At 43.9% G+C, this 55,793-nt stretch overlaps 1 protein-coding gene across 4 annotated transcripts; it reads right to left on the minus strand.

Annotated features, from left to right (window-relative positions):
- Positions 1–887: 887 nt before the first annotated feature.
- On the minus strand, positions 888–39,166 carry DBNL (drebrin like). Of its 4 annotated transcripts, XM_083713645.1 has the most exons (14): positions 38,890–39,115; positions 30,686–30,741; positions 27,024–27,136; positions 24,795–24,869; positions 22,956–23,102; positions 19,092–19,169; positions 17,068–17,219; positions 13,765–13,819; positions 13,245–13,319; positions 10,899–11,004; positions 8,386–8,535; positions 6,979–7,100; positions 5,487–5,592; positions 888–3,341 (listed from the first exon to the last, which is right to left on the minus strand). In XM_083713645.1, the coding sequence occupies exons 1-14, from the start codon at positions 38,970–38,972 to the stop codon at positions 3,202–3,204; spliced, it is 1,458 nt and encodes a 485-aa protein (XP_083569771.1). In that variant the 5' UTR covers positions 38,973–39,115; the 3' UTR covers positions 888–3,201. The 4 variants fall into 4 exon arrangements, with proteins under 4 accessions (XP_083569771.1, XP_083569772.1, XP_083569773.1 ...); XM_083713646.1 differs by lacking the exon at positions 13,245–13,319 and having other exon boundaries at positions 38,890–39,166; XM_083713647.1 differs by lacking the exon at positions 8,386–8,535 and having other exon boundaries at positions 38,890–39,099.
- Positions 39,167–55,793: the final 16,627 nt, after the last annotated feature.

Consider the following 55,793-nt stretch of genomic DNA (forward strand, 5'->3'; position numbering starts at 1 on the left):
TACTATCATAATGGGTCTAATTACAGGTGGAGATGAAACAGTGTACAGGGGAAGGTTCAAAAAGTATTTACATGGTGCCTAGAGAATAACTTGCACCTAAATATTAGCAAGACAAAGGAGATGGTGTTGGACTTTCGGAGGAAGAGAGGGAAACTAGCCCTGTTGTATATGGGGGGGGGTGTTGTGTGAAGAGTCTCTTCCTTTAAATTCCTGGGAGTTTACCTTAGTGAAGACCTCACTTGGAAAAACAATAGAACTCAGGTGGTTAGGAAGGCCCAACAGAGACTCCATTTCCTCAGGATCTTGCAAAAGAACAATGTTAAACAACAATTGATGACCTCCTTCTACCAGTCCACAACAGAAAGTGTCCTCTCATATTGTATCACAGTGTGGTATGTTGGCTTGACAGCCACAGACAGAAATATCACGGGCTGTCCCCTGAGTCCACTAGATGACATCGCAAGGGACTGATGCCTTAGGAGAGTGAGAAAAATTCTCAGAGATGATTCACACCCCGGCCAGCACCTCTTAAATTTTCTACCCTCAGGCAGAAGATACAGAAGTATAGTCAGTCACACCAACAGGCTAAAAAACAGTTTCTATCCGTGGGCTGTTAGGCTGCTGAACAGAAAATAATATAGCACAACTGACTTTTGGGGTTCGTGTGTTGTGCGATAAGCACACAGAGTGCAATGAGACTGAGTGTTTGTGGAGGGGAGGGAAGCTTGGTTAATTTCATTGTACACAGTTTCTACATCGACAATAAAGGTATTATCATTAGATACTCAGTTGAGGACATGGATAACTCAAGACCAAAGCCCTTCTTTGACCTTGAAAAGGGCAGGGAGCAAACCGCACATGAAACAAACACACATCATTCACTGGAGTAATTTAAATCACTTCATTTTATTATTATTATTATTATTCAGATCATCCTGATACAAGTCACAAGCTTTTCCCCACTCCCAAATCTTCATGCACGGCAGAAGGCTGGCAAAAAGGAGGATATGAACAGGAGATGCAGTGAACAGCAGCAACCGAAATAGCAATGATCCTCCAGCATGATGATTAGCAATTCTAATAAGAATCAACTCTAAAGAATTCCCTGTGAAGCCATGGCTTGCCTGCTGCAAACATCCCAAAGGGAACATGTCTTAATCGTTCCTGAATGGGAAAGATGGAATTAAGGGGGGGGGGATTAAAGCATGGTCCATTCAAAATATTCCCCAAAGCTGTCAGGGCAAAAGAGGCCCCATATTCATTTGTAATGGAGAGTTACCATGGGGAGCGCTTCTGAAAAGATTTCCACTACATCTCGAGCCAATATGGTGCCCTCGAGGCGCTGCTAGACTACAACTCCCATCAACTCTGGCCAGGGGCTGATGGGAGTTGCAGTCCAACAGCATCTGGAAAACACCATTTTGACTACCTGGAGTGGGGGCATAAGAGAGAAATGCTGAATTAAAATGGAATGGATAGTTTAGCTTTAGCTTCTGCAGATCCAGAATGAAGAAGCATGTGGAAATTAAACAGCCACTTTCTGGAAGCTGCGCCCTATCTTTTTTTAAATAAAAAACCTGTCACTTTCTAAAATGCCACTGATTACAACTTAGTTGGGAGATCAGCAGAGAACTCCCTTAGAATCTCTTAGTTCCATAATCACCACCACATCATGCATAAAAGCAGGGGAGACAGGACTTGAACCTTGCAAGGCCATTTCTTTTACACCCTAAGCAAACAGATTAACCTTTATAATACTCATTCTCGACCTCAGATGCATGTTTGAAGTTCCTTGAGAATCCTATCCAGGCTGCCTTGAGCAAGACAAATAACAGGAATGTAAAAAATGGTTAATTGTTTTTTTAAAAAAAACAACAACATACACCTGTAGCTAGTACGTCATAAAGAGGTGATGCTCAGTGGGAGTTGGATGAAAGCCACTTAAAATTCAGCACCTGAACCCAGGCATGAGTCACAAACACCCTTACTAGTTTAGTACTATTAGCTGGTGTCAGTCAGAGTGATGCACAGTGTCACGCAATTACACAGCACAAATCTGGGACACTCCTGAGAGCTCAGTTGTGTCTGAGGTTTCTTTTAGGTTCTGTTTTATTTGAATATTCAAGGGGAGGGGAGGAATTAATCCAAATATTATGTATATGCAACATAAGGCTTTAAAAAAACAACAACCCAGAAAAGGTAATGCAGAAATCAAGTCCCTCACATATGAACCAAACCACACAAACATGTACAGACAGAGCATTGTATTTAAAGCAATGTGCAGCACAGCTGAAAGCTAGCATTGCTTGCAGGGCATTTGTCTATTACCTGCTTTAATGGTGTTTTGTCTCTGAAGCCATGTCTCAAGAAACATGGCACGCTTTTACTTTAAAAGCAAGGGGGGAATTTTCCACACAGACTTAACAACCTAAAAGCCAGGCAACTTGGTCCTTGCACAAAGGTTAGAGTAGTTCGAGGGCACAATCTCCCATTCAGGAATGACTCCACTGAAATGGAAGGCAAGTTGCACAAGAACACTAGGGAGTGATCGCACAAAACCATTCATTTCGACAGGGGTTGCCCTGAAGCAGCTCCTAGTGGATTGACATCTCAAAGAAAAGGGAGCGGAGAAGCCTGCAACTCGCAATCCATTTTCTCCAAAGCAGCGCTCTGGAATAACTGTGGACTGCAGGCCCGAATCACACAGACAAGTTACACAGGCTATTAAGTAAATGCAGTAGATGTTTCTTAAGATACCTCCTTATGCTATCTTAGAAAGTTGCAACACACGGAATGAAAAAAATCAGTTTGCATTGGGGAGAAGGGAAGGTTAGTAATCTATTTCTGCTAAGCACTATCTTCTAAATACTCCACACTGGTGTTCAGAGCGTCTCTCTGTGTGTTTGAAGAGGGTGTGCTAAAGGGCAATTTTTCCATTAAAAAAAAGTGAAGGAAAGCGTTATGCAATGTCAAGACTGATTCCCTACCTTCACTTGAAAAGTACCCATTAAGGAAAATTAAAAGGAGGGAAAGGAAGAGGTCTGCTTCACTGGGCAGGGACAGATACTGCTCCAGCAACAGGGGTACAGAGCAACGAGCACTTCACTCTTAAAAAGCCACACAATTCCACCTTGAAGAATTGGATTTGATGAGAGTTGTTCTTTCAGGTATTGCTTGCATTCTTCCTCCGGCAAAGGCCCATTATTCAATGAGTTCTACATAGTTGGCAGGGAACATCCCAAAGTGACCATCGGGACCATAACCACGCCACCAGCCCTCATCGATCATCTCAATGCTGGTGATAATGTTCTCAGGGTCAAAAGAGATCTCCGTGTCATCAGCTGAAAGGTGGGAACAGACAAGATTTCAGAGGGAAAACAGTTACTTGTTTAAGGAGCATATAGCCCAGCAAGAGTGAATACTCAGGACCACTTTGACACGGTTTAGCTATGCCTTAACTCAGGGTAGGCAACCTAAGGCCTGGGAGCCAGATGCGGCCCAATCGCCTTCTCAATCCGGCCCGCGGACAGTCCGGGAATCAGTGTGTTTTACATGAGTAGAACATGTCCTTTTATTTAAAATACATCTCCAGGTTATTTGTGGGGCCTGCCTGGTGTTTTTACATGAGTAGAATGTGTCCTTTTATTTAAAATGCATCTCTGGGTTATTTGTGGGGCATAGGAATTCATTCATATATTTTTTAAAAATACAGTCCGGCCTACTACATGGTTTGAGGGACAGTGGACCGGCCCACGGATGAAAAAGATTGCTGACCCCTGCCTTAACTGCTAAGAGATCCTGGCTATGTCACTTTGCTTGGCAACATTAATGCATATCTGTCTTTGCAGGGATTCTAGTGGGGGGGGGGGGAGATGACATAGAATGGAACTTAACCCACCCAAACAGGAAAAGGCCTTATACCATGACAGACAACTTGTATATCTAAGCCTGGTAGTGACTGCATCAATGGCCAGCAATTTTCTGTGTGAAGACCTTTCATATCACCTGCAGCCTGATCCATTTTTAACTGGAGATGCCAGAGACTGAACCTGGGAACTTCCGCCTGCAGAGCTCTACCACAGAGGTACGTTCCTTTGGCCTATCTACATCCTGAACTAGGAATGTCCATCATCCTTTAGAAAGGGGGCTGATGTCTTGGTACCAGGTTCTGCTAGAACTTTTGATACCAAAGTAAGTGCATCTGAGGCTTCATTTGCGAAGTAGCCCTGCAGTTAGAAAATGTATGATGCTGAAGCTAAACTGCTGTAATACTGTCAGGGAATTGCCATTGGCTCAGAGGCAATAAATAGAAGGGCAGTTGTGTTACAGGGAGCCTCCGAAAATCTTGCGAAGCAGTTCCTCTTCCGGGGAGGAGGAAAGCCTCACCTCCAGTGGGAAAGAGGTGCAAGGACCAGAGGATGCTGGTGGGAGCCTTAACACCGCTCCTGGGCAAGCCGGACAAGAGGGAAACACGCCCTTGTCATCACCCATCCTACGCAGTAGCCTAAGGCGCAAAGAGGGAAGGAGAACGTTGGGGGTAACGAAACTCTTATGTTGGGGGAGGTCCAAAAAAAAGACCACTCCCTGATTCTGCTAGCGATTGAGCCAGACACGAGCTCTGGGGCTCTTTACTGTAAATAAATACAGTACCAAAATAAAGCCTGTAAAACACAGGTTGGAGTCCTGCCTGGTTACTCTCAAGCAACCGCAACAGCCATCTGACAAATAAGGGACTGCTGTTGACAACCATCAAAGATTTCTAGATGTCATATTGCACAGCGGTCATGACTCCCGGGGGATAGTATGAAACATTACTTCAGTGCACCAGTGTCTGTGCTACCTTTCAGGGCTGGTTTTACTTATGGAACCCTCTTTTGAAAAAGGTTTCATCCCAACATATGAATGAGGTTGCATTCCACCACCCCCCATACGCTGCCATGCACTTTGAGATCAGCTGCAAATACCAGCCATGAATCAAGTAGAGACAGCAAGTGTTCATAGAGAAGTGCTCTTTGACCCTTTCCTACAACACATGCTTTGTGCTGTGACTAAAACCTATTGCCCCCAGTTACCATCTCTGTGGCCGTCACTGTGCAGCACAGGAAGGGAATCTTCCTGTTGTAGAATAAATGCACATATCAGAATTCCTAAAAATCTCCCCAACGTTTTTATTTTTTAAAAAGGGAGATTAGACAACAGATGCTAACAAGTATAGAAAAGAGTGTGTTTCAAGTAGGGCTTCTGATAGCCAGAATAAAGGATACTTATGCTTCACTCTTTTTGGTTCCTTCTTCCCCGGCCATCACACCAGCCACCTATTGTCCTGTCCATCCTCTAACTACTAAATTGGGACAGGACCTACTCTATATGGGGCACAATGTGAGAAAAATAGATCCTGTAACTTCTATCTAACCTGAGTGGGAACAGACTATGCCCAGAGGCAAGCATTTTGGTTAATGGAAGAAAACAAACGACACAGAACATACCAGCTTGATAATCATAGAGAGCTCGAGCGCATAAACCTTTTCCCTCCAAGTTAAGATTTTGTTGGTAGTTATCAACATAGTCATATTTAGTATCTTCGGGCTGTTCCTGCAAAGGAAGAGTTAACGGAATGAAGCAGAATATTTCAAATGGTACTGACAGCTACCAAGGGTCATTAGTTTTTAAAAAAATCTTCCAGCTAAACTCCAACAAACAAAACCCATGCATCAAATATACGCCAGTTTATACATGTTAAAGGTGCTTGCTTGGGGGGTGGAGAATTCAGAGCAAGAAGATGGAAGGGTGAAAGAAGCAGATAGAACAGTGGCTGCATTCATGTGCCACAGTAAACGATGGGTTTCGGCTTATCATGGTTTCTTAGGCATGGGCAGTGCACTAGCCTGAACTCCAGACAGCTCCTGCTTCATCTCTCCCTTTGTGTGAGTGGAGAAATGAACCAGGAAGTCATATTTAAACCTCTGAACCCAAGGTGTTAGGGTGGTTTAAGGGTGGCCAGAGATCCTGGCTTGTTGGGGAGAAACAAACCACAACCCTGGGTTCAGATGTAATGTGAATACAATCTTTATTCATTTATATAGGTCTGGAGCAAACATTCTCCCTCTGCTACTGCAAGGCTCCTTGTGCTAGCAGACAGGTAATCTACAGCAACAGCTGTTCTAGAAGAAACTTGTCATGCAACAGATTGAGCAAACTATTGCAGAAATACAAAATCCGCAGTCTGCTTCTATGCTCCCTTGCACAACAATGTTATGCTGGAGCAAAACAGATTAGTGGCTATTTTTCCCTATTATTGAGTTTATTAGGGCTTCCTCAAACTATGAGGGTCAACCATCATTATCTCGGAGGAGGTTGACTAAAGGCTATGGCATACCAAGTGTATCACATTTAAATTTATTGATGTTTTAAAGGAAAACAAATTTTAAAAACCCAAGCAGCAAGGACAACCTTCCATCAAGATACAGGTAACATATGGTCTACTCAAAACAGAAACAGAAAAATTGAGTATAGGATACAAAAGGCAAGTGGTGTAAAGGTATCCCAATAACTCATCCCAGGACTGATGAATGTGTGATGGGTGGGTCTTTAGAGACACCATCACTGACATAGTGAATAAAAGAATTTAGTCTGTTCTTCCGAGCATTTGAGCTGAAGCACTATCTTGAGGATAACCAATGGGGTGCCTTCTGGCTGCTATAGACTTCCACTCTCATCATCCCTGAACACTGACAATGCTGGCAGTTCCAGCAAATTACCCATGCCGTCTTCCACAATCTTCTCTTCCCTCTCTCGGTTTTTTGTTATGCACATGCACAGTAACATGAACTGAGCACAGCAACACACCTACCGATCTCTTCCCCTTGCGCATGAGTCGCACCACTCTGGGTACATAATCAACAGCACTTGCAAGCAGAATGTAAGAGGCAGATTGGCATAAATAAGGCAGGAAATGATCTCATGTGCATGGAGACTAACCTCAGGGGGTTCATCATAGATAACTCGTTCACTAGGGGGTTCTTCGTACACAGCTTCGTGTTTCTCTTCCGGTTCGTAGGTTGGAGCGCCGGATCTGTAGTTGTTCTGCCTGACAGAATCACCTGGAAGAACAACACACTCTTCTGTTTCAGCCATTAGGTTTGCTATAAGTTTCATCTTTTCTGAACGGGTCTTCAATCAGAGAAGCCACAAATACTGCACACAATCTCAAAGGCAGCAGGCAAGAGGAATGCAGGAGAAAGTTTGCTACTCAAATGGAATGATTAGGATCCATTAATGAATGGCTTGATGATGGCACCCTAACGTTATTAGATAATAGATATGAATGTAAAAGTCTTCCCATTTTTTTGCAAGATCTCTTTGCAGTTCTGATCACCCTATAGGTATACAGATTCACTTTTGCCACACCTCACTTCTTCCTCTCAATTAAAGTAATGCTGTGACCTTTGACTGTCACCTGTCCTATTTCCGACTAAGTATTTAAATTGCAAGCCTGCCACCAAGGAACTGTCTTTTTCAAAATGTACTGTATAGCAACTCTTCATTTTTTAGTACTTTATGAAGATAGAATTACCCTTTGCAAAAAATAAAAATAAAATTATTTTACGATGACAGTATCCTTCAACTTTTTTTGAAAAAAATATATTATTCTGATACCACTATATGGTGAATCTAATTCTTAAGCTTACAGATGTTTATAGCGAAATGTAAGACAATTGTAGATGATGTTCAGCATCAATTATGAGTTCAATGATTCAATGGGAACCACCAGGTTTGTTTTAACTTGCAGTGCTTCCCTCACAGTCTTTGAGCATATGAGCTTTCTCAGATGATTCAGCAGAACAGCCTAAGCAGTTATATCCCTCCCTTTCTGGGCAGGTTAGTACCTTTTTACTTGCCTTCCCATTCTCTCTTCTTTAGCCATCCACTAAAACTCTTACAAATGTCGGGAATTCCCTGAATCAACTGAAAAATAATCAGCTCTTTTTTTAAGCTTGCCCATTACAAAAGCTACTGTCTTTCCTAGAGCAAAATATAAAGATATACAAATAGTGGTATAGGGACATTTTATACAAGCAGTGTGTGTGTGTGCGCACGCTCGCGTGCAAGAAGGATTTGGAAACCCACCTAGTTTTTCAAAATGTAGCTATGTAGCCCAAGGAATATTTAGGGGGGAAATAGTTTGTTTTAATGGAATGGAAACAAAAAGAGTTTTAAGTATACACCTCCCCATGAAACTAGATTTCAAGTTGTGTTTGTTATACACGCCTCCTTCACTATGCTTGGGACAAACAGATCATGGGTGACTACCTGAACATCTTCAGCTATTAAAAACCTGCCATAATCAAGGAACTGAATCCATAAGCTCTCTTATATTAGCTTTACCAAGTTCAGGAACGGGAGAGACTGGAGGTGTATCGTGTACAGACGAACGGACAACAGGAGGAGGGTGAACATCTTGCACGGCAGGGTGGACAGGGGATACGGGAGCCTCTGCTTGACTGTTCTGCTGGAGAAAGGGGCTCCGCAACTTGCCTGGGAAAGGGGGCACATCAATACAACACACAAAATGGTGAGATAGACGCATCTTTCCATGACCATTCACTAAGCAGCCCTTAGACAACCCATGTGATTTAGTTCATTATTGCCTTCTATGATAACCATTTTAGTATACAGCGTAATACTTTTTTATTGTGATGTTATCATTTTATAGCTGTTAGTTGTCTCGGTCAGCCATTACAGAGATAGACATAATCCACATTTTTATAATGAACAGACAGACAGACAAATAGAATGGTTTAGAATGCTGCTCTTTTAATTAGTATCTGCACTCTGGTCCCATAACTACGGCTTGCCAGTTCAGACACTGTGTTTAAAAAAAAACACATTGTTTCTTGTTTTGTTTTTAAATACTTGTTTAACCATTCAGGGATAAGGAACGTACAATGCTCTGAATTTTGTTGCACACCACCTCCTATCAGCCCCAGCCAGCATGCCCGATGGGAGATGATGGGAGCTGCAGCCCAACAACATCTGTGCCAAACCATAGTTAAATTTCCTTAGCTTTTACACAGAATGATCAGAGTATAACTGCATGTGGCATGGCATATTGGAAAGAATCTGTCCTGCAAAATAACCGCCTCCAGGTTCTTCTGATCCTGTTTAAGGGTGCAATCCTATACTGAGGAACTACAGGATTTGGAGAAAGGTTCTGCAGTAAACCCCTGTTATACCAGTTATACCATGCTAGTATAACAGTCTACCAGGGAAAACATTCTATCGGCAAAGAGAACAGCTGAAATGGAACGGTCGTAGGTAAGGCTTGGATGTTACAGGGGTGAAGGACACATATGTCAAATTGTAAGGTAAAAGTAAAGGGACCCCTGACCATTAGGTCCAGTCATGACTGACTCTGGGGTTGCGGCGCTCATCTCACTTTATTGGCCAAGGGAGCCGGTGTACAGCTTCCAGGTCATGTGGCCAGCATTACTACACCGCTCCTGGCAAACCAGAGCAGCACACGGAAACGCCATTTACCTTCCCACCAGAGCGGTACCTATTTATCTACTTGCACTTTGATGTGCTTTTGAACTGCTAGGTTGGCAGGAGCAGGGACCGAGCAGCGGGAGCTCACCCCATCACGGGGATTTGAACCGCCAATCTTCTGATCGGCAAGTCCTAGGCTCTGTGGTTTAACCCACAGCACCACCCGCGTCCCTTGTCAAAATGTCAAATTGTATACCCCTTCAGTACAGTGTCATACCTTCCTAAATGTTGTGACTTTGCATCAGCCCATATCCCTACTGCCTAGAAAATTCTCTCCCATCGACTTCAATGGAAGGATGAGAAAAAGGCAGCTGCCCCAGCAGCAGGGACTGCCGCATGCACATCACAGAGAGGAATATAGAATACTCTGTAACTCAACACCCAATCAAAGGTCACCACCACCACTATATAAACCCCATGAACCCCATAGCTTATAGCCAGGTGCCCTCTTTCTGTCCCCATGTTGTGCACACTTTGAGATCACAAGGGAGAGAATGAAAGGGAGAACACTTGCACAAAACATACTAGTCTCCGGAATGTGCCTAGAGAGCTGAGCACATTGAAACCACACCTCTTCCTAGAACCTTAACGTGTAAAAGGTAAAAAAAAGAGAGAGAAAGGTAAAGGACCCCTGGACAGTTAAATCCAATCAAAGGTGACTATGGGGTTGCGATGCTCCTCTCGCTTTCAGGCTGAGGGAGCCGGCGTTGGTCCACAGACAGCTTTCCGGGCCAGCATGACTAAACTGCTTCTGGTGCAACGGAACACCATGACGGAAACCAGAGTACACGGAAACACCGTTTACCTTCCCGCCACAGTGGTACCTATTTATCTACTTGAACTGGTGTGCTTTCAAACTGCTAGGCTGGCAGAAGCTGGGACAGAGCAATGGGAACTCACTCTGTGGTGGGGATTCAAACTGCCAATCTTCTGACTGGCAAGCCCAAGCGGCTCAATGGTTTAGACCACAGCGCCACCATGTCCCCCACCTCAACATGTACCTTGCCTTGGGACTCCAGACCCAAACACCCAGTGCTCAGCCCCACTCTAGCAAATAGGATGGGGGCAGGATAGAGCATTCCCCAAAGGAAGGAGAGAGGAAGGCTTTCTATGCAAAGCAGCAGGGGACTGAACGGGTCCCGAGAGGCAACAGTGAGAGGGGAGAGCAAAAGGGGCTTGTTGACTCATGTAGGGGCTCCTGCTCGCTGTCTGTGAGAGTGGGGGAGACAAGTATTGCACAATGTGCTGAAGGGACTAAGCATGTTTCAGATACAAAGGCCATTCCGCTGGTACATCTGCAATGATTCTCCAGTCCCAGCGTAATAACAGTATAGAATTGCTCTGTCAGATACCTGGCTGGGAACTGACGACTGCACCATCTGTGGACATGGACCTCTCCTTTTGTTTGAAGATGTCCCGAGGATTCACTGATCTTTGTCCTATTATTGATGCTGCTTCCTGCACAGAAAGAAAGATTTACTGAGTCCCGAGGAAACACAGCAATTGGGGGGGGGGGGGTTAGAAATAGCATCAATGCTTCCACCTGACTTCAACATGCAAGGGGAAGTGCTGTCATTGGCTGCCAATATATTACAGTTCATTCATCATCGCTAACCAATTTACCGGCAAAACCCAGGGATATAGGAATGCGTTAGAAAAGTCTTCATGGTTTCTTTTAGGGCTAGAAGACTCTGCACATCATAGGCAAAAATGAGGACACACTTCCACAGGTTGATTTGCTAAAATCCCCTGGACATTTTTATCAGGTTAAATCGGTTACCCTGATGAAAAGCAAACTTCTATGAATCACAGTTCTAGCTTTGTTTCTACAGTCGTACACACTTATCCTGGCCCTACAAATATATTTCACTATTTCAAGGTAAGATAGTAAGGCTGCTCAGAAATGCGAGGTTCTCATGCAAAACACAACCACTGTGTGCATATCCTTTAACTAGGCTCATTATTGAGAATTGACCTGGAGTTGTTTAATGCAGCAAGCTGGATTTTGAATTAGTTCCATTATGAGGAAAATTCCGAAGCAACCTTGTTAAAAAAGAGAAGGACCCTCACAAATTTGCTGAGTGTTAGCAAGAAGGCATAACTTATGCAGTTCAAGAAGCTCAAAGGGAGTACAGGTGCCCATAAGAAAACCAGCCATCTTGCATTAAAAAGAGATTTCTCAAGAAACAGTCCATGCTCCTCTGAAAGGGAAAGAGGAAACAGGAAGTTATCAGGAGCCCCACATGCAACTGGGCAAGTCTTAAGAGAGTCCAAGTCAGAGATCCAGAAAGGTGAACAAGAGATCCAAGAGACCGAGAGAGGATCCAGCTAAGAGATATCATCCAGGACCACCACCAGAGGAGAAGACCCAGCTTATGTCATTCTAACGGAACAGCAGTGCAGGCAGTAATCCTTACAGGGAGTTCAGCTGACAAGTTTGCAAGAGCCATTTGACTGGAGGACAGCTTTAATAATAGATTCTGGACCTTCATGCTAACGAGCATCCAAAAGCACGTATGCACAAAAGCACATGTGTGAGTGTGCATAGCTACTGCATTATAACTTCTTGTGGAATATCCCCAAACTTGAGGTTATGGTTTATAAAATATTATGCTGCCATCCCAGCAGTTATACAGTGTCTTGTATTTCATTACTTGCCTGGCCGCCAGTGAGTTGCAGGATGAGGAGGTAACAGTGTGCTCCATTCCTCCCTTTGGCACCACATTTCTTACTGGACGTGAAGAAAGTGCGGAAACTAACCTTGCAAAAGTTCAAGGTGGGCTTGCAGAGAAGGGACCGAGAGCTCTGCTAGCCAGACCCTCTTGTGGGTAAAAGCAGGCTGGCAAGAATTCTGGAAGCTGGTAACTTTGGTGGGTTTATTTACAAGTAATGCATGGGGTGAGAAATAGTTGCACTCAATAGTTGTGGTCACTCTTAAGAACAGAACCAAGGTTTCATAATCTTGGTGAAGGTCTGGCCAACAGCTCTCTGCAACACCAGCCGAAAATTCAAATGCAAGTTTTTTTGGAAGGCACAAAGGCCAAGAAGTGTATGGTGGAAATTGCATGTGTGTGTCATGATTTGAGCACTCAAAGACTACTAGTACCTTGCTTCTCCAGAAGCGCAATTGCAAAACTGAGCTGAGGCCACAGAAGTGAATCAAGAAAAAGTAGTGATTGGTTGTATACAAGGCATATACACTCATAAGTGGTCAGGAAAATACACTGGAAGCTACCACCTCCATAGAAATCCCACCACCACCACAGGTTTGATTGTGGAACTTATTGCCTCAAGATGTGCTGAAGACCAAGAAATAAGAAAGAATGGAAGATTCTCTATGAATGATCAGGCTTTCCAAACCAATAAGAGGTTTCGAAAAGGTACGCAGGTTCTTTCTGATTCATATAGAAAGCATTTTATTTATTTATTTATTTATTTATTTATTTATTTATTTATTTATTTATTTATTTATTTATTTATTTTGACAGACGCATGCAGTGTAGAAAACAGTGAGTGTACTGGGACAAATAGATTAGTCCTTTCAACAAAGCAGTTGGTATTGCTGCTTTGACCCAGTATTGAGAAGCAATGTAAAAAGAACAAATTTGGAGATGCAGATCACTCTGAATGCTAAGGAGTTACAAAGAACGAAGAAGTAAGAACGAAGTAGGACTGTCAAGGATCTTTCTCCCATGTACCTGAGCTTTCTCCACAGACTCACTCCTCCTTCGGAAACCCTTCTGCATCTTGCTGAGGTCTTCTTCCTGCTCCTTCTGTAATATAAGATGACTCCCTTACACCCATGGTAAGGTCAAGCAGAGGCAGTTCTCAAGTCTATACGTCTGCACTCTGGAAGATGGAACCAACTCAAGAGAAATGAGACTTGGGTATATGATGAACATGAAGATCAGCCTTTGCTCTGAACTGCTTTGCCCAGTCATACAGCCTGCCTAAGAAAATGATGACCAACAGACACCACCGAATCCAGCTCTCCGTACCACACTTAAAAATAAATGGACCTTTAAGCCGTGAATGATGAACAGCCTAAGAAGCATTTAGAGATTCATAGCTAGAGCCCAGTGCTTGCCTGCAAGTATCAAGACAGGACTTGGTGCTGTTCTGTGTGATCTTCACAGGCAACACAGCTCCCTCTGTATTCATAAGTCTTTTAAAAAGAACACTTGGAACAACATGAAAAGTGACAATTTCAGACCTTACCCATTGTTGTTTTTCTTTATTGACTGACTCCGTTTCCTGCTGTTGCTGGAATTTCCTGCAAATTAAAACAAAAACAAAAACCTCCACAGTTAAATGAAGTTATGTCAATGACTGTTCAAATATTCAACATAAAAGTGCTCCTCTGTATTCAAAGTCATCCTGGCGTTCAACTGGGATAGAAACCCAAGAGTTTGCACCCATCTCTATTACCCAACATAACAAATTTTGTCCCCAGGCCCCATTTCAGAAGCTAGTGTTAAGCTTTAAAGACTTAAATGATCTGGGGCCAAGATAAGTGGAGGACTACCTCATCTCTGCATATGTATACACTGGTGCACAACTCATTGCTCCCCTCTTAGAAGGGGATTACAAAGGAACATCAGGAGAAACTTCCTGATGGTGTGCGTTGTCTGAAGGTGGTAGACTCTCCTTCAGCAGAGGACTCTAAAACAGAGGCTGGATGACCAGCCATCATGGGTGCCGTAACAGTAGATGAGGACAGACTGCAGCTGAGCGCAGCGCAGACTGTAGAGAGTGTGATTTTTAGAGCATCAGACTAGGACTTGGGAGACAAGGATTCAACTCAATTCCAACTCAGCCATGAAATTCACTGGGTGGCCCTGGAGCAGTCACTCTCTCTCAGCCTAACCTACCCCTCATAAATTGCCGTGAGTATAAAATGGAGGGGTGCGGAAAGAAGAACACTACTGTGAGCTCCTTGGAAAAAAAGGAGAAATGCTTTGCATGTAGAAAAACCCAGGTTTAATTTGTTAGCACCTCCCAGTGCTACTGGGCTAGAAAGACAATCCTGGACTAGACAGGCCCAAAATATGACTCACTGTTAATGGAGCTTCCTACATTCCAGATTTCCTGCATTAGCAGAGTATTGGACTAGATTACACATGGGGTCCCTTCCAACTGATTCAGAAATGAAGTGAGTGGGCACAAAAGACTTTTCAGTTAGAGAGTACCATGGTTATAGAATTCCTTCCCAAGGAAAACCAGCCTCCCACTAAGAACTGGATCTTTAAGAAAGCTTTTAAATTGCTAGTGCTGCTTTTTTTAACCAAGATGCTTCAGACTTTTTATTTTCATAATATACCAATTCCAAGAAGACAAACCACATATATACACACAACACACAACACACACACACACACACCAGTAATAAGAGAATGCTATCCTGAAAAACTAGCATTTAAAATGGTTTGTGAATAAAATCTAACACACTGCAAATGTCATGGCAATTTTTTCCTTCTTTCTTTCCTAATAGATCCATGTCATCCATAAAACATTACCCTACACTTGCAGCTGTGCACATTTAGCTGAAGTTAACACACACAGTAATAATCCCATATCCCATTCTGCACTTAACTCCAATGCTAACCTATGATTATAACCCCAGAATACATTTTTATGGTTATATGGAATATTATACCAAGCTATACTCTGCCTTTTCCAGATACTTCAGTTTTTATGTATTCTGCTATTTTTATGTAGTGCACACGTATTTTGTGGTCTATGTTGTTTTTATTTTACACTTTTTGCTTTCTCAAAACTAAGCTTAAAACAGTGAAACAGGAAAACCATCAGCAAGTTCAAATTCAATTTTTAGCGCATTATGCCGAAGAACAGTTTCCTCAACCTTTGCAGCAGAAATACTTTTGAAAAGAACTACAAGGAAGTCCCCCTAAAGATCTGTCTCTACGGAGCAAGGATAATTTTGGCTGCGCACTTCAGGGGTATTTCCCCTGGACTCACTGAAGTCTGGTGACAGGAACACCACAGGACCTTTAACATCATATCCCCCACCCTAAATCTCTTTGCTGCCACATCACTGAGACATAAACCGGGAACAACATACCATCTGACCTAAGCCCTGCTCTCAAGAGACAATTACTTCTGGTGTCGGCAGGGCACGGCAGGAGGTGGGGACATTATTTCATCTGGGATTGTCACAGGGTGTCCTCAAGGGGGCTACTCTTTTGAAAGTGCAGTAAGTGCTCCATTTTCTAAAGAATGTGCGATTCTCTCTTTTTTGCTGCTTACTGTTATAGCAGATGCTATTCTGCTGCCGCTTCTAAGTACAGTGGTACCTCGGTTTTCGAACGTAATCTGTTCCGGAAGACTGTTCGGTTTCCAAAACGTTTGAAAACCGAGGCACAAAGGGCGGCCTGCAATTTCAATGGAGAAAATTGGGGGAAAATAAATCAACTTCTGAGGCATGTTCAAAAACAGAAGAATTAACTTCTGGGTTTTGGTGTTCAAAAACCGAAATGTTCAGCTTCCAAGATGCTCGAAAACTGAAGTACCACTGTACAGTGGTACCTCGGGTTAAGAACTTAATTCGTTCTGGAGGTCCGTTCTTAACCTGAAACTGTTCTTAACCTAAGGTACCACTTTAGCTAATGGGGCCTCCCGCTGCCACCATGCCACCGCCACGCAATTTCTGTTCTTATCCTGAAGCAAAGTTGTTAACCCGAGGTACAATTTCTGGGTTAGCAGAGTCTGTAACCTGAAGCATCTGTAACCTGAAGCGTCTGTAACCCGAGGTACCACTGTATCTTAATTTATCTGTACTGGAGATAATTTGATTTAAAAGCAAAACCAAAGCAGGGCTATACTGTATATCTTTTAAATATTTAACACTCACTCCTATTCCAAAGAGAATAGAAATATTTCTGCAGAGTGTTGTGAAAGTTCAAATCACCTCCCCAACTATGAAATTTACTGTGTGGCCCTTGGAAGGTCACACTCTCAGCCCAACTAGTCTCATCATTGTTGAGATGTTAAAGCACTGCTCTGAGCTCCCGGGACAACACTGGGAGGACTTTTACGGTCACAGGAAAGCAGTGCATCAGAAAGACTGACATAGGCCATTGCATTGACGACTTCCTCCGGATCTGTAACAACAGAACTCACAGGAAACACGCTTAGGCAAGTAAATGAAAAAAAACTCAATGTGTTTGCTTGGGTTCACAAACTGCATTGCTTGCCTCATTATTTGGGGCTTCCTGTGTGGTTTTGGGTGGGTTGAGGGAAAAGGAGCAATGATATGAATGAGCAAGGTCAGCATCCCAGAGAAGATAAGCCACGTACTGTATATCCCGAATACAATTGACTCCAATCTTGCAAGACAAAAATCATTAGACTGAAGCCGTAAATTCTCAAGCTGGATTCACAGAGGCGTAAGTGGTACTTCTCCCCAGCAATTTTCTCTTCGCAGAAATTAGAGTGCCAATATATCTTTGCTCAGCTGAGGTAGCAATTAATGTGGCTTTTGTTAAAATTAAACAGACTCACTTCTGAGCATCTATCTCACTGGCTCGCTCCTTATATCTTCGCTCGCGCAAAGTTGCTTCCTGCAATTCCCGCTCTCGGCGCTCTTTCTCCAGACGCTGACGCTCCTCCTCTGCTTTCCTCTTCTCTTCTAGTCGGCGGTTCTCCTCATCTTTCTGAAAGGGTGAGCGCAACAAGTCCGAATTAAAAGCAGCCACCTTTGAAGAATAGGTTACTTCCTCCCCTTCCACCAGTCTACTCACACTCTATGTTAAAACATTCATCCAGCCCCTCAAAATTACTAGCTTTGCCTCTGTCATGTCTAATGTAGAAGCACAATGGAGGAGGAATGGAGGAAGGGATCTGGGCCTCTGCCACCGGCCCACTGAGTTTCTGTGCTGTTTATGTGGGAGTGGGCTTCACCTTCTTGTGCATCCAGCATAGGAACGAAGAAAAGGATTGATCTATCCCTCTTCCACAAGCCTGCTCTGTTTCTATGGCAGCTGCGCATGAGGTGAAGTCGCATCCTGCTTGTCCAGTACAGGAACATGGAAATTTGCCTTATACCAAGTCAGACCATTGGTCCATCCAGCTCAGTATTGACACCAGGGTTTCCCAAACTTGAGTCTCCATGGGGGGGTTGGACTACAATTCCCATCATTCCTGACCACTGGTCCTGCTAGCTAAGGATCATGGGAGTTGTAGTCCAAAACTGACGCGAGACCCAAGTTTGGAAAAGCCTGGCCTACACTAACTAGCAGCAGTGGGCTAGTGGTAAAGTAACAGACTGTTCTCTTTGGCACAGGCCCAGTATGATATATGATGTGCAAGAGGTTCGCCTGCTGGGTGTCTAGCGTAGTAACAGAGCAGGCTGATGGCAGCCCTCTTGGTTTCGGTGCTTGATTTGGAGGAGAGAGCTTCACCCCCTCTGTATCTTGCTGGAGAAAGGATGGGGTGATTTCTGTCTCCGCTGTTAGCCTGCTTCCTTCTTCACTACCCAGCACAGAAATGCAATGGATTGCAGAAGAAAGTGCAAGGCTTTTCCATACCTCTTCTGGCAGCCTGGCCACTTGCCTGGGCGAAACATCTAATTTGCCTATGGTGGCCAAGTTAGAGGTTCAAAATAATTCAATGGTTGCACCTTAGTTCTTTTCCATTTTTAATGCCGACAAGTCGACTTACCACCTTGTACTCCTTATTCTAACACACTTTACAAATAACTCATGCACAGCTCTATGAGGTCAGCGCAATACAGAACTCCACCATGAATGGTAATTTCTTTATTTCCAGGGCCCTCCCCTAGAAGGTGCTTCAACGTGCCTCTTTCACAGTAGGTCAAATAATTTATATTTTTTAAATAGCCCATCACATTCTGAAGGTGCAGGACATATAAAAAGAACAATACTCCATCCTCACCCACCACTGAAATAATCTATCTGCACAACATTTTGATTTCTCTCTCCATGCCCAAGTTAAAACTTGGCTCCCAAAACTAGTCCGTCTACTGGGCTCTGTAGACTGCTCTGAAAATCGGTGCTCCGAAAATTGTCCAGGGCTTGGACTTTGGAGAATTTGCATTGAGAAGGGAGTTCTGTCAGTAGTGAACAGCCGACTGCTGTTCTCACCTTTTCGATCTGAACCAGACAAAGAGTTGCTGTCATTAAGAGGGGAGGCTTGAGTGGATCTCAGAGATTTTAAGGGAGTCTAAGTCATTCAGGGCTCCATGGGTCATACCCAGCTGCTTGAATTGTGCCTGGAAGTGAACAGAAAGCCAATGCAAAGGGACTGCTGGCACAACACCCTTTTTTGCGGATGCCAGGAAATACTTTGGGCAGGAAGCACCAATATAAATGAAAATGTAACCAAAACACTTTACAGCCTCTCTGATAACAGATTAGTTACAAACACAGACTCTGCTCCACTGGTTTGAAACTAATTGCTTTTGCTTTGTAAGGAATGAGATAAAGCATGCAAAGAAAACATGAAGGAACTGCAAGACCACCCCAGCAAAAACAGGCACACGGAAGTTGTTCGAATTAAGTACATACCTCTGCTTTGGCCCAGAAGCTATCTTTGCTGACTCTTTTGATCTCGGACATGGCATTAGTCTTCTGGTAGACCGAGCCCTGTTGTGTAAGAGGATCACAGAGTTTAAAAAACATCCTTAGTTGCTATTAGTTGTTAAATAAAATGCATGGAAGCTGCTAAGTCTACACTTCTTAGAGCCGCATTATACTGAATTTGGGAAGTGTTAACAAAATACTTTGTATATTCTACTCAAACCATTACAGAGGACATTCAAACTGAGACTATTCCCTGGCTGCAAAGGTCTTGGGGAAGGAGGTAGTAAGAATGCATTAAGCCACATTTTAATTCAAATCTGTGAGCTCAGGTACGCAGAAAAGTGCAAGCATTACAGGGCCAAGTAATTTTACTAGCCAGTCTGCCCATCTACATAGGAAAAGTAAAAGTAGTAATAATAATATTATTTATATGCCACCCATCTGACTGGTTAGAGATTGCAAACAAGTACAATTCAAGAGTATGCATTAGCACAATGCTCATTCATAGTAAACGATGGTTAGTGGCTTGCTAGGATGTGAAAATGTGGCTGCTAAAGAGGAAAAGAACAGAGATAAGATTTTTCAAGGGGAAGAGGCAACAGAACTTCAAAAGAGAAAGAAAAGGAAGAAGGAAATATTTGCAGCGGGGAGTGCTTCACTGATCAACGATCAAGAAAAAGTATCTTTGCTTTCTGCAAATCTTCCAGTACAAATAAGGTTTTAAAAAATGCAATCAGTCATATCAGCGGCCGATTCAGAGCACACATGTGGGGCAATGGGAGTTGTGAACTCCAAACAGGATCAGCGGCATTATCCAGATCCATTCAGAAGTCACAATGCAAAAGGATAAACTCACTCTCTCTCTCTCTCTCTCTCTCTCTCTCTCTCTCTCGGATGCAGGTACTGAAATTTGTAAACATCCATTTTCTTTTTACAATTTTCTACTTAATTTCCACATTCTTCCACCTACAATCACTTTCATCTTCCAAAACAGTTTGTTGGAAGGCCAAATTTAACTCCTATTAACACAATCTCAAAAACAACTCGTCCAGATATTAAATAAATTAATCTGAGATAATGTGAGAAGTTGATTAAAACAGGCAATTAATTTTAAAACCTAAAATCTTCCAAAAAAAGGAAGAAAAGGCAATTTACTATTGACCAAGCACTTCCTAAACCTGGTTTCTTAATTTTTGCAGAGCTAAATGCTCCCAACATCTAGTGAGTGATGTCGATATGTAGGGTAATCCTACTCAACGAAATGCAAGGACAGACCTTTCAGGAATGTATTGCATTTGACATTTTAAAGCTTCCTCATGAATTTTTTCAACCAGAATGCAAGAATTATGGGGCACTTACGCCTGCCTCCCCCCCCCAAAAAAAAAGGTGGAAGGAAAGGTCTCTAGGTGCGTACTGTTTCCCGCAGAGAGGATTTTATGACTAATCAATTAAGACTTGCTTTGCTGGTGTTAACACGCCAGCAGCTATCTAGAAGCATGTCAGAGGGAGAGAGAGGCAGATTTCCAGTTTAAGAATACTAACACACTGAATTCCAGGGGCTTCCCATGTGTCCTCTTTTGTGTCTTTTCTAAGTCCACTTCCTACAATTTTGCAACAAAAATTTACCAATAATGAACTAATGTGTTACTGCAACATTAACTATTTGCACTATTATTTATTCAGTTTGATAATTCAGTGAGAAAAGTAAGATTGTGCGGCAGCAGGTAGGTTGCCCAAGTGGTAGCCTTGAGATAACAGGAGTATCTGAACTGAAGATACTGGTCCTGAGGCATCCCATATTCTGCTGCATCTTTCTACACCTGTTCTCGATAGCACATTCACCTGCATCTTCAGAAGAGGATAGGAGCCCTTATTCCACCTCTCTAAAGTAACAGCCTTGGATTTTAATGAAAACATAATCTCTGACAGAGGTGATTTTCACAACCAATTCTATACAGTAAATAAGGTCATTCTACCCATCAGATTCCAATGTATTCTTGTAGAGTTTGTCATGTCAGTCTATATTTCTCAGGAGCTCTGAAAACCACCTGTTTCCCTTAAAACCAGGAACGGTGAGTCCCCACCCCCCACTGAAGACATCATCTCCTTTGTGGTTGTCAGCGGTTGCATGTGGGTAGGAAGTGAGACAAACACACATTCTATCTTGCACAATTTCTCTTTTTAAGATTCTTAAAAAATTCTTAAGAAAATGAGAGAGCATAGAGGGTGTTCTCAAATTAAGGTGATACTTTACTTCACAACCCCCCCTACATTTATTTTATTTTTTTATTACTTGTATGTATAGCCTGCTCTGCACCAAAGAGTGGGTTGCAAAAATGTCACAGTTAAAACAAATTCAGTTTGCATTATTATTACTATTATTATTAACAACTGAATTTCTATACCGCCTTATCCGTAGATGTCAACGTTTCCCCTTTTTTTAAGGGAAATTCCCTTATTCCGAATAGGATTCCTCACAAGAAAAGGGAAAAGTTGACAGCTATGCCTTATACCCACAAGTCTCAGGATGGTTCACAGAATAAAATCAGAATATAAAACCACAAAATACATAATAATAAAAACAACCCAATACCCCCACCCCACCCACAAAAACCCTACATCTTAAAAGGGCATAGGATGTCAATCAAATCAACCAAAGGTCTGGCTAAAAAGCAACGTTTTAAAATGAAATGCAAACCCATCCATGAAAACACAAAACCCACCAATGACAAAACAGCAGCAGCATCGCAGGAGGTTGGACACATCGCCAAAAGGCCTGGGTGAAGAAGTGCACCCTGACCAACAGTGAAAAACCAAACTATGGCGGAGGGCACACGTCAGAGGCAAAGGCATTCTGCACAAAAAGCCCTCCTCAAACCACAGAGGGCAATGGCCCTAACAACAGGGCCTCCCTGCTGATCTTAACACCTAGGCAGGTCGATGTGGGAGGAGGCATTCCTTCAAGTTGTTCATGTATACCCCCCATCCAGACCCCTCATTCAACCTAGACTCACACACGTATGATTCATACACACCAAACTAGATCCAACCTTTCAAACCACTCTGCCCTCTTGATCCAGCAGGGCGAGAGCTGCCTTCCCTCCTCAAGCCCAGATACCTTTTAAAAGCATGAATCCTGGTGGCTTTTTTTTTTATCAGTTGAGATTTCCAACCAAGCAGCAGCTAAGTGGAAAACAGGAGCTGGCTTTACATTGAGTAATTGGTTATCAAGAGACTGGGAAGTAGCACTGTGAGGGGTCTCGCTTTAAAAAGGCACGATTTGATACTATATGCTTCTTTTTTTCGTCACTTACATTAATAAATCAGTTGCCTCATTTAAACCTCCTGCAACAAATGCTACCTTAGGGATTTCTTTATGTACTGGCTTTATGGTGGAATGGCTATTCTTCACTTTCAGTTTGTTGTTTTTGCATGCTTACTGAAACCATTTTTTTAAAAAATGAAAGCATTGTTTTTGAAGACTCCATCCTTGCAAAGAGCTCTTCCCTATGCCTGCTCTCCCTGGGACACCTTCCTTGGAAGCTGGAACAGAAGAGGTGGGCCTTCAAGAGGCACTGTGAAGCCCCAGATTCCCCAATTATTATTTTTTAAACAGACGAAATCGAATCCCTTGTCTCTTCACAACACAAGCTCCTAAGTTAAAGCTCCAAGACAAGCTGCTTCTGTGAAGCAACACACGCCATACAAACTATTAGCCTTCGGTGTAGGGCATTTATTTTAGCTCAAGTGCCAACAAAAAGTTCTCAGCAGCCCAACCAGTCCATTCACCACAATGTTCCTCCTCCTGTATGCCACAACCAATGCTACCAAGAGCTCAGAGCAACTCACCACTGGAGTCTGAGGACCTGCCTCCTGGAACTTGCTGCTCTCTTTATGAAAGTTGTAGTTTGCTCCCGAAGCCTTGGCCACTTTCTCTGTGATGGTTTCTGGCTCCACATCCTCATCAGCCCGAGCATTTATTGTCACATGAGCACCCTGAAATGAGATGCAGAGAAGGGAGAGCTAGAGGGCAGGAGAGCATCATCAGTCAATGCAAGACTAAATCCTGCTCTAGTGAAGGGCAATCTGGAATCTCTCGCTTTTCTGCCACAAAAGGACTCCCCCCCCCCAAGGTGGCCTGCATAAAAACCATTTCACTAAGGTCGTTTCCATGCTCCCTCCCCCTCCAAAACGTATCTGAATGCTCTGAAGTGGTATTTCCTTCCCCATAAGCTCCAAGTTTTTGTAGCTTTTCTGCTACTTTAATCTCATCTTGCATTCCTGACTTCTGGCAATAAGCAGTAACTCAGCTGCAAATTTCATAGTCTCCGCCACCCATATCCCCTAGGACTGCACTGTGCAGAGACTGGGGATGAGAAATCAGAAGGTTCCAGTTGTGCTTTAGGTGAGCTGCTAGGTGATGAAAGTAGGGCTGGGTGATATATTGCTATATTGTCCAAAACCATTTGAAGTCCGTATTGTGATAACTGTTTCATAATTTTTGACATGGCAATTTATGTGTGTGCTGTGCAAAAATCACAATTTTTGAAAAAACACAAAGCCAGCCAGTGCTTCTCTCGACTCATGTAACCCCTGTTAACTCTACCGCCTCAGCTCACCCCTGCCTCCTGCAGGGGTAAGTGAATCACAAGAGCAGGAACTGGCAAAAATCACGATGCAGGAAAAACCGCGAAGCCAGCCAATGCAAATTGCGAGTTGTCTGTATGTAATGGTCTGAGAATCTCACTACATTCAAACCTATTTCCTACAAATGTCAATCTTGTGCACATACGGATTTGGAGGTACTGTGGTCCTGAGCTGTTTAAGGCTTTATAGGTCAAAACCAGCACATTGAATTGGGTCTGGAAACTAATTGGAAACCAGTGCAGACGGGCCAGGATTGGTGTCAAATGCTCAAACCATCTTGCCCCACCTGGCCACCGAATTGTGCACCGGCTGAAGTTTCTGAACAATCTTTGGAGCCAGCCCCATGTATAACAAACCACAGTATTCTAACCTAGAGGTTACCAGAGCATAAGACAATGGGAGTTAGGGGCGCAACTGGGCTCAGACATATAAATTACTAAAACCATTAGTCTAATCCACTCCTGCTGCGAGGAGAAAAATCCGTAGGGATAAATCCTGCCCTACCCCAAGTGCTTTGTATGTGGGTCAGGAAATAAAAACAGGTGAATACAAGAAAAGGTTCAAGGAGCCCAAACTGCGTGGATGTGATAACAAGGAAATATATGAAGGATTGCTGTCCTGCAGGAAGGATGTTCACTTTGGTATGGCTTGATATTGCTCACTGCTTACTGCATGGCTTCTGACTGGTTAGTGGCTATTTCAAGTTGCAAGACTTGCCAGGTCAGATTAAAGTTCCATCTAGTTTTGTTGCTGGGGGCCAATTAGGTTTCAAGACTAGCACTGTCTGTCTGGTAGCTGCCTATTCCCTACTGCTTGATTTCTAATAGGGAATTACAGAGCAGCATTAAGTCTCCAGTGTTCTCCCCCACCCCAAAAGCGACTCATAGGAGATCACCCCACAAAACCTCCTACCACTCGGGGAGCACAGAGGTCGACACACCCCAAACTCCTGATACAACTTGACCACAGAGCCATTTATAAGGGAGGGCATTCAGCTGAAAGGAAAGACGACGATGGAAAATAAAACGGAAGATTAAATACCTTTAGGAAGTTTGCTACAGAGCTGACATGGTTGGCGCAGGCTCCCTTTCTCACATCATTAACGCCTTCACCAAACTATGAAAAGAAAACATGAGGAGCTTAAGTGGGGAGTAGGGACACACACCACATATCAAGGGTTATTTACTTAACTCCAACAGAGTTGCCAACTGGCAACTGAAGATGGGAGGAGGAAAGAAACACTTTGAACACACATGGAGACAGACCTGGGTAACAGCTGGATTTTATATTTCCAGAGAGCTTTTTTTGGGTGGGGGGAGTTGCTGATAAATCATTTTATGTTCCTTCTTCTCCGCAGGTCTTGGTGTAAACCGAAACCAGAATATCATCTAACAGAGCCTCCTTTCCATGACTCTTGTGCCTCTTGTGGCATTCCATCTTGAGTCCATGACCGGATGCAAATGCCATGGCTTCAACAGCAGGCATGGTTTTTTTCCACCTCCATCCTGCTTGGTTTATCATCTAGCGCTATGTTTCCCCAAGTACTGCAGTTGAGATTGACACCCTGGAGTCTATGGGACTGCGAATAAAGACCATAGGGTCAAAAAGGGCCTGGGGTAGAAAGGAAGTCTGCAAAAGACAGTGCAAAAAATTAATGAGAAACGCGAGCCTCAGAAATAAAGAATATGCTCATGTACAAAGAGCTCCCCTCTTGCCAATGAGGAACCTCTGTACTTAGTGATTCCGTAATACAACAGTTTTCTCAGACCATGCTGCTTTACTGGAAAAAAATGTATACAGGTGCACTTTTACTTTTTTATTTTAGTTGTTTACTTTATTTTTTTCAAGTTATGACTCTTAGCAATGGTGATTTATGGTTAATAAATGTTGATTATAGATTGATATTTCTTGGCACCATTTCATCTATGCTCCTAAGAATTTGGTTTGGGGTTGATGATAACTTTATAAACTGACCAAGGGATCCATGAACTGAGAAGCTTGGGAAAACGTAAACTAGGAAGTTTGAAAACTCTTTTGCGACCTTTTGGCTGGCCTAATAAAGCCGTTGTCCTAGTATAGACATTGAAGTTTGACCAAAATAGAATTACTGAAGGGACTGGACTCCAATGGCACTTCTCTACAATATGTTTATGTTAACTATTCTAAGAGAGCCATTTATCATTACAAGATCCAGCTCCTTGACTGTAGACCAGGAAGAATGGGGTGAAAAGGATGCACAGCAGTCTGAACTAGGAGGCAAAAAAGGTGGAAAGTTTGCAAAGCCTGAATTCTAAATATCACTAAATTCTCAGATTAAAACGTTAATGAAACAGTTTTAGTTAATAATTTCTGCCAATCTAAATGTTAACCTAAACACACCAATTATCAAAATAAGTAAACTGAAAAAAAAACCTAGTTTATGACATCATCTACACATTTCATATTAATGTGTTTTTTCCAGAGAAGTCTTAGTGGTAGTGGCTGGCGGTTTCCATCAGGCTGATCATACTTCCTACAACTTTTGCCCCACTTTCTGCTATCTTGTTTTCCTTCTAGTCAGCTGTTTGCTCTTTCACTGAAGTTTCCTTAACATTTGTGCAGAGAATTTGCAGCAGCTTTGCAAGGCCCCACTTGGCAATATAAAATGAATGCTTATATTTTAAGCATTCTCTCTCTATATATATAATGACTATATATATATAGTCTATATAGACTATATAGACTATATATATAATGACTGTGATTAAAACATTTGATTTTATACATCTTTGTTAAGAAAGTTAAGTTAAAATAGGACCAACATCACAGATAACTTTGCACAGGATTGCAGCCCTAGTGTTGGTGGCCTTTTCATCATCGAGACAAATGCTGGGGGCTCTCTCTTCCCCTTGCACACAGAGATTAGCCATTTCCAGTTCCCTATTTGTGGCAAGCCATAGAACAATGTTTCACACAAGCAAGCACACTTGCCTGCAAAGGAGGACCAAACATTCATTTGCAGGCAGACACAAAAAAGAGAGTCTGTTTGGACAATCTGCAAACAACTGTCACAAACTAGGATTGGTACTGATCTCTCTGCATGAGGGAAAAGAGGAAAGACCCTGAATTAGGGTTGCACTTGAACAGCTGCATTGGTATGTGTGATACAGCTGGGATCTAGGTGTTGGATTTTCCAACACTGGTGCTTTACTGTGAAAGGGCTTCATCTTTTTCATAACGAAGGATACATCCCCTAACTTCCATAGCCAAACAGAACCATATTCTACATACCCAATTGATGAGCACATATTTAGGCAAGCCGGAGTTCGGATCTTTCACTCTGCAGAAAGCATACATCACTTTCCCACTATTGAGCTCTTCCACCATCTCCTCCAGGCCACCATCTGTATAGTATTGTTTGACAAGAAGAATAACAGGTAGAAGTCAAAGCAACCAATTAACTTTGTCAACAAAATCCGGTATGCAAGGACAGGACAAAGATTAAACCAGACTGCACAAGAGGTAACATCCATTAACTCAAAGTGTTTATAAAGGTAGAGGCTGAAATACAACGTCACGCATTAAGATTGCTCATAACAGTACTTGCATTAGTGCAGTGAAATGCGTGGCTTCTTTTTTTGCTGTGAAAAGCTGGTCCCCATGCAGCTCACAAAACTGCCCTCACTGAAGCTTTCGACACTCCATTCAGTTTCAAAATGCTTGATATGCAGCATTTAGAGCGTCTTCTATTCAAGAAAGCCCAAGTCTAAAGCCCACTGGATACACAGAACTAGTTCCATGGTTATTTGGAGCCTAGCCTTTGTTTATATAAACCTACTAACACAATTGGCCTTCTACAACACGCAGAGGTAATGTAGCAGACAAAATGCTGGGATTTGGACATGGGAAACTCTGCTCCAAATCCCTGTTCAATTACAAACCTCACTGGAAGATACCAAAAATAAACCAGTCTCTCTCAGCCTAATCTACCTCACACGGCTGAGAATGTAAGGCTCATTCTTTTGCAGCAGAAAGGGCAATCAACACTGGACATTGCTGCAGCAACACAGAAACAATGCAAATGACCACAGATGATTGACAGGGGGTGTAGGTGATGACACCATATTGACAAGCAGGCATGGCTGAGCAAAAAACTGCCTTATGGGTCACAATGGACTCCCTGCCAGACCAGACTGTCACATAAATTTGTTAGAACAATGGTATTAGGAATCGTAAATTATGTTGTTTCTTTAGCTCTTTTCAGCATACAATTAAAACAAAAGATAACAGAGTCATTATCTCCTATGGATTTCTACCAGAATAATAAGCCAATATGAAAGCTGCTGTCGGAAGAGCAAATACTGTACAAATTCCAAGCTAACCAAAGGAACATTGTTGGTAAATCGAACCACCGAGGAAGGACGGAACATCAGTCTAGAAATATTACTCCGCCATAAAATATTCAGGAAGCACATTAGCTGAAAGCATGAAGACATTTAGGATCCTGCTGTTTTCCCAGAATTCCTGCAGAGAATGCTTGAGGAACTCAGTTCAGAAGCAGAATCTAACAGTTTTAGATACTTTGGAGGTTGGGCAAAACACTACATATCCAGAACATAGTTAAGGACATGCTTCAGGAGGTGCAGGATCTTAACTCTTTTACTACCAACACCACCCTGTTCAGCACTAAGCCTGTCAGTTCTCACCACTAACAAAAAGTTTACAGCAAGAATGCACACCTTCTACCTATTTGGATGGTTTCTATTATTTGTGCATTCACTTTTTCTCAGAACCTGGAGTGTGTGCATTTTTAAGGACTTTGGGCAGAGCTCGACAGAAGCAAGTCTCACCATATTCAATAGGACTTAATGCCAGTTTAAGTGATCTCAGGAGTTGAACCCTTGGGGAAGCACAGGGTGAAGGCAGACATTTTTAAATATGGCAGAAACACATATTCTGTGCCCTGAACAGCAACTACACTGAACAAAGCAAAAACATGTTCTGTTGACATACCCCACACTTCAGAATCCAAGTCTATCCACTCACAATTTGCCCCTGCAATTTTGCTGCTGCAACAATTTCAAAGGCAAAGTTCACTTTTCCACGAAGTGCTACTCCTTAAGACCTCATCATCAGATATGCTACCTTTTATTTGAGAAACTTTTTAATTTTACAGTAACAGGTTCCTCTTAAAGCTGTTTTCTTCTGACAGTCACATATTTTAATTCTCTTCTGTAGGAACCAGTCATCTCAAAATACAGGTCAAATTTGAAGAAGCTAACTTCTCAGGCCCAGACCGCATCTGAACTTTAATTCTTTCTCACCCATCAAATCCCCCCCCCCCCAAAAAAAAAGCTGCTTCCCTTTTTCTACAGCTGAAGGAGAAGAGGTTTTAGATGAGCTGTCTTCAACATGGAGCTTCTCCTTTTCTACTGCCTTCCTATTAAGATTTCCAGGAACTGTGGCCTATGCCCTTCATAGCTACAGAAGGAAAATTGCTTCTGTCCTTGAAGCTTTATGATAAATAAAACAGTCACTAATGAAGAAATTGCACCTTCCATAATTCTATTTCCCACATACCTATTAAAAGCGCAAGAAAGACTGGTCTCAGTCTTTTTTTTTTATTGGAACCATTATTTTATTTTTTTATTGGAACCATCAAGAGTTATTGACTTGAAAGCATTATTCTGACTTGGTTCAGATTAACCAAAACATGGCTTAACCCTAACCATAGTTTACAATCCACATCATGGCTTGAAAACACCGCGCAAATTGTGATTTAGAAATGTGTTTGCTTTTGGTTTCCCTGTCTACTCAGAAGTAACTCCCACTAAATACAATGGGGCTTACTAAGTACAGATAGGTTTGCAGCCTTACTCTCTTCTAAACTTGTATTTTAACCAATTGAAAGGCAGCTAGCTTTTAACTTTAACCAGTTGTATATAGCATTAACTCTCCCATGACTATAATATTTACAATAAATGAAATGAACTACAATAATACATTATGGGGGGGGGGGGCCTGAATGCTCGTAAGTATGCCACAACTTGCAAACCAAGTCTGAACCAACTGGATTTGCTAGCTGATCACAAACCATGGATTGCCAATTCATAAATCATGGCAAAGCATATAAGCTTCATTAACCTCCACTACTGTATGTAATTCATGCCCCGGGGCATAGGTATTGGGAAGAAAAGTGAAAATTTCACCAGTAACAGAAATGTTTTGCCTTTTGACATCTACACCATTTTGACAATAGATCTCATCACGGTGAGATGCAAAAATATATCCTAGCCTGCCTCACTTTTACTTTAAGGTTTCTTTGCAGGCATTGCTGAAAAATGAGTGAGCTTGCCAAGGAGTTAAGTTGTTTGAAATTGCCATTTTGTACAGAATTCCTCACATACTGCATTTAATCTTAAGTCAGGCATTCTGCCTAGTAGTTAACTTTCTTCCTCTGGAGTTTCTGTTTCAGACACTGATGCACACACAAAAGGTTTAATTTATTTTCAAAATGGCCATGTAAACTATTAACCTCACCGCTTCACTTCCACATTGTATTGAAAACACGCTCGAGATATAATGTCTTGCTTCCTTTCCCTTGACAGAGTGAAGGTGTCGCTCACTTTGCCTCCCACGCTTCATTTTACTGAACGCTTCTCAGAATCCTGCTTGTTTCTGAATGAGCAAAAACAGGCAAAACACTCAAGAAACTGGTCTTTTCGTGGTGCATGCAGAAAAGGGAGATGCTTTTAGAACAATGTCAAGAGAGATAAGGCTAACTGGGCCACAGGGCAAGTTGCATTTGAGTAACAGAAGGCAGCTTGTCAAGCAGACACTCCTCTAGAAATAAATGCAATCTTCTCTATAAACACGGGAACACAGACAAACACAAAAATAAAATCCCCAGGCCACTTATATAGTAAAAAGTACACTTCTCAAAATGCACTCACCTCCTGTCCCAGCCACTCTCAGGTCATTGCTGTTACCCTCATAGGTAAACAGAGCCCTGAAAACAACAAGGCAAAGGATGAGATTAAAAGGATCTGCTTAACTCAGGATAACATTTCATGCAACTGATGAAGAGGATTCCACTCCATGAAAGCTCATGAAAATAAATAAATTTATTTTGTCTTTAAGGTTCTGGAAAAGCACTGCATTCAATCACATACTCATTATCACCACGTCTCAAGTTGATCCCTGGTTTCAGACCTATTCCAGTTGTGGATCTGCAACTCCTCGCATCATTTCCACTACTCCCATCACCTCTCTGCCTCATAATTTATTACCTCCTCCTGACAAACACCCACTTCTCCAGTACTGCCACAGCCACTGTTACCTTGAGCACCATTTGGTAGAAAGATGGGAGTGCAAATTAAATACATGATGAAGATGATGATAAATAATTTCATGTCCAGTATTATTACTGCATCTCCTCGCCATGTGTAATTCCCAACAAAACTTTCATGCCACCCATCCCGTGTAGTTACTGGGGTGGGGGAGGTTCTGAACTGCCTGCCACAGCAGCTTTGGACATCTAAAGGCCAATGTACAGTGGTGCCTCGCAAGACGAAAAGAATCCGTTCCGCGAGTCTCTTCGTCTAGCGGTTTTTTCGTCTTGCGAAGCAAGCCCATTGACAGCTTAACGGATTAGCGCTATTAGCGGTTTAGTGGCTCAGCGGCTTAGAAAAAGGGGGGGAGGGAAAAAACCCGCAGGAACTCGCAAGACATTTTCGTCTTGCGAAGCAAGCCCATAGGAAATTCGTTTTACGAAGCACCTCCAAAATGGAAAACCCTTTCATCTAGCGGGTTTTCTCTCTTGCGAGGCATTCGTCTTGCGGGGCACCACTGTATAACCTGTTACCAATTTTCACTTGCAGGCTTACTCTTGCACCCCAACACATGGACGACATGGTCAGGGAAACATCCCACTCTATAGCTACAAGATGCTCCCATGTAGGACTTGCACATTTTCTGACAGGATTCGTGTGCTCTCAATAGCTGCATTGCAGGCAAAGGTTCAAAGGGTAAAGTGCCGCACACTTCATTTCTTGCTGCTGTGCAGCTCTTTTTTTTAAAAAAAATAATATTTATTGCTTTTAAAAGGAAAGAAGACAGAAGAGAAATAACAAAAGGGAAAAAAGACAATGCAATACAATATATAAACAATACAATACACAACCTAAATCCATTAAACTAAACACATTAAACTAAACTAAACCAAACCCACTCCCTAACCCTAACCCTAAATAAAACGAAACAAAAACAATTAAAAAAAATACATCCCCCCTTTTCGATACTTTTTCTTTCATTCCCTTGTTTCCTCGACCTCCTCTCACCTCCCTTTTTGTATTCCACTTCTACTGGTTATTTCAGCAAATCCTTTCCATCCTTCTCTATTCTCTATCATATTATACATAACATTTTTTTTAACCTTATTTTAACATTAAAACTAAAATACTTTTATCTGCTTAGCTCCTTATAACATTTCTGCTAAATCCATAAAATATCAATCCACCATTTTTCTATCACTCATTAATTTTGTGATGTTTCTATATATAAACTTTAAATTTTCCAATCTTCTTCCATCAACTCCTCTCCCTGGTTTCGGATTCTGCCAGTCCTTTCCGTCAATTCCATATAGTCCATCAACCTGGAGATCTTATGTCCGAGGCTCTTAACTCTTTTCCAGGTCCCTTCTGCAGATCTTCTTCATATTCTTTAATGCTAGAGAGCAAATCTCGAGAAAACTCCATCCTAACAATACTTTTATTCCTTCTGGACAGTTCAGACGTATTTCAAGATTCCTCCAAATCCAAAGGCCCCAAAAACTTCAATCTCCTCCAAATCCAAGTCCATGTCCCAAAAGTCAATTAATCCCTGGATAGAGAGATCTTTCCAACTTTCCTTCTTCAGTCTAAACCGGAATCCAATCCTCAAAATCTGGCTTTTTCTAGATTCAATCATAAAAGGCCTCAATTTATAGTCCTCAATTTGCTTCTGTAAAATTAAGGGTCCCGCTTGTGTTCTTTTAGGTTCAAAAAGAACAACTTTCTCCTTTTCCTCCACCATTTGTTCTGCCAAAGTAGGTTCCTGTGCCAGGTCCTGAATTATTTCTGTTGGTGCTCGCTTTTTGTCTCAAATTAGTAACTTTCTGTTCCAAATTATCAATTTTAAAAGTCATGTCATCCGTCTTTTTATGAAGCTCTTCCAGCGAATAGTTTATCTTACATAATGCAATCACAATAACTTCTCCTATCAACATTTTGAATGGTCCAAGGTCAATCTCTGGTTCTCAGAGTCCTTATCTTGCAGCTGGAGACCTCCAGTTCCAGTTACACTCCTATAACAGTTTCAAAAGCTCCCTCTAGAGGGAAACAGTCTCCACTTGTATCAGTTCTTTCAAGCACAACTCAAGCAATAAACAAAGTTTCGATTTTCAGTTACTTTTTCCTCCATTTTAAATGCAGAAGAGGACAATGGAAACAGTTTCTTACTCTTATTTTAGCTAGCTGTCAAATCCGTTCTGTCAATAAACTTCCCCCAAACGTCATCTGGCAGCCCGTTCCCACGTTCAGAGCTGTGGTAATTTGATTTTCCCCTCACTCCTGCAGTCTTACTAAGTTCAAAATTTTCCCCCTCTTCACCTGCTTCCAAGGGGGGTTTTGTATTTTTAACTGATGGAGATTTAATCCTTTGTCAAAAGCTTTCAAAGACTTTAGCTTGTAACGTCTTTGCTTCAGTCTATTTACAAAAGCGGAAGACGGACTTCCTGTTTATGACCTTCCCGCTTTGGCGCCAAATTAAGGTATTTAAAGATCCAATTTTCTGTTCTACTCACGGGTAGTTGTTTAAAATCCAATTGTCCACAGGAAAAAGTCAGCGCTCTCCAGCAACAGCAATGCGGCTTCACTCCGTGAAAGAAGCAGTTGATTCAAAGCACCACGCCACTCACCCCACGTCGCTCCGGATCCCCAAAACAGGATTTCCCCGCGAGTAGGGGAGGCGCAAAAGGTGCCAGCCGAATCCCAGGTTCACAAGCTTCTCCCGCTTGTGATTTCAATGGGTGTCCGCCTTCGCCGTGGCAGTCAGACACTGTTTTTCACAGAGTAATTTCCTCCCGATCGGAGGAGCTCTGCCATTGCCGGAGGTGCCAACCCGGAAGCCCACTGCTGTGCAGCTCTTAAAGGCACTCATACACTAATGGAAGAGAAGTAACAGCTACCTTCCGATGAGGCTCAAGCGATCTGACCTTTCCCAGTCCTGCATCCTGTGTTACTGAACATATTACACCAGACAACCTACCGCAGAAGTTACTTGGTTTGTCAGCAGGTCCCTTTCCACCACAAACATTAAAAAATGTGCAGAGAACATACTTTTGTTTGCATGTGTTTTGGGGTTTTTTTGCTTAGATTTATATTGTTTGCAAATAATTCTCAGACAGCAACGGACTATGCTTATATGCACATGACGTTATCAATTCTCAGCCATAATTCAACTGCAACTGTGCTGCAATTTATATTAAAACACAGAGCAAGTCCCTTTAGAAACCCAACTGCGCATGACAGAAGCCTCAAGCAGGGCTAGAAAAAGATGGAATTCTAATCTTGAACAGCAGAAATCCTCTGCATTGCTGACTTGGAACAGCCTCAAGGGGCTTGCTTCCATACCTCATACTGTTCTGCAACCACAAGTAAAATAGAATTGCCTTTTGTCCAGCCACATCGCATTGTGGCACAGCCTCAACCCAAGTCTTCACCTGCTTCATAGGTAAGGTAGCTTAGGTAAAGGTAAATGGACCCCTGACCATTAGGTCCAGTTGTGACCGACTTTGGGGTTGCGGTGCTCATCTTGCTTTATTGGCAGAGGGAGCTGGTGTACAGCTTCCGGGTCATGTGGCCAGCATGACCAAGCCGCTTCTGGCGAACCAGAGCAGCGCATGGAAACGCCATTTACCTTCCCGCCGGAGCGGTACCTATTTATCTACTTGCACTTTATGTGCTTTCGAACTGCTAGGTTGACAGGAGCAAGCACCGAGCAATGGGAGCTCACCCAGTTGCGGGGATTCGAACCACTGACCTTCTGATCGGCAAGTCCTAGGCTCTGTGGTTTAACCCACAGCGCTTAGTTTCACACAAATGGTCCATCCAGTCCAGCATCCTGCTCTCCCAGTGGCCAATCAGATCCTGCTAGAAAACCAGCAAACAGGACCTGAGCACAAGATTACTCTGCCTCTCTGTGGTTTCCAGCAACAGGCATTAGTGCCTCTGGCCACAGATGCTGCTAGCCTTCATGGCTAGTAGGCACAGATAGCCTTACCCTCCATGAATTTACCCAACCATCTTTGAAAGCCATCCAAGTTGAAGGTCATCACTGCCTCCTGTAGCTTAACTATGCACTGCATCAAAAAGTACCGTATTTTTTGCACCATAACACTCACTTTTTTCCTCCTAGAAAGTAAGGGGAAATGTCTGTGCGTGCTATGGAGGAAATGCCTACGGGTGGCATGCCTACGGATTTTCCTCCTCTAAAAACTACGTGCGTATTATGGTCGGGTGTGTGTTATAGAGCGAAAAATACGGTACTTTAAAAAAAATAGCTGTCCTGAATCTTCCAACATTCAGCTTCATTGCATGTCCGTGAGTTCTAATGCTATTAGAGAAACACTTTTCTCTTTCCACTTCCTCAGTGCCATGCATAATTTTAAAGACTTCCATCATGTCAGTTCTTGCTAGCCTTTTCTCTAATCTAAAATGTCCCAGATGCTGCAACCTTTCCTCATAGGGAGTTGCTCCACCCCCTTGAAGATTTGGGTTGCCCTTTTCTGAACCTTTTGCCAACTATCCACTCTGAGGTGAGGCGATCAGAACAGAACACAGTACTGTATTGTATTCCAAATGCTGTCATACCATAGATTTGCACTGTATCAGCAGTTTTATTTCCAATTCCTTTCCTAGTGATCCCTAGCATAGAATTTGCCTTTTTTCATTAGGGCAACATTTTCACAGAGCTCTCCACAATATCCCCAAGGTCTCATTCCTGGTCAGTCATCACCAGCTGAGATCCCATAAACATATATGTGAAATTAAGATTTTCTTTTTCCGTTCACTAACTCAGTGTTAGAAACTCAGATACATAAGCTAGGCCTCAAATACCTCCTTAAACCAGGGGTACAGTTGCCAAAACAGTTGTCTAGTTGCCATTTGGGGGCCAGATGGCTCAAAAGTCGTATTTTTAACTTGGTCACATCTTCACTTGGTCACAAGTGGCCGATTTTGGACACTGCTCAGCTTGGAGAAACCCTTTTGAAGATCTTCACAATCTCTTTTTGCTTTAACAGCCCTGAACAAATTAGTATCATCAACAAACTTGGCCGCCTCACTGCTCACCCCACTTTCTACATCTCTCCATTCAGAGAAGTGTCCATTTATTCCTACTCTCTGGTTCTGGCTACTTAACCAATTCTTGATCCACAAACAGACCTCTCTTCTTATTCCACGACTTCTAAGCTTACACAGTAGCCTTTGGGGAAGTACGTTGTCGAAAGCTGTTGGAAAGTCCAAATACACTATTCTCAAAGCTATCAACTCTTTCTATATGCTTGGTAACATTCACAAATAACTCTAGTAAGTCAAAGAGACAGGACTTGCTCTTACCAAAGCCATGCTGGTTCTGCTTCAGTAAAGCTTGTTCTTCTATATGCTTGCTTATTTTATCTTGAGCAATACTTTTTGCCAGTTTCCCCAGGACAGATGTTAAGCTAACTGCCTGTAATTTCCAGGGTCCCCCGGTTTGTAGTTGTTAACTCGAGTTTCACTGGCCACTTTCCAGCCCTCAGGTATAAAGGCTGACCCGAGGAGCAAGTTACTTTGTTAGAAGATCAGCAATTGCATAATGCACCCTAAGAATAGGGTCAACTGCAGATTTTGAGGGGTGGGGCATCAGTGGGCACCTATACTGTACTTGAATGTCCCTCTCCTTTGTCACTCTCACCACTGCTTTGGCATTTGCTCACCATCTCCCTCTAGGCCTAATCCTCTAAATACTCCAAAGAGTAGAGTAAGGCAAATGGACTTGTGCTGCCTGCGTAACTGGAAAGGACTGATAAAAAGGCAGGGATAATTAAGGAGGAGAAACAGGTGCAGACAGCTATGGACTTTGTAGATGCAAGGCAAGGCACCCTCCGGATATGCGAGCCACATGCTCCTCACTCTCTCTCTCCCCTATTTCTGTGCAAATCTCAGGCAACATCTGCCCCATCTTCTAGCCTATCACCACATGCTACAGCATCTCTTGGGCTTGCCGACCAGAAGGTTGGCAATTTGAATCCCCGTGATGCTCCCGTTGCTCTGTCCCAGCTCCTGCCAACCTAGCAGTTCAAAAGCACACCAGTGCAAACTGATAAATAGGTACTGCTGCAGAAGGAAGGTGAACGGCGTTTCCATGCACTCTGGTTTCATTCACGGTGTTCTGTTGCGCCAGAAGCGGTTTACTCATGTTGGCCACATGACCTGGAAAGCTGTCTGTGGACAAACGTTGGCTCCCTCAGCCTGATAGTGAGATGAGCATCACAACCCTATAGTCGCCTTTAACCAGACATAACTGTCCAGGGGTCCTTTACCTTTAGCATCTCTGGAGTTTTCACACAGGTCAAACCCTGGCCAGCTCCTCACCCATTCTAGGAAGGACAACCATCCACAAACCAATCCCTGTGAAGGCTAAACCCTTCCCCACTGCCCCACCCCACTCCAAAGGCACCAGCCCATGTGTCTCTCTTGCCCCACCCCGCACCCTGCAACCCATAGCTGTCAACGTTTCCCTTTTTATTTAAAGGGAAATTCCCTTAGTCTGAATAGGATTCCTCACAAGAAAAGGGAAAAGTTGACAGCTATGCTGCAACCTCCCTGCAGCACCCACAATGCCATGCCACACTAGAGTATTGTTCCATCTTCTCTTTGAGGGGTGTTGTTGTTGTGTGTGTCCCCCCCCCCAATTGAGTGGTGTATAATTTTCACAAAATAAGTAACAGATATGTCAGCTCCCTTCTGTGCATAACTGCTTGTTGTTTAGTCGTGTCCGACTCTTCGTGACCCCCTGGACCAGAGCACGCCAGGCACTCCTGTCTTCCACTGCCTCCCACAGTTTGGTCAGACTCATGTTTGTAGCTTCGAGAACACTGTTCAACCATCTTGTCCTCCGTCGTCCCCTTCTCCTTGTGCCCTCCATCTTTCCCAACATCAGGGTCTTTTCCAGGGAGTCTTCTCTTCTCATGAGGTGGCCAAAGTATTGGAGCCTCAGCTTCAGGATCTGTCCTTCCAGTGAGCACTCAGGGCTGATTTCCTTCAGAATGGAGAGGTTTGATCTTCTTGCAGTCCATGGGACTCTCAAGAGTCTCCTCCAACACCATAATTCAAAAGCATCAATTCTTCGGCGATCAGCCTTCTTTATGCATAATTGCACACACACCCAAAAAAACCCAAAACGAAAAACCACCACGATCTTGCACGATCTTACCTTCCTCTCTCCTTCTCCCACCACGCCCTTCCTGGCGTGCAGAGTTGCACCCAACTCCTCCCCGCACCCACAGCCCGAGGCTCGCGTCGCCCGGCCCCACGCCGTGGGTGCCATGGATGCCACAGCTTGGAACGGCGATCGTGGGTGCCAGGGGGCGTCGGGTGCCGTGCAGCGCCGGAATGTGTGGGTGCTCGGCCCCCCAGAGCCCCAAACCTAGTCAGCCCCACGTGCATGGCCCCGGCGCCGAAAAGTGTGGGTGCCCGGCCCCTTGTGTGGGTGCAGCGCCCCCGGGAGCCGCAACCTTGGCAGCCCCACGTGCATGGGGCCGTGGCGCAGAAAAGTGTGGGTGCCCGGCCCCCTGTGTGGGTGCAGCGCCCCCGGGACCGCAACCTGGGCAGCCCACCTGTGCCCCACACTTGCCTCCCTCTGCCCCAGACACCCCCCGAAGACCACAACAGCCACCCCGTTTCCCGTGCGCGCCATCCTCCCGCCTCCCCCCCCCCAGGCCCGCCATCCCCCTTCTTCTCAGCCCCACGCCGCCTCGCAGGCCCGGCGCCAAGGAGCGAGCCAGCCCTGCCGCCAGCCCAGCGCCGGGCGGGGTGCAGCCGGCGAGGGTCCCCGGCGAAGGGAAGGGGCGACTCACCAGTCCGTGGGGCTGGCCGACGCCACCACCTGCCCGTAGGCCTCCTGCAGCGCCGGCCCGTTCCGGCTCAGGTTCAGCGCCATGAGGAAAGAGGAGCCGCCGCCGCCTCCCTTCGCTCTCCTCAGCCGCTGCTGGCTCAGCCTCGGCCGGCTTCCGGCTCCGCCTGGCCTGGCGCTCGGAAAAGGGAGACCTGCCGCCGTCGCCGCCGCCTCAGTGGGGCGGGGACGGCCCAGGAGGCGGGCGGGTCGGCGCCGCCTCGTTGCCGGCTTCAGCGCGCCGCCTGGAGCTCCCGGGTGAGGAGACCTACGTTATTCCAATTTGAGGGGTTTTTTAATTTTTAAAAATCTTAATATATTAAAATTTATTGAATTTTCTGCTCTACCATTTAGAACACCTATTTAAACATCCTTAAAATATATTCTTCTTTTGCTTTTGAGTGCTTTATTGACTGAAAACTTTATAACAGAAGTGTTATATAATAGATATTGTAGGCAAAATGTGAAATAAAAAATAAACGGTTATTCATTCTTTGCCTAATGCTTGCTTTGTACATCCATTTGCGATTAAATGTGTTAAATGTGTTCAGACCTCTGCTCTTCCCCTTGCAAATTCCTTAAATATGCGCTTAAACTTTACTTTCTTCATATTATTTGACTTATTTGACTTACTATAAATTTTGTTTTATACAATTACCCTATTTGCACACTGAAGCTCAATAAAAACCTGCCAACGGGTTGATCTTCTGACAATGTTATTTTACATAAACTCTGTATACATCCCACTCTCTGGAAAAAAAAAAATCATCCTTAAGATATCAACTTCCCTTCTTCTCTTTCCATGGTTCAGTCTGCATAACATAAATCCCTGCATATTTTACATAAACTAAACCATTCAGTATTCCATTATCGCATCCATCAAAACTTATTTGCGCTGTTGAATTTATCTTAATGCATTTTCCAATCCAATCTTATGTATTTACTTATTCTTAGGCTTAGCCTGAATTAAGGATGGGAAATGTATATAGATGTATGCAAACAAAATGTAATTTTTTTTATTAAAAAAGGGAATTAGCCCCAACGAAAAGGACTCTGGGTTTTGTTTTGTTTTTGGAAAAGTGTTTTAAACCTTTTTTTTCCAATTCATTATGAATTATTACCCTTTTACAGGTCCACCACCTATGAAAATATTACCCTCAACCTCATTGTATCGGAGTGTTGTAAGTAAAGTGGTACCTTGGGTTATATGCGCTTCAGGTTACATACGCTTCAGGTTACAGACTCCGCTCACCCAGAAATAGTACCTCGGGTTAAGAACTCTGCTTCAGGATGAGAACAGAAATCGTGTGGTGGCGGCGCAGTGGCAGTGGGAGGCCCCATTAGCTAAAGTGGTGCTTTAGCTTAAGAACAGTTTCAGGTTAAGAACGGACCTCAGGAACGAAGTAAGTACTTAACCTGAGGTTCCACTGTATTTCATTTTGAGCTTGATCCAGGGTGGGTGTTTCTTTCAGTTTCCCAAAATGCCTTTTCTCCATGGTTGTAGTGTATGTGTGTTTTTGTTTTCATTTTCCCCTACGAGAAAAATAAATATTTGGACATAATTCAAGCCAAGCGGAAGCTGTGTCTTTACGGGTTTGGTTTGTTTCTTTTCTTTTTCAGGAGGCAAATTATAATTGAGCCACAAAGCAAAGCAAGCCCTTCTAACTGAAGTTTGAGATTTGTTTTTGGTGTCCTCCGTGTAGTTAAGGAATCAAATAATTTTAAGAGTTGGAAGGGACCACGCGGATCATCTAGCCCAACCCCCTGCAATGCAAGGGATCTTTCAACGGGGGGGGGGGGGGGAGTGTCACGATCCTGAAATTAAGAGACGATCCTGAGATTAAGAGACTCACACTCCACCCACTGCGCTATCCCATTGCAGTAATGGGAGCCACTTCCCTGAGAAATCATCCCAAATTACGCCTTTAATATGGGCTGGAGGTTTTATCCATGGTTACGCTGCCATGTTGATGCTTTGTCAAATCGGGCAGCTATAATAAAATAACATTTCTTACCGTTTTTGGTATAGCTTTTATGTCTACATAGGAGCCAACTCCTAAAGGCCAAGGTCCCTTCGCCCCACCTGCACCCCAATAAAATATTTGATTGGGGAACAAAGCTGATGGGCATTGCCATTCAAATGGTGTGCATGTGCCACGTCATGTGATCGATTATGCAGGGCAGGGCTCTTGAATAGTTTATTCAGTTGGCACTGCTATGTGTCTAAGCACCCTCTCAGAATGGTTACAGGTTCCACTTGTGCAAGACACAGCTGGTGACCCCTTTGGTCACACCCACAATATACAGTTAAAGCACTCTGGGCCCAAGCATGTTCAGTAGCATGGATAGCTGATTGACTGACAGGGTGGGGTGGGTAGGGTAATAATAATAATAATAATAATAATAATAATAATAATAATAATAATAATAATAATTTATTTATGCCCCGCCCTCCCCGGCCAGAGCCAGGCTCAGGGCGGCTAACACCAGTAAAATTACAATAAAAAATAAAATAATAATTAAAAAAACCAATTTAAAATACAGGTTAAAATATAATTTAATATGCAGCCTCACTTTAATAGTAGCCCATAGATCAAAACCATAAGGGGATGAAAACATAAGGGTCAAACTGAGTCCAAACCAAAGGCCAGACGGAACAGCTCTGTCTTGCAGGCCCTGCGGAAAGATGTCAAGCCCCGCAGGGCCCTAGTCTCTTGTGACAGAGCGTTCCACCAAATCGGGGCCAGTACTGAAAAGGCCCTGGCCCTAGTTGAGACAAAGCTAACCACCTGGAGACTTGGGACCTCCAAGGTGTTGTCATTTGTGGACCTTAAGGTCCTCCACGAGGCATACCAGGAGAGGCGGTCCTGTAGGTACGTGGGTCCTAGGGTAATGAAACACCAGGATGCAGATATGAAATGGAGTATCCTGGAAAAGGGCAGAAGCACTCCACACTGCAGTATAGTAATTTGTGGCAGGCATACGGTAGTAACAACCAAAGATAAAAATGTCACACACCCTCTCCCGCAGTGCTCTGAATCTTGCTTATTAATATTATACATTTGGTCTAGGGCAAAGCTTTCCAAATGGTGTGTCGCAACATATTAGCATGTCAGGTGTGTCACACAAGTGCCCAGGTCTGGAAGGGGGTTAGTTTAACCCCTAGCAGCGCCTGGGGCAGAGCTTTTCTTTCTTTTTAAGAGACCCCAAAGTTTAGCTGATATATGAAAAAGCACCCCTGTATTCCCCAACCCCCTTCATTCAGTTTTTAGTCATAATGTTCCGTTCATTTGCCCTGTGTGCTTCTGGTGCAACAATGAAAAAGGGAAGTTGGGATATGCAACATATTACTGCATCTTCTCTTCCCTGGGGGAGGCGCATGACTTATTTCTTTGGCCACAACAACATCACTGACAAAAGGAGGTGCATGAATCATTTGCACATCTGCTTTTTCTGTTGTGTCTAGTTCTAATAAATTGCCGGATTCAAGAAATAAGAGCCTTTTCAAAGGCAGTACGCTTCAGGTTGCATACGCTTCAGGTTACAGACTCTGCTAACCCAGAAATATTACCTCGGGTTAAGTACTTTGCTTCAGGATGAGAACAGAAATCGTGCTCCAACGGCGCAGCAGCAGCGGGAGGCCCCTTTAGCTAAAGTGGTGCTTCAGGTTAAGAACAGTTTCAGGTTAAAAACGGACGAATTAAGTTCTTAACCTGAGGTACTACTGTAATATTATATGCAATAAGGCTACAGTCCTAGCCCCACTTGGCTGGGAGCAAGCTCCATTGAATTGAATGGAACAGACATGAGCAGGATTGCAGGGTAAATATTAAAAGGGGCCTTTTTTAATTTTTGGGAGGGATGCGGGTGGCACTGTGGTCTAAATCAACGAGCCTTGGGCTTGCCAATCAGAAGGTCAGTGATTCGAATCCCCACGATGCGGTGAGCTCCCGTTGCTCGGTCCCTGCTCCTGCCAACCTAGCAGTTTGAAAACACGCCAAAAAGTGCAAGTAGATTAATAGGTACCGCTCCGGCGGGAAGGTAAACGGCATTTCCGTGCACTGCTCTGGTTTCGGTGTTCCGTTGCACCAGAAGCTGCTTAGTCATGCTGGCCACATGACCCGGAAAAACTGTCTGTGGACAAATGCCAGCTCCCTTGGCCAGTAAAGCGAGATGAGCGCTGCAAACCCAGAGTCGTCTGCGACTGGACTTAACTGTCAGGGGTCCTTTACCTTTACCTTTTTACCTTTTAAACTATTGGACAACTTATAGTGATTGTGCTGCTATGATTATGGTGATTGTTAGGATTATGATGAGGATTTCATTGTACAGCTCTCTACTTGCCTGCGAAGTAGTAATTTTCAAGGGCATTCAACTTCAAGGTCCTTTTTCTTGCACCCCTTGTTGGACCCAGCTTTAATAAATTGCTGGATTCAAGAAATAAGAGCCCTTTTAAAGCCTACAAAGGCTGTATACACAATAAGGCTGTGATTCTATTCCCACCTTACATGGGAGTTAGCCCCATTAAATTAAATAAGACCAACTTCTGAGTAGACACACTGTAAAAATTTAAATTAAATTTAAAGCCTTTTAAACTTTCAGGGCAGTACATAGTGCACACTATTATCAATAATTTTATTTCCGAGTTCTCCACTTCCCTAATGTAGCAGGAAGTTAAGGGGTGTTAACTACAAGGTCCATTTTATTGTGAGAAGGTGGCACTGGAATATTACAGAGCATAGGAGCCAACTCCTAGGGGCCGTGGGGGCTTTGGCCCCCAGAACAAAATATTTGAGGGGGCCGGGCCCCCACAAAGTTGATGGGCATTCCCATTCAAATGGTGTATGTACACTGCGTCATGTGATCAGTTATGCAAGGCAGGGCTTACTTGGGCCCCCACAACATTCTTTTCAAGTTGGCACCCTTTTACAGGGTTAATTTACTAATGTACAAGTTAAATATGGGTGCCCCTAGAGCATGCTAGTGGAACGCGGGTAGCGCTGTGGGTTAAACCACAGAGCCTAGGGCTTGCCGATCAGAAGGTCGGCGGTTCGAATCCCCACAACAGGGTGAGCTCCCGTTGCTCGGTCCCTGCTCCTGCCAACCTAGTAGTTCGAAAGCACATCAAAGTGCAAGTAGAAAAATAGGTACCACTCCAGCGGGAAGGTAAACAGCGTTTCTGTGTGCTGCTCTGGTTCGCCTGAAGCAGTTTAGTCATGCTGGCCACGACCCGGAAGCTGTCTGCGGACAAATGCTGGCTCCCTCGGCCAATAAAGTGAGATGAGCGCCGCAACCCCAGAGTCGGTCACAACTGGACCCAATGGTCAGGGTCCCCTTTACCTTTACCTAGAGCATGCTAGCCTCTAAAACAGGGGCAGGGAACATTTTTCTGACAAACACACACCTCGCCCACAGAAAATAATACAAGGAGGAGGAGTAACAACAAAAGGAATTTCGCACCGCACCCAGAAGTCCAATACCATGTTAACATAAAGCAGGCATGGGCAAACTTGGCCCTCCAGATGTTTTGGGACTACAACTCCCATCATCCCTGACCACTGGTCCTGTTGACTAAGGATCATGGGATTTGTAGTCCCAAAAATATCTGGAGGGCCGAGTTGCCTATGCCTGACATAAAGGATTCTTACAGTCATTTTACTCATTAAATAAATGTATTGTTCCAAAGGATCCCATGCGTTGCTGGCCAGCCAATTGGGCAACAGCTCCTCAACTACCCTAGAACATCTTTCTTAAGAGGCATGCAGAGGCTGTGGGGGGAGGCATATTTGAGGTTCCCCATCGCTGCTTAAAAGCATTATCAGTTCCTCTACAAATCATCTAGTTTTCCCCCACCCACCCACCCACCCACCCACTATATTCCAATGGCCCAGTGGTTTCAGTCTAACTCCCAGTGAAGCAGTCAATAGTCCTCAAAAGCAGATGAAACAAACTTTTCTAGCCACCATTGCCCTTTGAGAAACATCTTTTGGCTAGGAGCTGAGTAAAAACTTAAGAGAAAAGGTTGTCTTCTCGCTGGATGGTTGTATCATTACTGAAAGTGCTTATTAGCCTAAAGAGAGTTAATCTAAGCAAACTGAATGGAAATCTAGCCATGCGACCCATAGCCCGCCTCCAATTTTTGGACTGTCCGTTAGGTGGCAGAATTGCTACTGCCGGTGTCATGCTATTTATTTTCCAACAAGCGAAAACAGCAAGTTTGGCACCAATCTAAGTTTTGCAATATTCTCATTAGTCACTGTGGTAGTAAAACTGGGAACCTTGAAGTGACATGCTCTCAGAACTGAGGTTAGCTGGTGCCTTCAGTTTAGAGATATTGTTGTTGCAATAAGCAAATTATAAATGGGAAGCAATGTGGGGTGGGGGGCAGAGTCACCAACTTTCTTAGGCCCATGGGCATGTGTGGATTTCTGACCAGCTGCTGTTGGCACCACCCCTTCTGGTCACTTCTGTCTCTCTTCCCCAAACCATTCCCACCATCACCACCACCTCCCTGAAACAGAGACAAAAGAAGGAAGTGTGTGAACCTTTCACTTTCCCAAAAGATCTGGGTCAATGTCCGATCCAGTAGAATTAATCTGAGCCTTGAAAGAGGAAGTAAGAAAGAGCTTTTCCAGCCTCTGCCTTCTGACCTATGTACTTTCTGTACTGGGTCAATTTGTTCTTGATTAGTCGTTTAGTCGTGTCCGACTCTTCATGACCCCATGGACCAGAGCACGCCAGGCACTCCTGTCTTCCACTGCCTCCCGCAGTTTGGTCAGACTCAAGTTTGTAGCTTCGAGAACACTGTCCAACCATCTCGTCTTCTGTCGTCTCCTTCTCCTTGTGCCCTCCATCTTTCCCAACATCAGGGTCTTTTTCCAGGGAGTCTTCTCTTCTCATGAGGTGGCCAAAGTATTGGAGCCTCAGCTTCAGGATCTGTCCTTCCAGTGAGCACTCAGGGCTGATTTCCTTAAGAGGTTTGATCTTCTTGCAGTCCATGGGACTCTCAAGAGTCTCCTCCAGCACCATAATTCAAAAGCATCAATTCTTCGGCGATCAGCCTTCTTTATGGTCCAGGTCTCACTTCCATACATCACTACTGGGAAAACAATAGCTTTAACTATACAGACGTTTGTTAGCAAGGTAATGTTTTTGCTTTTAAAGATGCTGTCTAGGTTTGTACTGGGTCAATACTCCTATGCTTTTCAACATGACATTCGTAGGCCTCTGAACACTGGCACAATAAATTGCAACCTGCTGATACCACTGGAATGGCAAAAGTAGTTTTTCTCTTTTGCATCCATGTCAAAATGTTGGCGTGAACCCAAAGAGCTTCATTACCAGTATGCGTCTGAGTGAGACAAATCCCTTTATCAGAAGACAAGCTTTCATTCTTTTACATTAACTGCCAGTCACTTTTAGGGAAACCAACACAACACAAAACAAATGTAGATTTTACAGATTGTTGCTCTTCAGCCAGTGGACTTGAACCTACCAGTGAGTCACAGCTTTACTGAAGCCTGATTGAAAAAGTATCAGAACATTTGCTTGATATTTTTTTTAAAAAATAATCAAATACGAAGAGGCAGAGCTACAGGAACAGAAGAGAGAGAGGGTGGCTGTATTCTCATGTCACATTAAACCAGGGTTTAGCAGGACTAGAGGAGGAGGAGGAAATAATTGCCATATTCTCATATCACAGTAAATCTTCCACACTGTAGGGATGATAATTTCAGCAGTTTTTCTTTTAATTGTCAATGACGCTTGGCTTGCTGCGTGCAAACCAGGGGTTGTGGATTTATAACAAACTGGCTTGTTTAACAAGATAGCTTCATAATGTGGTTTAATGTTAGCTTGTTTTGAAACTGACCAGACTTTAACATGTATTTTAACATCAAGCCTGTTCTCTTCCTGCTTTAACATACAGCCTGATGGAGAACTCATAAGAACTGAAATGCTTGCTTGCTAGTTTGGCTGGTCCTAAGATGCTGCCTGCCTGTGTTTTTTTTATACCCACCCTTCCACCCTCCATGGACCAACACAACTGGCTTTACTCTTTTTAATTCCCATGATTCTCTGGGCAAAGGAATGACGGTTAAACCAGTATATCTTCAGTGTCCCATGGAGCTTAATGGAGCTTTCTGCCAGATAAATGGATATAGGATTGCCGCCTAATACCTATCTAAATATCCACAGCCTTTGCAATATATTCTGACATTTCATTTTTAATTGGGAAATTTACATGAGAAAAGCTTTGCTGCCAACCTTCAGATTCTAGCAGTGACTCAACCACACTAGGAAAATGAAAGGGTTCTCTTGGGGGGGATTTAAAGTAGGCATGGCACAAGGCTGTGCAGAGAGATTTAAACCTCTCTACTCAATGCCCTAAAGCATCCTGTTATGTACTGAGATCCAAAAGGCAGCAGTCTGATTGGTCCTAGAACAATAGAATTCAGAATGCAGCAGTCTGAATGGTCCTAGAACAATGCAGCAGTATGATTGGTCCGCAGGAGCCACCCAATGCAGCTCCAGGTGGAAGTGAATCCGCAACCTGATTGGCCCACGGGAGAATCCCGGAATTAGCCAATCATGTGCAGCTCATGGTGTAAATAATGTATATAAAGCAGATATTTGGGGGGAACTTCTATTCCTCACTACTATGAGCTGAATAAAGAGCATGAAATCCACACTCGACTCTGAGCATATTTCACATCCCTTTCCCCAGTCATCAATGATTTGATAGGCAAGGAGGGGGCAGTAGGATCCACCCTCAGTTGATCTGCAGGGATCATCTAGGGTGGGAAGGGTGCTGTGTGTTCACATGCATCCTGCATGTGTGAGAGAGAAAATGTGGGGTGGCCACACCCAAGGTAATTGTGGCCCTCAAGCCACCAGGAAAGGTTAGCCGTCCCTGCTCTGCAGGCTTGTCTACACAGCTGCTTCCCAAGTTTCTGGCTGTGTGCCCGACTGCAGGAAGTTTCCCAGGAGAAAGGGAGGAATTTCTTTCTTTCTTTTTCTTAGGGATATCCCCACTACGGGCAAAAACTGTGTGAACGCTTCCAGTCCCAGCAGTTAATACCATCTGGAAATGCAGTTAACTGGCCCTGGAACTGTTCGCCTGGCCAAGGAGAGGCCATGTCAGATGCACACAAGCACCAATGAAAGAGAGCAAAAGGGGAAAAAATGGGGGAGGGAGGAAAATTCTGGGAGTTAAAACCCAACAAATGGAAGTTATACAGTGGTGGATGTTGTTGTTATTGTTGTTTAGTCCGACTCTTTGTGACCCCATGGACCATTGCACGCCAGGCACTCCTGTCTTCCACTGCCTCCCACAGTTTGGTCAAACTCATGTTCGTAGCTTCGAGAACACTGTCCAACCATCTCATCCTCTGTCATCCCCTTCTCCTTGTGCCCTCCATCTTTCCCAACATCAGGGTCTTTTCCAGGGAGTCTTCTCTTCTTATGAGGTGGCCAAAGTATTGGAGCCTCAGCTTCACGATCTGTCCTTCCAGTGAGCACTCAGGGCTGATTTCCTTCAGAATGGATAGGTTTGATCTTCTTGCAGTCCATGGGACTCTCAAGAGTCTCCTCCAGCACCATAATCCAAAAGCATCAATTCTTCGGCAATCAGCCTTTTTTATGGTCCAGCTCTCACTTCCATACATGGAAATGTCACTGTTGGCTGAAATGTGTATGCTGATTCAAAATGTAAGGTGAAAACTAAGACACAGCGCACCCTCGATTTTTCAAGCATCAGATCTGTAGCTCCATCACTCATACAGGGCTGGGCCAGAACACTTGTCACCCAGTGAATGCAGCGCCCTTTCCCATTGTGCTGGCTGGCAACCAGTGAGACTGGTGGGGCAGAAGGTAGGAAGACCAAGAGTAGGTGGAGCCAGAGCCAGTGGCAGGCAGAAGCCAACTAATTCTACTCTTGGCCCCTTTTTGGTCCCTGCTGAGTTCTGCAAGGAGACTAAGGAGGAGGAGCTGACTGGCAGTGCCCCTAGTGGACTGGATGTACATAGGCAGGTGGGAACTGGCTGAGGGCAGACAGAGGTTCATAGGGAGGGTCTTGTTCGCCCTAACAGACCAGCCTCCAGATGTTTGAAGGATATCTCTCTCTCTCTCTCTCTCTCTCTCTCTCTCTCTCTCTCCCAGTTGCTAGTGCTTCAGGTCCAGCAGCTCTGATGGTTTTGTGTGTGAGCCTTGTTTCCGGAAGTGTCTAGCAGAGGAGCTTGGAAGCTGCTCCTCCCATCAGCCCAAATGGGTGCACTCGGAGAATGTTTATCATTACAGTGGTACCTCGGGTTACATACGCTTCAGGTTACATACACTTCAGGTTACAGACTCCACTAACCCAGAAATAGTGCTTCAGGTTAAGAACTTTGCTTCAGGATGAGAACAGAAATTGTGCTCTGGCGGTGCAGCAGCAGCCGGAGGCCCCATTGGCTAAAGTGGTGCTTCAGGTTAAGAACAGTTTCAGGTTAAGTACGGACCTCTGGAACGAGGTCCACTGTATTTTATATTCATTCACCGCTTTTCAAGGACAGAAATGGAGGAACAAGGAAATTTAAAGCCATGCGTAAGGGCAGCGATGAAACAAGGACCTAAAAAGCTGATCCAAAAGGATATATATGAAAAAGGACACATCCAACCCACAGAACCAGATCAGGGACCCTTTCTGTCCAGAGGGCTAGAGCTTTATTTATCTCCCTCAACCCTGGTCATCCAAAGCTGGCCTGTCTTATCACCTTGTGTCAGATTATGCTTCCCTTTGAAAACATTCCCCCACAGGGCTGCTTACAAAGGTATTTCATCACCCAACTCCTCCCTGCATCTCCCCTTCAAATATCAGTGGTCTGAAGAGATGCTCAGCAGGGAGGGGATTGAAGACATGGTCCAATCCTTTCATCAGCTGATAGGCAGAAAGGAACGTGCCTTCCTGGTTCCAAGGAACAACCGGGAGTTTTAAGCTCCCAGTTGTTCCTTTGAAATACCAACCTTACCTGCCCCATACCTGAAAGCAGCCTAGCATGCCCAGTTCAGAGGGCCAGGGTGCCATGTTTGGTTTGAGGGCTAGTCACCCCTGCATAAATGGATGAGCTCAAAATAGAGCTCATACACTGTTATGTACTGAGTTGAATAGGATCCAAACTGCAGCAGTCTGATTGGTCCTAGAATAATAGGATCCAAAATGCAGCAGTCTGATTGGTCCTAGAACAAAAGGATTCAGAATGCAGCAGTCTGATTGGTCCTAGAACAATGCAGCAGTATGATTGGTTGGCAGGAACCACCCAATCATGCACCAGATAGAAGTGAATCCACAACCTGATTGGCTTACAGTAGAATTCCGGAATTAACTATTCATGTGCAGCCCATTGTGTAAATAATGTATATACGGTATAGCAGATAATTTGAGGGGACATTCATTCATTCCTCCTCACCACTATGAGCTAAATAAAGAGCATGAAATCCCTTTGCGACTCCGAGTATATTTCATACACATACCTAAGTGCCTCCCAAACTAATGGCTGAAGGCCTGGTGAAATAAAATCAGGCCTGGGGAGAGTATTCCATAAATGGGGAGCCACCACTTAAAAGGTCCTTTTTCATGTTGCCACCTTCTGTACCTCCCTTGTTGGGACCACACACAAAAATGCACAACAGGTATGGACTGTGGCTAATTGCATGCAGGTCACCCTGAAACCAGTGTTTACACTAGTAAATGGAGGTGTGCACACAGCCAAAGACTAGGCCTGAGTACGCACCAACATTTAAAGCACATGGCTTTCAAAGAATCACGGGAGCTGTAGTTTGTTAAGGATGGTGGAAATTGTAGCCTAGTAAGGGGTACAGTGCGCTCACAGAACCCCGTGGCAGTAATTCTGAGATCTAAGCGCCTCCAAATGACCTGCTTATTGAGCATTCATCCTTATTTGTTTGCAGGAAGATTAGACAATGTTGGCTATTTAATGAGAATCCATTCTGATTTGTTTAGGGGGAAGAGACATGACTGTTGCATCAAAGAAAGCATTATCCCACACTTTCCAGTACATTTCCCTGTTGTTGAAGAAGGGGAGGTCAGTTTGTTGTACAGCAGCACCTAAACAACTATACAGTGGTACCTCGGGTTAAGAACTTAATTCGTTCTGGAGGTCCATTCTTAACCTGAAACTGTTCTTAACCTGAGGTACCACTTTAGCTAATGGGGCCTCCCGCTGCTTTCCTCATCCTGAAGCAAAGTTCTTAACCCGAAGTACTATTTCTGGGTTAGCAGAGTCTGTAACCTGAAGTGTCTGTAACCCGAGGTACCACTGTAATTGCACAACCTAAATTTCCAAGGATGTGACCGAACCCTACCTGAAAACAACGGCAGTCTGGAAATGTCCTAAGTGTACATACAATCCAGCCCAAATTTCTGACATCTCAGATTCCTACCCTAGTTTGGCAGGTGCTTTGAACAGACACCTTTCTTTTCATTTTTCACGCAAGGGAGAGGGCAAATTCAGAATTACATCCGGTAATCATTTTAAAACAGTTTCTCAAAATCTTAAAAGCTGCATTCAAATGGTACAGCATTGAGAAAAAGACTTCTGCTCATATTTTTCGCCGAAGAATTCTTAGAAAACTAATCGTAGGTTCCGTCCCGCAATCCAACAGAAAGAATAGTTGCCACAGAAGGAGCTGATTTACACACTGCCAGCTTGCTTGTGATGCTGGAGGTGTGAGAATTAGGTTCCCGTCTGGCCTAAAGTTTCTGAAAGGCCAAGGTTTTTGTTTGGGAAAGTCTCCAGCCCCTCATAAATACCAGACAAATTTGCTGCAATGCTTACATGAAAAGGCACATTCTTCTTGCTGACAAGATGTTTTGAAAGGATTAACATTCCTAATGCTTTGCCTTCTCACACAGCTGGGGGACAGTTGAACCACAGACACAAACAGCTGCTAAGTGGCGATATTTATTCAAACACTATTCCTAAACAAGAACGGTTAAGAGCCCTCAGAGTTTGCTTTGCAGAGAAGGCAAAGCTCTGGGCGTATATACCTATCAAAAAGAAATCCAACATCCTGAGCAGCACTTTCCAAGGCTCGAATAATGAGAGATGATGGCCATCTGCAAGGTTTACAAAACCGTGGAGGAAAAGGAAAGCCTGGGATCTGAGTAAAGGACATGGGAAGACACAAAATCCCCTCCCAAGCACACACACATACCATAAAGCGGTGTAACACCACAAAGCTATGTGACTGGGTGGCCACAAGGTGGTGCTATGCACAGAAATGAATAAAGAACAGAACTCTGACGCATGGACAAGTGTTTTGTACGCATTGGGTTTTTTTTGCTGCAGTCAAACCCAAACATTCTTTACAACCAAGGGTTGCCGTATTTCAAAAAGTGAACATCCATGCACAAAAGCTGTTGAGCCATATTTTTGTTTTTGAAGTTTTGGAGCTATTTTTTAGGAGATTCGTGAAAAAATAAAATAAACACTTCCGACTTGGGTTGTCATATGCCCTGGCTTCCCCAGACATTTTAATGATTTCCGCAAATTCCGCCTGGACGCTATTTAGAAAGTTTAAATCAAGTGCGGTTGTGTAATGCCATCGGAGAGTGAAGTGCTACCTATATTTCATGTCATCTACTAAACAAGTGGTTCTATAACTCTGTGTGTTTGTGTGTGTGTGCGCGCGTGCGCGCGCGTGCGCGTGCAGGGACCTGAGGCTTAGTGGGAACGGCTTGCTTAAGGGCTTACTTAAAGTACAGCGTGTTCACAGAGATTCCAGCTAGGGCAGACTTCCTGGTTCATGGCTCCGTCTCTTAGTCCCTACTACGCCAGGCTCTATATGTGCAAGCCAACTCTTGAAAAGTACTGTATCCTACGCCACCATGTCCTAAAATAACAAGTTATCCAAAAATTAACGCCGTCCACAGAGACCCTCCAGACTGGTGTTTTATTGCAGGTGTATTCTGCAGCATGTTCTTGTGGCTATCACACAGGGTCCCTGGACGTTTCACCGTCTATTGATCCCTGTGCCATCACTTTACTTCTTGCTGCCACCACCCAGGCCCTACCTGGTACAATACTGAGTCCAGTCAGGCTTAAATTGGAACATAACTTTATTTTATTTATTGCAGTTTAACAAGCATGTGGTTTCATAAACGGTATTGGTCAATTACAATCATGGGGTGCCTATCCAGATCTATAACTTCCGCTACCTGCTTGCACTCACTAAACCACCTCTCAGATATTTACTTGTCTTCCTTGTTGTTGTTGTTTAGTCGTGCAGTCCATGGGACTCTCAAGAGTCTCCTCCAGCACCATAATTCAAAAGCATCAATTCTTTGGCGATCAGCCTTCTTTATGGTCCAGCTGTCACTTCCATACATCGCTACTGGGAAAACCATAGCTTTAAGTATACGGACCTTTGTTGGCAAGGTGATGTCTCTACTTTTTAAGATGCTGTCTAGGTTTGTCATTGCTTTTCTCCCAAGAAGCAGGCATCTTTTAATTTTGTGGCTGCTGTCACCATCTGCAGGGATCATGGAGGCCAAGAAAGTAAAATCTCTCACTGCCTCCATTTCTTCCCCTTCTATTTGCCAGGAGGTGATGGGCCCAGTGGCCATTATCTTCTTTTTTTTTTTATGTTGAGCTTCAAACCATATTTTGTGCTCTCCTCTTTCAGCCTCATTAAAAGGTTCTTTAATTCCTCCTCACGTTCTGCCATCAATGTTGTGTCATCTGCATATCTGAGGTTGTTGATATTTCTACTGGCAATTTTAATTCCGGCTAGGGATTCATCCAGCCCAGCCTTTTGCATGATGAATCCACTTGTTTTCCTAGCCCCTAGCTATTCCTGACTCAGCTTATTTTGCTACACTAACTCCACCTACCCACAGTTACAGATAGGTAGCCGTGTTGGTCTGCCATAGTCAAAACAAAAAAAATTCCTTCCAGTAGCACCTTAAAGACCAACTAAGTTAGTTCTTGGTATGAGCTTTCGTGTGCATGCACACTTCTTCAGATAAACCTACCCAGAGACTCTATCTCAATTCACTCCCACTCCAACCAACCACCTAACTCCCAACAAACTCCTCCCTTCGCCCCTCCCAGAGCTGGTTTTATAGTCCCTCTGACTCCACCCCCTGGGTCCTGATTGGGTAACCTGTTTAACTATTTCCCCTCCAGCACTCTCATATGTTAATGTCACAGTTCTCAACGCAATAACCGTGTGTTAGTGGTGGGTTCAGTCAGCAATGCTTCTCCACTACTACAACGTTGTTGTCATCTGGAGGGGCTACAGCACAACAGAAACAGGACAGGAATAAGCCTGTGACATGAAAAGTTCCAGCATTTCGGCAGAAAGTTGCAAGCTAGGCACTGGCTGCCTTGTGCAGGGGGCAAAAGCATTGGAAATGGGATCCCATAAGAATCCTCTGTAGTTCCATGAACACAAATTTTCATGGATATGCTATAAAAAGGAAATCTGGAGGGACCTAGAGTTAATGATGCCTAAAAACAGGGCCTTTCCGCCCTCACCCCCGGGGATTCTCAAAGGTGCACAGTACCAGCACCTCTTTCCTTTTTGTTGTTAAAAAGTGTGGCACCTCCTGTAACCGCTTCATGGAGAGCACTGACATGTCTTTTTCTAGAGAAAAAAAAAGCACTGCCTAAAAGAGAATTGGGATTTGCTTCCTATCATGTTCTTCTAGTCAAATACACCACCAACAATCCCCCCCAGGCAGGGACATTGCTAGGTAGGTACTTAACCGGCTCAGCACATCGGCCCATGACCCAAATTTGAATAAAACTTAAATAAAATGTGCATGCATTATTGTACAAGTGGATTTCTGTAAGCAAATACATATACACGATAACGTTGTGTTTTTTTTAAAGAGAGATGGGGAAGGAGATCTAGAGCAAAAGACCTAGGGCTCAGGCCCCCTAGACTTCCCCCTTAACATCACCACTCCAGCCAGGACTTATAGGGACATAGGAAGCTGCCTTATACTAAAGTCTACAGTGACTGGCAGTGGCTGTCCAGGGTTCCAGGCAGGGAGTCTCTCCCAGACCTGCCTGGAATTGCAGGGGATTGAACCTGGGACCTCCTACTCACAAAGCACACAGCATATCTTCGTAGAATTGTAGAATTTGCAGAGTGGGACCCTGAGGGTCATCTAGTCCACCCCCCCCAACAATGCAGGAATGTGTGGCGGATGGCCATCCAACCTCTGCTTTTAAAAATGAAGGAGAGTCCACAACCTCCCACGGTTCATGGTAGTCCTCTGCCAAACAGGTTGTCTGGGGATAATAATAATAATAATAATAATAATAATAATAATAATAATAATAATAATATATTATTTATACCCCACCCATCTGGCTGGGTTTCCCCAGGCACTCTGGGCAGCTTCCAACAAAGTATTAAAATACAGAGGTCTGTTAAAAACTTCCCCAAACAGGGCTGCCTTCAGATGTCTTCTAAAAGTCTGGTAGTTGTTTTTATCTTTGACATCTGGTGGGAGGGCGTTCCACAGGGCAGGTGCCACTACCGAGAAGGCCCTCTGCCTGGTTCCCTGTAACTTGGCTTCTTGCAGCGAGGGAACCGCCAGAAGGCCCTCAGAACTGGACCTCAGGGTCCGGGTAGAACGATGGGGGTTGAGACGCTCCTTCAGGTATACTGGACCGAGGCCATTTAGGGCTTTAAAGGTCAGCACCAACACTTTGAATTGTGCTCAGAAACGTACTGGGAGTCAATGTAGATCTTTCAAGACTGGTGGACACTGGTTCTGATTTGAAAGGGAGGTAGAGCTGGGTATCATCCACATATTGATGATACCTGGAATGTTGTGCCTGAAAGATGAAGCAAGCT

Source organism: Podarcis gaigeae (assembly GCF_964106915.1).
Source record: "Podarcis gaigeae genome assembly, chromosome: 15".
Taxonomy (NCBI): Eukaryota; Metazoa; Chordata; class Lepidosauria; order Squamata; family Lacertidae; genus Podarcis; species Podarcis gaigeae.

What these genes read in the sequence shown, in the direction of transcription:
- DBNL (XM_083713645.1), bottom strand. Translation starts at nt 38,972, where the DNA reads ATGGCGCTGAACCTGAGCCGGAACGGGCCGGCGCTGCAGGAGGCCTAC. An exon ending in GCTTCTGGGCCAAAGCAGAG is followed by an intron (nt 17,220 to 19,091) that starts GTATGTACTTAA and finishes TCACCCTTTCAG; the next exon opens with AAAGATGAGGAGAACCGCCG. An exon ending in TCTATGATGAACCCCCTGAG is followed by an intron (nt 5,593 to 6,978) that starts GTTAGTCTCCAT and finishes CTTCCTTTGCAG; the next exon opens with GAACAGCCCGAAGATACTAA.